At 39.7% G+C, this 59,266-nt stretch overlaps 2 protein-coding genes across 3 annotated transcripts; both read left to right on the forward strand.

Moving 5' to 3' along the window:
- Positions 1-7,630: 7,630 nt before the first annotated feature.
- Positions 7,631-48,127, forward strand: ppm1h (protein phosphatase, Mg2+/Mn2+ dependent, 1H). 2 transcript variants are annotated; one of them, XM_028586226.1, is made up of 10 exons: positions 7,631-8,157; positions 17,714-17,879; positions 20,417-20,773; positions 27,006-27,118; positions 27,657-27,741; positions 27,968-28,086; positions 40,950-41,013; positions 43,286-43,393; positions 47,161-47,312; positions 47,668-48,127. In XM_028586226.1, exons 1-10 carry the CDS (start codon positions 7,718-7,720, stop codon positions 47,813-47,815), a joined length of 1,752 nt encoding a protein of 583 aa, XP_028442027.1. In that variant the 5' UTR covers positions 7,631-7,717; the 3' UTR covers positions 47,816-48,127. The 2 variants fall into 2 exon arrangements, with proteins under 2 accessions (XP_028442027.1, XP_028442028.1); XM_028586227.1 differs by lacking the exon at positions 7,631-8,157 and adding an exon at positions 16,600-16,665.
- LOC114560686 (G2/M phase-specific E3 ubiquitin-protein ligase-like) lies at positions 33,862-35,231 on the forward strand. The gene is made up of 3 exons (XM_028586228.1): positions 33,862-34,155; positions 34,339-34,531; positions 34,831-35,231. Exons 1-3 carry the CDS (start codon positions 34,070-34,072, stop codon positions 34,852-34,854), a joined length of 303 nt encoding a protein of 100 aa, XP_028442029.1. The 5' UTR covers positions 33,862-34,069; the 3' UTR covers positions 34,855-35,231.
- Positions 48,128-59,266: the final 11,139 nt, after the last annotated feature.

Consider the following 59,266-nt stretch of genomic DNA (forward strand, 5'->3'; position numbering starts at 1 on the left):
GACTATGTTAGGCAGTGAACAGAGTGATGTGGCTGAATGTGAAGTCCAAAGCTACATTGTGTTATGTCCAGGCACAGCAAGTTTTTCTAAAAATCCAAACAACTTGCCATGCTCCTTTAAGGAGGGGGAAGGGGGTGGGGTGTATGTGTAATGTTGTCAATTTTATGTTTTTATCAATAAACAATTGATAAAATAACACCACAATAAAACATGACCCATTGGCCTTTCGGACTAGATCTACTTTATGCTATATCAAAATTAAAGCAGTTGAGATTGAATCCTGTTAATGGCCTATATACAGCCACTTTAACTTAAACTACAAACTCAACATCTTTTAGTAGATTTTTGCATCTCATATTTAATATAAGCCTTTGGTAGGGCACTTTAAATTACATGATTTCATTGTCTGAGTGAATGCCTTTGTAGGAGTTGTGGAAGCTCATTGAAATACAAGAGGTTATGACTCAATTAATATTCTGTTTCTGCTCCATTATACCAGGTAATTATTAATGTTCCAGCTCTCCATTTACAGCAAAGGCTGGGCTATGATGCTATGTCTGCTCAGTATGCATGATATGTACTCTTGGTAGAGACTTTCCATGGCCAGTTTGTCCTTATGATGATGTGTACCAATGAGGCATAAAGACACAGAAATTATTAAAGTGCAGGTACAAATAATGGATAACACAAAATCAATTTGTGACTTACACAGATTGTTTTATTTATCCTCTGCCCTCATGACTGTTAGGGATATTCCACTAATCCCTGAAACAGTGTGATGCTAAACTATAGTTTTCCACCAAGTATGAGCTTTCACTGCAATTAATTTCCATTACACACTTATATTTGTAATTTTCTTTCACTTGGTGCCTTCTTATGATGGCTCACTATCTTTAATTAATGAAAGATACAAAACACATTATTTTAGCCATTGCTTTTAGACAAGTCAGGCACTCGTTGGGACTCTCTTCTTCTACAAATGTAGTTTACATTGCAAAAGTAGTCAAAGTCAAAAAAGGCCCACCTTTTTGTAAATCAGATATAGAATACATAATACATCTTTTTGTTTCACAAGCATGTGAGTACCCTCAACAGCAACATATGCATCGGTGTTTAGTTTTTACTAAATAGTGGTCAGATAAGGTTTTCTTGGAAAGGTTCTTAGTACACTGGTGACCTCTGCTGGTCAGAAATTAAAACAACAAGCTACCCAAAAAACCAGAACAAATAAAATCAGGGTTGATTGCAGCAGATAAACACATGCAGAGTAGGAATTGTTTCATATGTTTGGGAACCATTGGTCAATATCTAGTTTTAGTAAATCACAACAGCTGAAAAATAATTAGTTTGCAATTTATTACATGAAGCCGGCTTTCCAACCCTGCCATGCAATGCCCAAATCAATAAAAAAAATCTATCATTTTAGGATAGAAGGAAGGAAGAACCCAGTATCTCCTGCATACAGGTATGTCACAATACGCATGAGGGAAGATAAACTGCCTGATTTGGTTGTAGTGACCAAAATCACACTGACCTGTTAATTTCCTGGTAAACAGAAAAAGTATAACAAAGTTGTGCCAGTGTTTCTGCAATTGTTGTTGGGTGCACTATTGGTGACTTGCCTCCCGATGTTAGCGAATAGAGTAGAACAAATCAGGCTCAAGAGTGGATTGGCCATCAGCAGGCCAAAGCATGCAAGCAAAATGATAATGAGAAAATACAGCACGGCACTCATACTGTATGTGGAGCTGGAAATAGTTCTAGAAAAGTATACTTTTTTTTGTGAAACATTACTGGCTTACATTTTTAAAAAGAAAAGAGGAGGTGGAGGGAGGGTGAAGAAAAATGCTATAGGACGATGCTGTTATATGACTGACTTATTGAAATAAATTCAATCATATTTAATTTAATTTATATGCAGTTATACATTTATATGTACACATTTATATATCATTAACATGTCAACGTATGCACATCAAACCAAACAAACAATACATTCCATTTCTATAGACTGAACTGATAATCAAATACAACCAACCACCTTAGCCTCACTAGAACCAGAAAAGAGGAAAAAAAAACTCAGATAGTGAAACAAACAATACACTATAAATAATGACTGCACACCATGGTGGGTGCAACATTATTAAGCTATAAAAGCTAATCAGTAGAAACAGTAGAAAAAACATCACCAAGAAAAACAACACAGAGATGTATAAACAACATAAACTCCACAGTGGCTGCAGCCAGCAAACACACATAAGCAAAGAAGACAGATTTTTACACATGTAATGCACCCACGTGAACATAACACTACATTCTCCTCTGAAGAATACAACCATCAGTGTTGTTGTACTCACCTGTCTGAATGACATACTGTGTGCACTGCAAAGTCCTCCTTAATCTGCTCCAGGTTCATTTTTCAAACATGTTGATCTGAATGAGGCTCTGCAGGGATTATTGTCACAAACAGCAGAAAGGAAATGTTCCTCAGTAGATTTTAGCATTTAGCATGTTAGCCACAACCAGCAGGCACCTGTTGGGTATGTTTGCAATACATTAGTGATGAATTAAGATCGATACAACCTGAGGTGGAATGTAACTAAGTACATTAAGCCTACTCAAGTACTGTACTTAAGTTTAATTTTGACATAGGTTACTTGAGTATTTCCATTTTATGCTACTGCTACTCCACTACATTTTAGAGGGAAATATTGTATGTTTTACTCCACTACATTTATTTGACACTTATAGTTACTTTTTACATTAAAAAAACACATTATATGCTTATATGATATAACCCAGCACTATACTAATCTACGCAGTAGTATACAACTTATCAAAAATTGGCTACACAATGACGAACTACACATGCATTTACAGAACAATATAATATTATATAATATTATAACACTGTGAAAGGAGCCATTTTGCATGATGAGTATTTTTCTACATTAAGTACATGTTGCTGATAATACTTGTGAACTCTAACATAAGTAACATTTTGAATTCAGGACTTTTACTTGTAATACAGTGTTTTTAGACTGTGGTTATAAACTGGCCAGGACACTCTTGAAAAATATTTTTAATCTCAATGAATCTTTTCCTGGTTAAATAAAGGTAAAATAACTGTGGATATGAGTACTTCTTCACCACTGAATGCAACATCTTTTTTTGACCTACTGATTGCTCAGGTAAAATAATGCTAACCTTAACCCACAATGGCACAATTCTTCATTACATTGCTTTGTTGTACTTTTTACAAACTGCTAGGCCCGGCCCGGCTGCACCTCTCACACCCCCTGATACTCGGCCAGTGAACATTTATATTTAAAACATATATAGTTACTTTTTAAAGAGTGTCACCTCTCTTGAGCCCTGCCCTCCTGCAGCTGCAGACACATCAGGAGCTTCTTTTCTGCTGCAGCTGCTGATTTGGCTCCACGACTTTTGTTCCCTTCTCAGAGTTTATCAAGGATTTTTTTCCACTTTTGATTTTTACTCTGTAGTGGATATGACTTGAAATGTAGCAAAGTATAATATTTGAGATAAAATATACTTAAATACAAGTAAAATACAGCAAAAAACGGTCTTTGTGTTAGTAACTAGAATGCAATGGTTGTTGTACTAGTACAGTGGGCTAATACCAGTTAAATACTAATGCTAGCACTACTAGTTGTAGTAACAGTAGTTCAGTTGCTGCTGTTTTTTACTTTTACCTGAACAAAACCACTGTGATAAGTGTGACAACTGCATTGAATTTGTAACATCTCAGTATTTCAGTTCAAAGACAAATGTATGCAGTGTTAACATGTCTTAGACAGATAAACAGACACCAACCTTTGCAATCATCCTTACTCACACTCGGGTTCACCACCTCCAGATTATCCTCTGGTACGTGTGTGTGTGGGCTGCCGTCTGTGTCTATCTGTGAGTCAGTCATCAGATGGACTAGAAGGCTGATTACACACACACAGGCGCACATGCACACACATGTGCATGCACACACACACACACACACACATACACACACACACACACTCACACACACACACAGGCTGGTGACAATGTTCAAGCCATCTTGACCCTTTCATCACCGTCATAATCCTGTGATAGATAAAACAGACAAAGCTGGAGGGAGATGCTGTGCAAGGAGTGGACAAAAAGATAGAAGCACCTACAGTACATCAGCATTCACTAGAATTGCATTAGATACTCGTTAAACATTATTGACCAATACTGCAAATTTATGTAATCAAGCATGGGAAAAGGTCTCAAAACTCTGCACAAAATGAGGATATACTGCATTTCGTTTTTTGCCTCTATTTTTAACAGGACAGCTTAGACTTGCAAGGGGAGAAAGAGGGGGAATGGCATACAGCAAAGGGCCACAGATCGGAACCGAACCTGCTGCTTCTGGGTCGAGGACTGAGCCTCTGTATATTGGCGCACGCTCTACCAGGTGAGCTACCCAGGTGCATACTGCATTTCTAACACACACAAAAAAAGAGGAGCCACGATTACAATCTTAAGCCACAAAAAGGTTAAAGTTGAAACAAGATTGCTGACACAAGTCTGCATTACTAATTTGTAGGCTACGTGTGGCTCTGTGGATGGTAATGTCTGTCTGTCCAACGAAAGTACACTACATGGCCAAAAGTATCTAGACCACAAACAAAGCATGTTGGAGACCCAAGCAAGCAAGCTCTGGCATTTACTAACTATTGATGATTGTATAGTGCATCATCTCCTGCACCGCAGCTCACAGACCAGCTCAATGTGTGTAATTAGGTCAGTAGAGCTCTTTGCTGTCAAACTCATGACTTATTGATTGGATATAGTCTGCCAATTGGACAACTCCACTTTCATTGGAGTTTATTCATGTTCACTGGAGACATACTGTGAAATGTGAAACATACAGGTAGATGGAGCACCTGCTAGGCATTGCTGCCGGTCGCAGGGTCTCAGCCAGGAACCACCATTCACTGGTTCACTTACTTGACTTCACTAAGCTTGGGGGGCTTGATGTTGAACACAGCAGTCGGAGGTGCAGGCTTAGGCACGTACCCTGGTGTTCCTAATGGGACGTTCCTTACTGGATCACTGTACTGTTCATTGATGTGCTGTTCCCACTCTTCTTTTCCTCCAGCAACTGTCTGGCATGCTTAAAGGGGTCTGAAGAAGCTAGCTCGTTCTTTCTGTTTCCGTTTGCTGCGCTTGCGGATACGTTCAGCTCTGCGAAGCCTGGACAGTCTTTGCCTGACCTCCTCCCATAAGGCTTTCAGACCCTCTTTCTCTGCCAGCACATGTCAATGTATCACATGCAAAATACATATGGAGCCTATTTCATACTGTAAGAAAAAAACATCCCATATTGGAACTTGTGGTTAAGGACATTTAACTTGTGATAAATTGACATGATAGAGGCACACTAGATTTTCAGATATTCCATATGTGAAATGAAAGAAAAATAAAAAAATTCACATGTGAAATAAACATGAGTTATAAATAACTTCCTCAATTAATTACCATACTGTATAAGCATTTATGGTAATCAGGTATTTCACATGTGAAGTAGCAGTATTATTTGAGTACTGCTGGTGTCTGCGTGTATAATGAAGCAGGAGGTTGCGGGCCAGGAAGGGCTAAAAGCAAAGTTTTGCTCTGGGGCAACAAAATGGGTTAATCTGGCCATGCTTCACTTGAGACTTAAAGCAAATAAATGATTCTCATATATTCATAACTAAAGAATTATTAGAAGTCACACGGACAATAGGGTAACACTTTTAAAAGCAGATATTACGAATGAAAGTACATGTAAAGCCTCACAAACATCATAAGAGATATAATTAGTGTCTTCCATCAATTAAGCTTGTGTTATTGAATTTTGATCAGACATCTGCCAACTTTCAGCAGACTCAAGCAACATTTGACTAAAGGGTTGTTGACAGAAGCAGCCTGTCCAAACAGCAAAAAAAATTTCCAGTGAACATTTGTTCTAAATGGATTTGGATCAATTCCCAGGTGAGTCTAATAGTGCCAATTTGTGAAAGTCTTTCTATTATTAAAGTCATTCTCAGACTGTCACTGGATTTTAAACTTTACCTTTCAACGCTGCCAGTCCATGAATAAAAAGAAGCCTTTGAGTCTCATCTGTGGGTTGGCTGGTACATAGACCAGTATTGTATAACACATCACTTGTGAGGCTTAATTCTCCAAAAGGCAGCTCTAAGTGTGTTTGTAAGTTCATGATGTCTAGACACATCCTGGTGGGCTGGCTGAATGCCCAGCCAATCAGATTTAAACTTACTTAACTACTTACTTACAGGCCAGAACAAACTGAAAAAAGAATTTGAAACAAAGAAAACACCAAAGTAACCAGAAACTGATATTCCACAAATCTGGCCAGATGTGTCATAATGAAGTAATATCTCTAGTTTTAACTGAATTATTAAATGTAACCTTATACGGTTTGTCATCTAGGAAAAAAAGTTGATTTCTGTGTGCTGAATTCATTACAGACCCCAATTTGTTAATATAGTTTAGTGTCAGTCAGTTTAAAACTACAGTGAGGAAATGAGGCCACTACAGTCAGTATCAGGTCTCAAAGCTCTTCTGAAAATACACTTATACATACTTGTATATTTAAATTTTTTTTTCTATTCAACTTTTTGGAATTTTATTTATTTTAGTTTTTCCCTGTAATTTGTTTCACCTTATTTTATCCTTTTTTTTAAACCTTTTTTCTATTTGCTTTAATTATTGCTTACTTGTTTTTAACAGCTCTTTGAATACATATTATTATAACTAGGCATATGTGACTCCTGCTACCATCATATATGAATTGCTTATTTAGTTTCTTCTCAATTACAGTTTTGGTTGTCCACTCAGGTACAGAGAGCATGCCAAAGTCTTCCTGTGTGTGTGTGTGTGTGTGTTTATTCTTTTGCAGACAAATAAGTAGCATAAGAATAATCATTTTAGTTATTTTTTGTTGTTGAAAAGACAGAGCAATCTGGGGTTGACCTTTAACAGCATTAGGATTAAGTCCAGCTCAAAAAAGATACTCAACATTGTTTATTAGCTTAATACTTTTATGACTTTCCCAAATATGATGAGAATTGCCTACAAACCTCATTTTGAACTGATTTCATGTTTCAGAAATCTGCTCCAGAAAAGTATGGATTACATCTGTTTGGGGGCTCAGAGACCCCCTGATGTAAAAGATGGCTAAATGCAATAGATTTGTGTATGCCATAAGTGATTGATGCTGATGCTGGATTTTGCAGCACTATCCCTTCCAACTAATAATTCTATTGATTTTATTGGAGTAGTATAGCCTAAGAGTTGAGAGGCTTAACAGGGGCATGTTGATCCCAAACATAGGCCTAAGTAACATCACTCTGTAAGGATGCCTACGGTCTACATGTCTTTGTGAATTACTTTTTTGCAACAAAAAAAAAAACATAGTCTATTGATCAAAACTGTAGTCCATATAGCATATGGCTACAACGTGACATATTTCCTTGTTTGGTGAAATAGTTTATAGTTCATTTTGTGAACTTCATGGAATGTGCTGTTTGACGTCAGTGCTGCGCTGCACCTTGCCCAGCAGGTAATCGTCACTCCGGGATTAACGCACCTTGACCTCCAGCACTGTAAACATAAGCTGCTCACTGACCAGTGCGACCAAATCCACCGGCAGCAACCGGTTTGTCACATGACTAGCATGCAGCCCTGCCTGCCTGTGTGTCTGTGTATTTTTTATTTCCGCGTTCATCGAGGGAGCGCTGGGCTGAATGAGTTTTTACGGCCGCTGTGTGTCTACCTTTCACGCCGCGAAACTGCGTCGCCGTGTTGGGATCTGTCGGGCGGGGGGAAACTCACGCAATCGCATCGCCTGGACCCACGCTGCAGCAGGACCATGCTCACGCGGGTGAAATCGGCGGTGGCCAATTTTATGGGAGGTATGATGGCTGGTGGCTCCAACGGTGACCATCCCGGCGCTGGCTCGGATCTGCCGCTGAAATTTCCGTACAGCAGACCGGAGTTCTTGGGACTGTCGCCGGACGAGATAGAGTGCTCGGCGGACCACATCGCGAGACCGATCCTCATACTGAAGGAGACCAAACGGCTGCCGTGGGCCACCGGCTACGCAGAGTGAGTAACCTGTAGGCTATGCGTCCATCTTTTCTTGCACAGCACACAGCATCCTTTGGAAGTGCGCGTTCTTCCCGGACCGCTGAGATCCCTCAGCAAGGCGTAAACATGAGCACCAGCCGCTTTTATTAGGCTATTATTATTGTTATTATGGCAGGTTTTATGTGTTTGTGAAATAAAAAATAGGCTAAGGTGCATGAGCAGCTGGCCTTTCCCCATATTCATTCAGTGATTGCCTAAATCTGTAAACATCACCCAAACACAACCTACCTCTAAAGACGCTATAATCTAGGCTATATCGGATTGATGATGATTTATTATTGTGATGGCGCAGTAGATGGAAAAAATACCACAGTCTTACAGTGTAGACTCACTGTAAGGCAAGAGATCATATGCGTATGTGTTTTTATTTTTGTTTTTTTTAAACATAATGAGATCAACAGTAAACTATAGGTTTATCCCACACAACTAGGTTTTATTCTGAAAAGCAAAAATATGTTGTATTGGCACTTATGAGGCTAGTCAGAAAAGCTCTCACAAATAATTTACTAATTTAGATTTTTTTTGGTGTGTATATTGAACATAGTAATAATACAATACATAGTGTCACAGTAAAACTGGTAAAACCTGACCATGTCCTAGTGACATGGGACACACAGTTATCACATGTAGATTAGCAGGTTTTAAGTATTTGCTCATTCCATGTTTGTCTTGTCAGACACTTACAGTCATCCTCCATCTACTTCACAACTGAGACCAGAATCACAACCAGACCTTTTAAGATCATTTGTTGTATTATTGATATCACATCTTGGGCGTTCACAAGCCATTTGGCTGCCCACATCCTCCTGCCATTAAGGCTGTAATAAACCAGCTGTGTTGTATTTTAAAAAGACATTATAAACAGCATCTAGTGCAGCAGCTTGACTCATGAAAAGCTAAGTTGTTACTTTGCTTCTATAAACCGTGTCGTTAGTATGGGAGTGCAGCTGCAGAAAAGTGGCAGGACATGAGAAAATGCAGGCTGGAGAAGCCAGGAATTACTTAATTTGCATGCTGGTAAGCACAGCGTGCTGTACACCTCCACAGGCTAAAAGAGGTCCTGCACTACACAAACGTAACAAGTAATGCAGTTTACATTTACCTTTGACAGGACATAACTCACAAAGTAGGATAAACTCTTGTTGTCATCATCATCTAACGCCAGAGAGCGCAGAGTCACAATCACTTCTACTCATGCATTCCCATATAAGTATCTGGGCGATCTGATGGTTAGTGAGGCTGTCTAACTATAGAGGTCACAGTTCAGGCCTTAAGGCAATCCCAACTTCACATTGTGTGAAACAGCAGTTTAGTAACCTGAATTCATACATATACAAAGAAGAGTTAGTGTGCTCTGTGTTTTCCGCTTGACAAGTCTTATCTTCATGCTGTTGATGGCTGTTATGATAGAGTGCCTGTTTCCTTGAGCTAAATTGTTTAATCAGTGATATTAGACGTTCAGTGAGTGCTGCGTGCAGAAACTCCCCCTATCTCTTTGTATCTAATGTTTTAACTTCAGCTGTCCTGCTGTGAACGCAGTGTAGATGTGCAGGGCTGAAACATATTGTCATAAAATAGTGAAACAGTGGCCAACGCAATTTCCCAGAGCTCAAGGTGATGTCTTAAAATTGCCTGTTTTGTCTGACCAACTGTCCAAAACCCAAAGATATTTAGTTTGCTGTGATGTAAAAAAACAACAACCTAAAAGCAGCAAATCCTCACATTATAAGAAGGTGAAACCAGAGAAAATGTTGCATTTTCGCTTGATTCAATACTTAAAATTGTTGTCGATTAAATTGACTAATTGAATGTTTTAGTATTAAAAGAGATGTGTACGGTATGGTCCCTGCTTCCTATCGAATGAGGAAATCCTTTTTTAATTATCATACACCCTCTGCTATGCTTCCTCGTGCTAATCTGCCACAAAGAATCTTTAATCTCAAAATGGAAAAGAATGGAAACCACTCATAAATGTTCTAAAGTAGGTTGCATCATTTTAGTTAAAATGATAATCCAGAATTTCTGTGTGCTAATTGTGTATTTCATTATTAATCATAATAAATTCATGATTGAAACAACACAAATATTTTACTGAGGTTTCTGTTTCATATATAAAAATCCCCAAACTTAACTAAGATGTATAATTCTATAGGATCAGTTGAACAGCCCAACATGAATAGATGTGTGTGATGAGCCAGGACTTGTACTTCTCTTTTATAAGATTATTTTTTGGGCTTTTCCACCTCCGAAAGGAGAGAGAGAAGACATGCAGGAAATTGTCACAGGTCGGATTCGAATCCTGTACCTCTGCGTCGAGGCATAAGCCTTGAAGTATAGTTGCGCCTGCTGTACCCACTGGCTCAACCCCGCCACCTTGTAGTGCATTTTAAGACTTGGTGGTTACAGCTATATTTATACATTTTCTTTGAAGAAAAAATGGTTTGAAGGGAATCTCTGAGATGGTTAAGCGTGTGTATCCTGCCAATTTTGGTAAATATTACACTCATACTTTTTGTTATTTGAGAAACATTTATTTTGTTGTATTTTTTACATCTTATTTCAACATTCTGACTGTTTCTTCCACATTGTAAATTATGTGATGAATTGAATATTCCTAATCTGTACTCTTCCCCCCTTCATACCCCTGCCTGTCTTTAGGCCTCTCTGAGCTGAGCTTGCTGATGTCATCCTGGGTTATTAGATTGCTCCCTGTGGAGACAGGAAGAGCAGTTATAGCTTTATGAGAAGGATTCTGATGTGGGTGCATTGTCTGGTCAAGTGCACAATCATTTGAATGGATCAGTGCGTATTGCTCACCGCCCTCGCTTTTCCAGCACACTTACAGGCCTCACTTATGTAGACAGGCTACATTTACTGCTGCTTTTCTGTGCAGTTGTTTTCCACCCATTGTGTATACACCAGCATTGGCCAGTAATGATTCTCCCTTGTGCACTCAGTTCCTTGTAAGGGTGCAGTTTGCAGTGCTGCTGTGTTGCATGGTGCTTGGTGTTCTCTAAATATGAGGAGGAAACTGCTTGTGATGTCACCTTCAGTTGAGTTCAATCAGGCGTGTTCTCTCCAGGAAGTGTTTTCAGTTTTGGAGTGGTCAACCTCGCTGTGACAATGTCCATTCACAAAACCAAAAATGCCAAGTCATTCACATTCAGTCACTTTAATAGGTACACCTGTGCTATCTAATGCAATTCAATACAATAATTCCTTCCTTTAGACAACATTTAGTTTTTGTTGACATTGTCGGAAATGTGTAAATTCCTTGTGTGTTATACTGAGGTCAGGGTTAAATGTGTTCTGGACTGCATTATATTGAGCTGTGTTTCTAATTTCTTGTCCTTTCCATTTTCATACCGGTGTACCTAATAAAGTGGCCACTGAGTGTATGTCACTATTACAGTTACCATACCTTATATTAATATTTGTACAGTACAGTCAGTAATTTGTAATGGTATTAGCTTACATCACCATTACCACTTTGAACTTAAAATTTCCCTGACTCCTGGTCCCTCCCACTTAATTTTTTGGGTGCAGTCAAATGAAAAAGTGATCTATTAATCATTAAAATAATTGAGGGGTAAAAGGACTATGGCAATTATCATTAGTTGACGCCTTTATTTACCTGCTAACTTAACCAGCTGTAGGTTCCTAAACTCCCACTTGGTTCTAGCCTCTACCTTGTCTGCTCAAAGTTGCTTTTTGGAGGGAGAACAGTGAGAGAAGGGACAGTGAAAAAGCTGTGGTCTCCACCTAATGTGTAGCTTCAGTTTGGATAAAAGTGAGGTCTTGAGAACAAATAAAGGCTGGCAAATCCGATCAATACTCAATAATGAATATCCGTGTCTGTAAGCTAAACACGAGCACCCCCACTGCACGCTGTATGTTGTGTCTGCAGGTCAGCAGACATTCATGTGTGAGAGGCTGTAATTTGCCATACTCTGCATTACTATCTAAGTTAAAGGAACAGAGATAAGAAAGTGGCAGCTCTAGGCTGTTTAAAAGTGTGAAGCGTGTGTTTTTCAACTAACTTGCATGTTCAACAACTCTAACATCTCCAAGATAAAGAAGGGTGAAAACATGTTGTCAGCACCACAAAAATGCCATACATATGTATGTGGTCCTTCCACTTTTATTGTGGGTTTATCCATAATAACGTTTGGTTTTTGTTCAGTCTTTTCCTCTACTTTTCTGATATTTCCCCACTGTAAAGAGAGGAAGCACATGAGCAGCACATTTTACATCCAAAGCTTCCAGTGCTTAATCACATGATACAGCACATGTTCTTGTGTTGTTTCTGCAACATCAACACGGCACATTGCTCTGTGGCAGAAACAACATGATGCTTTTTTCAGTTCCGTACTGGGTTTCCTTTATGTAACTATGAGCGGAAAATACAGTAGCAAGAGCAAACAACCACACAAATAAGAAATATTGGAATAAAGATAGGTGTGTGAACGTACAACAAATACACTAAATAATGACGATGTCCATTACCAATGAATCTGTATTATTTTTGCAAAAGAAAAAAATGAATTGTTTAGTCTATAAAATGGCCGTCACATACAGTATTCCCAGATTCAACATTCAACATCTTCAAACTTTTTAAACACTCCTTAGAAGATATTAAACTTACACATATGTAAAACAGAAAAGCAGCAGATCCTCACATGTAAGAAGCTGTTACCATGCACCAAATCTTTCATTGATAAATTAAACTTAAACAATGAATCGCATGGCAACATTGTTGTCTGTCACTTTTCTGCCAATCAACTAATCAATTAATTGACTAGTTTTCTTTTTGAAGTAGTATGACATTATATTTGCCAGTCAGCTAAGTGGATCATTTATTAATTTTGGGACTTTTGCAAATGTATAATATCATTATGTCCCTTAAATTACCTGGTGTGGTGTCTGATAATGCCTTTGGAGCAAAACTTCAGGTCAGGTGTTACTAAAAAGAAAAATAATCCCCCAAAAGAAGGCCCACTGTAGGTTACAGCTCTGACAGAGTAATTGAGGTCATGCCATTGTCTCAAATGTGAAGAAATGAAGTGAGGTAACTGAATATGACAGCCCTGCTCTCGGACGTAGCTCATGCCTCGGGGTCTGGATGGCTTTTCCTCTCATATCAGAGATGAAAGGCTCGACAACTCAACTGTTGTTAATCTTGTGATCTTCCAGGGTCAAGTGAACGTCGTCTCTGCAGTGCTTTGGTCTCAGACACGCATGATGGTGCATGACGTTTGTGGCCTCTATTCATATAAAGTTAGGGTAAGGCGTTAAAGGAACACATCACTGTATACTTACATTACTGTTGACCATTTTCCAGAAATTTCGTAGACTGATTTTAAAAGCTTGTGGGAAAACTCAAACTATATGCAACGCTTGAGATTTGTGGCATGAACTAAAACCAACTGCTGCCGGAAATGTTGGATATCTAAACGTGTTTGGCATGCTGTGGAAAATAGTTTTCAAAGTCATTTATAATTCCCTTAATAAGCAACAGTCACTATAAATTTAAAACAAAACTGAATTATAATCTACGTGATTAATGTTGGCGTATCCAAGTCAAATTAAGCAAACATCACAACAACTTGAGTATGAAAGTTCATTCTTGGCCCTCGGAAATAGTAGTTTGACAAAAAAAGTTTTGAAAAAAATCTTGAGTCTGTGTCTACTTACTATCTTTTTCTGGGTCTTTCCACCAAATCTCATGATCATCATCGGTGGATAGAGTTTGCACAGTTGGCATGGAGAATTAATACAGGTTACATACTTGGGTCATATCATGACAACTCTTGATGAAAACCGTGAGATTTGATTAAAAGCCACCGAAAAAGGCTTGCAAGTGGACCTGTAAATAGCCTTTTCTGTAGTGCCACTGCTATAAAGAAAAAGCACTTTTAATGATTGCACTATGGTTAGATAGATGTTGTACTGGTTGTCCTTACTTGTGCAATGACAATAAAGTTGAATCTAATCTAAACGTACTTGTTTTGCCACTGTCAGGCTCAGATTAATATTCTAAGTGTCTGACAACATTATGGAAAGGATTTCTAAGGAGGTCGACCTTTCTGTTAAAGAGTATGATCCTTTTTATTAACATAAAAACATCCGCGAAATCGCGTTGGCTAGATCCCCCAGACTCCACGTAAATAAACCGTTATTTTAGCATCGTTAAATACACTTCATGTAAAGTCGACAGAAACAAAATAAAACTATGAAAAGCCATTTTGGGTCGTCTTTCCCAACCATCACAATTCTAGTTTTGGTTGAAATAAACACATAGTTTACCGATGTGAAAATACTTTGGCTCCATACACGCTAAAAGGATTGCTTTTTTTTAAATGGAGTCTGATGGGTTTAGTGCTCGAGACTTCAGAGCTGTTTCTGGTTAAACAGAAAGGTCTTAAAGAGGTTTTTAAAGGTCTATCTCTGAACGTATCCTTTTCATAATGTTGTCAGACACTTAGGGCTAGATTTATCAAGCCGTTTGCGCCTGTTTCCAGGCGCTATTTGGTCGCAAAGACGGACGTAACCGATGCGGGCTATTTACAAACAGGGCGCACTTGGGTAAAACCGCAGATTGTCTGCCACATGAGCGAGAAGAGACAAGTTGCGCTTTCAATATGCGTTCGTGGGAGGGTCGTGGGGAAAGTGGGAGTTCCACCCAAAAAGGTGGGAGGATAAGCGCAAAGTGCGCCTAATTATATATTCCGTGGTATTTACAAAGACTGTCAGTAAGAGCGCGTCTCTATTCTGCGGGGGAAATTCTCCGCCTCTTAAAAGCAGGTCTAAACCAGCCGCAATCGAGTTTCCTCGTAGACCTTTATGCCGCTGGTGAAATGGCAACAGTAATTTGAGCAAGACGAAGACGAGGCTGAAAATATTTTTAACACAAGAATCACACTTTGTCAGTGAACACAACATAATTTAGCGTTACAGATCAAGCAGCCATGCAATATTAGAGTTACTGGAAGAAATCAAAGTTGACATTGAATCTCCCACTCAGCGTTCACATTCCATTCCAGCAGTTGTTAAACTCCTCGCTACATTACAAATATTGGCAGCCGGATAATTTCAAACAGTCATAGCATCAGCAGTGGGAATATCTCAGTCTGCACTCAGCCATATAGCACAAGTACCGCTTCGCTACAGCGCAATTTACGGTATAGTGGGCGGAGAAAGACGCTGATTGCCTGATGGGTTGATAAATACTACGCAAAATGTGGAAGCATAGCGTGCGCTATTACCGAACTCTCATAAACAGACGCAGCGCAAACTGCGCTAGTGTTAGTAAATCTAACCCTTAGAATACTAATCTGAGCCTGTCAGTGGCAAAACGAGCACTGTTGTGAAGGTAAATACAAGCTGGACAATTGCCCTATTAACTTACATTGTAGCTTGTTTCACCGCTGCAGCGATCTCACTTAATACTGGACCAATGTCAAAGATTGTTGTTTCCATCAGTCACTTAGACACAAAAACATAAGAAAATAGGGTTTAAGGTCCAGGTTGTTAAAAAAAAAAACAGTAGTTACCCTTAAAGTGTTTTCTTTAAACCTGTTTTATTGACAGATTACAGAGTTTGCTATTATTAGTTTTTAGGACAGGAAAGTGGTGTGTATCCTATTGTGTAAGACTCCAATTAGAATCAATATTTCTGAGTGAAGGTCTGCCCAGTTAATATCCTGTCAGTTTTCTAACCAGCAGTGTTTTCTTAGCTGGAGACGGAGAATCTGTGCTCTGCATGTTGATCCCCATGACCAATTAGGATTATTTATATAGGATCCTCCATAGGGAGGTAATCATTGCTGCCTCTCATATCAACACGTAGCCATATAATGTCTAATTTATTTGATATGATTCTCACTTGAGACATTGCTTAGAGAAATAGAGACATGCTACCAGTCTCTACGCCTTTAAGCATACAGTTGTCTGTTGAAAAAAAAAAAGTGTTATTGTGGAGTAAAAAGTGACAGAATTCCAGAAACAAACACGCTTTCCAAAAGTACATATTTATATTTCACATTTTGTTCCTGCGTGCCCCTTGCCTATCTTACCTCTTGAGCTCTAATTTCCTACACTAGCAATAGGGTCACTGTAGACTTAACATCTCCTACGGTGTGGCTAAATCGAGAATGTCTAGAGTATTGTTAAGCAGTGTGTGCTTGTCTACCACGACAGCAGCTCGCAGCAGCAGACCATCTGCCAGGTGTTGTATAATGCAGTATTTATGTGGCTTTCTGGCCTCTCTCCTACATGCGTGACTCTCAAACTTAAGTGTATTTAAAGAGTGTGCATTTGCTGACTTTATCTCGCATTGTCTCACTTTGTTTATTGCAACAACAACAAAAACTGCTGTCATGAAGAGAACTCTTACACAGAAATGGAGTTTGGAAGGGTTCTATAGTCCTAAGGACTGTTAGGGATTAAAGGTCCCACCTTGAAATGGTAAGGAGGACATTGAAGCCCTTAAATTACCTGTAGCAGTGTATCATCTTTCAATGAAATGATATAGTGATAAATGCAGCGAGGCACAATCACCTTTTGGAAAGTTTAGGCTAATCCAAGACATAGCTGTTACCAAACTGTTTTTGTTTCTGATAGAAGGGAGTGCTTGAAATGATGCGAGTAGAGATGACAACTGGTCCTGGAAATAGTTCTCTCTCTCTCTCTCTCTCTCTCTCTCTCTCTCTCTCTCTCTCTCTCTCTCTCTCTCTCTCTCTCAATCAATTAAATTTGCTTTATTGGCATGAACAAAGAAAACATGTTGCCAAAGCAGTTTAAAGAAAATTCATATACATATCACATATAAAATACATAGGTCACATAGATTCTATACTGTACTGATCGCTATACAACACACTATATTACAATTACATTACACAATATAATACATTACAGTTTTATATAATATAATTATTATACAATACTAAAACAATCTGTAATTTTGGGATCCTATGGTGGTATCTGTGGTTGTGAGTCCCTCAGGCTGTGGCAGCCGGATACATATTTAGAAGCCAGTGGAGCTTCTCTCCCTTCTCCTAGGAGAACTTCCAGCTTCTTTTCTGGGGTGGACATTGGGAAATTTGCTATTTTTCCAAAGTGTAAATCTCGTAGTGAAGAGAACGTTTCACAGTGGAAAAGGCAGTGCATCTCTGTTTCTACCTCCATGTTGAGCGCTGAGCACATATACGATTCTATCTCTCCCTCTCTCTCTCTCTCTCTCTCTCTCTCTCTCTCTCTCTCTCTCTCTCTCTCTCTCTCTCTCTCTCTCTCTCTCTCTAAATATAATAATGTACTCTATTGTATTTATTATTGAAACGTATACCTATATTTATATTGCCTATAGTACACAAATAATGCCTGCCTGTTGCACTACTATTAATTAATTTAAATCATTATTAGTATCTCTTTATCTCTTATCTTAGGTGTCCTGTTAAACTGAAGTATGGCTTCAAATCCCTGTTTTGTGCCCTGTTATCCCCTCTCCGTCTAGGGTAATCAATGCAGGAAAGAGCACTTTAAATGAGGACCAGGCCTGCTGTGAGGTGCTGGTGGTCAAAAGGAGACCTGCAGGAAGCTCCACGCCCAACCGGACCCCGATGGACCGCAGGAGGTCTTCCCTGCCCAATGGAGAGAGTTTGGGCCTCCGGGAGTGCTCAGTGAGTCAAACTAATGAGTCTGGATGCATCTGGAAATATCCACCTTTTCCACCATCTCCAACTTGAATGACATTCTGCAGACGCATTTTTATGACCACAGGAAGAGACAAGATACAACTTAAGAACAAAATACAAACTGTAGTGAGATCTATTGCCTCCTTTGCCCATTTGTTATCCTTAGACATTATCACACACTTTATTTAAAATCAAACGCTGTTTTTGTAATGCAAGCATCTACATTTTAGCATTTATTCACTGATGAAATCCAGCTAATGGTCAGAATGGATGTAGTGCTTGAATGCCCCTGGGGTCCTGCAGTTGGGACCCAGTGTCCCTTCATCCCGTCCCATCAGCAGTTTATTGGGACGTACTGCACAGCGTCCTTTACACACCGCAGCCTCGGCCTTCAGCAGCTCTCGACAGCCACTAATACGGGCAGGCAAATGCGAGTACATTTGCTCACAGAAACACACAAACAGGCTTTAAAGTTAGCAAATGTCTTCTGCAAGTACAGTATGTTGTGTACAAAGGAAGGTAAAGTAAGGAAAACTGTATATCATTATGAAATGAAAACTCACAGCTGTTTGCTTTTGTAGGGAAATGTGTACTACATTGACACTGTGATGTACTATTGATATACTTATTCAGTTACTGACACATACTTATTACTAATACTTATGCTATAATTTCCCCTCAGCCCACCAGCACTTTACTCAGGCCCACCCAGAGCCTACAGGAAACTCGTGCAAGTACCTCATGACTCACTGCGGCAGTGATACTAGACCAATAAGAGTACTAGTGTAGAGCCTTTCTACTGCTTTTTCGGTTCCACTTTACTTGAAGGTATCTACATAAGAGTGACATGACACTTTCATGAACGTGTGATAAAACATTATAAACAAGTCATAAACGTTTATGACAATGCTTTTTTAGTAAGTGTCATTCGGTTTTGTCATGACAAGTTATGGTTATGGTTAGGATTAGGGTTCATGTGTCATGACTGTGTCATGTCACTCTTATGTAGAAAACTTCAAGTAAAGTGTTACCGCTTTTTCTTTAATAGGCTCATTTCTTAGAATCTGCCTGCACTATATTTAGACAATCAGAGCTTTATTAGTGTGTGCAGAAATACTGTATGTGCTAGCAATGATCAACACTCAGTGACCAGAAAAATGCAGTATAACCCCTGGCCCATGCCTGCAGAATAAAGTCTGCCCTCTCTTTTTCACTTGACATACTTTATGTGTCCCAGCATGATGCATGGTGCAATAGCAACTCCGTGTCCATACTTTCATTATGATTATATATGACTGAATTACTTAGAATGGAGTTAAATTTGTATCTTAACAGACTGGAGGGCGGCAGATCATACGGTTGCTGCACTTTTTGAAGGTGGCAAACTCAAAGGTGTGCAATGAATGAACCAGATCACAAGACGCTTTTTCTAAACATTATGTGGGAGATGGCACTTTGTAGATGAAAACGGAAGACAGTATCCAGCTTTGGAATATACAGTGCATCATGTGGGTCTATTAAAACCTGCATATTTGAGGCATTGATCCCAGAGCATAAATTAACATCATAGCAAAGCCAGTCGGGCAAACCCAGAATGAAGGGGGCTTTTAGATCAGAAGAAGTTATTGAATGAGGGCCTAAAAGCATTCCCATTTAACACCTACAGCATTGGATACATTTAAATGCAGTTTGAATGGAGCTTTAAACTTTGGGCAATGTGTGAAGCACTGATGTCTGCATGAGTCAGCTTTAACACCTGGGCCGTGCAGCTTTCTGTTTGAGTCTCTGTAACAGCTGTACTCCGAGCTAAAGTCAGTCCAATGTGGTATCTATTCTTCTGGTCACTGGGACAGTATATAGCTCCCAACCCTTTTGGCTTGTGACCCTTTACACAACTGAACATCTTCTTCTTACCCCACCACAGGTTGCATATTAGATGTCAGTTGCAAGAGACTCCACTAGTGTTGTTCCCTTCCCTTTAGAGGCCTAGAGGAGTATACTATCCAGTATTTTACTATAAGCAAAGATGAGAGAAAAGTCACTTTCCTTATTTCATTTTTTATTCCCCCCCCCTGAAATTTACAGTATCCTGAGATTGGTGGGTCATTCCAGGTAAGGAACCACAGCAGATACATCATCTGACTGCAAGGAGAAGGAAGTTTTGAATTACCCCACATTCACACTTTTATAATGTTGGATAAAAAGTCATTACATTTCATTCATTTTGACAATAATAAAAAAATACAAACCAAACTCTTGGAGTTATCGGAAACTGGATGCAGCTGTTGTCGAAGCATCCATTTAGACATGCTTATTAAATCTTAAAATATTTGATTGGCTGTCATCAACTTATGACTGATTGTTAGAGAAACTGTTAAAGACACGTCATATTAATAGGGAACCATGCAGTCACAGATTTGTTTTTGCTGATGACTATAAATATAAATCAAGCAGATACAAATATTGACCCAATTAATTAGTGTGTCATTGTCTGGTGTGTGTTTGACTCTATCTGTATCTAGGACAGCTCTGAAGACCTAACCTTCCACTACTGGGCGTTGTTTGATGGCCATGCTGGCTCTGGGGTGGCTGTAATGGCTTCCCGCCTTTTACATCACCACATCGCCATGCACCTTCAGGAGGTGGTGGAGATTGTCTGCACTCCAAACCTGCTGGCCCCCACATGCCTCGGAGAGGAGCCTATCAATCACCACCTCACCTCTACATCCCAACGCGCCCTCACCAGGGCCGCCTCGCTCCGCGGCGCTGCAGGGGCTCCGGGCTCACCCAGCACCCCACCTACACGCTTCTTCACTGAGAAGAAAGTCTCACAAGAGAGCCTGGTGGTCGGAGCCATTGAGAATGCTTTCAAAGACATGGTAAGAGGCGTGTGCTTGGTATAAAGTAGAAGTCTGAAAGTGTTTAAAAGAGTGTGCTGACCTTTTTGCCAATAATGTCATAAATAAACTCTTCAATGTGCAATGAAAATATTATACACACCATTCAAATTACAGAACATTGAAAACATTCATTTTATGTTTTTGTACCCAATTATGCTCCCATATCGTCTTCTCGTCTTCTTTATAGTTCACAGATGACTTTCATGAAAAGTGAGCTGGAAGGAAATTTAGATATTTGGTAGCACTTTATCAGCATTATATTAAAATTATGCATTGTATGATGTCTAATACATATTTTGTGGACAGTTGGAATTTGTGTTGTACTATGTAGACTTTCTCTTAATTTTCCTTCTGTTAGGGATTTCCTATAATTCCCAGAATAACATTAGACATACCCCTGTCAGATTGCCCAGAGTTGGTGCTTCCATCCCTGGGTGTATGTGTATTTGGAGAAAAAGGCTAGTCATGCACTTTTCTAAAAAGAAAAAAAAAAAGAAAAGAAAAAGAAAAAAACATTTCCAGCTGCATTGCTTAATTGAGACAAGTTGCTGGAAAAAGAAAGAGACAGTCTGCTAAATAAAATAAAAATACTGTAAGTGTTTTCATTGCATGCGTTTGCCAATCATATTACACCCACATCATAACAGAACTTGCACAATGATATAGACTGTTGCAACAAATATATACAGAATTCCTCAACGCTTAAACCCAGTAAAATGACGCTACAAACAAATCTATATTTTGAGAATGAAAAACCTGTCCCTTGTAGTCTTGAAAAGTAACTGCAAATAGCTGTCTGCTCCAGTCTTCACAAAGAGCTGTGGATATGGTCAGCTTGAATTATGCCACTTACAATTTATTCCAATTGTCGGGTGGGAAATTATATCAAAACACCCATTTAAAAAAAAGCTCCCCACAATGATCCACCTCTCTGCTGCTCACTGTGTCCTCAGTATATATTTCACCATAAATGATGAAGCCAACATTAGAGTATTAGATACTTGATACTTAAAAGTTAATTTGAGGTAATAATTACAGTATTGCTGTAAGTTGACATGGACTCATCATTCTCTTTTCCAGAGAGATAATGTTTCTTACCTGACTTACCTACCTACATGATCCCATGTCCCTCTCAAACTGAAAGCACATGGTGCCAGTCAGTCAGTCAGCCAATAGCCTCAGAGCCAGGAGAAGTGATGTACTTTTTCCATCTAGCTGCTGCAGGTCACACACTCACACACGCAAGCCATCTGGCAGTGCTGTAAGTGGATGCTGGACACTTGCAGAGGTCAAAGAGATCAAAACCAGAGCCAATCAAAACAGTGTTGGCCTGCCTGTTATGTTTGTCTTCTGATGGATTGCGAAAGAGTAATGATCTTATATGTTACATGGAGAGTCACTCTTCTTGTTCTGAAATCAAAGCGATTTAAATTATAGTAATTCAGAGTTTGCTATTTTGCTATGTACATGTAGGCAGGATAATGCCACCAGCCCATTTAAACAAGCAAATGACTTTCATTAAGGGTTGTATACAAGAGAAGAAAAGGATTCCTCAAAAACAAATTAAACAAGTGGATCCTTTAAACATAGACCTCAATGAAACATAAGAGTTTGCACAGAAATGTACTTACAACTCAACAAAACACAGTATTAATGATGATTAGAGCTGCAATTCTGATTATTTTCATTATCAAGCAATTATTTTATCTGATTATTTTCTTGTCAGCTATAAGCAAACATTGCCCATCACAAGTTCACAGAGGCCATGGTGATGTGAGGTCTTGTTTTCTCTCACCAACAGTTTAAAACAAACATATCAGTTTACTCTTATGGAAGACTAAGATAACAAGAAAATATTTTACATTTTAGAAACTAGAAACACGAAAAAAAAGAAAAGAAAAAATGAACTAAACGATAAATTAAATAAGATTACTCAGGGAGGTAAAATAAGATCTTACAAGAGGGCGGTGCAGCTCAATCCAATTAGAAAATACAATTATTCAGTGCATCCTGGTGTTTCCATGTCTTCACCACTAGGTGGTAGTGTGCAATTACCTATTCTCACCAAGCAACATGGCCATAAAAAGGGAAATGGGGCTATGGGGCACTTATGGCATGTGTAGGTGTAATTAATGATTGTATAAGGATCAGTGAATGAATTGAAAGGTCTATTTTGAATTTATGGTTAATGATGAGGGGATTTTTTTCACAGAGTCAGGAGGATTGTGTTTTTGAACTACAGTTGCACATAGTTGTTATGACAAAATACTTTTTGTTAAAATAGAATGGCAAAAATCTTGTTTTTCTGAGCAGTAGATTCATAGCATTTTGTTATTATGATCTATTTTGAACACTGTTAAGTCAATGCATATTCTGACTTTACAATACTGTAGTTTATTTTGCTGCCTCTGTTCTCTCTTTTCCTTGTCAGAAACATATATTTGCCCACGACTCCTAGCAATCAGCAAACCTCTATGTCTCACTCTGCTTCTCGTCTCTCCTCTCACATGCCTCTCTGGCTCCTCATCCTCCTTTGAATATGCACTCTTTACCCTCTGTGTCCTCTCTCTCTTTCTTAAAGGGGAATTGCGCTGAAATCCACCATTTTAAAGGTTGCAGTTGATGTCGCAGCAAACCTCAAACCTTGCAGCTACAAAACTTTCTAATGGCGGTCTAAAGTTGTTCTTCAGAGAGCTATATATTAAAGCAAATACAATGTATTTCCAGTTCATTGCTCAGTGTTTCACTAATTGTAATTAGAGCACATATAGGTGAGGGAAATGTTTGTAACCACCTGGGAAAACAGTGCCTACTTTTCTCAACAGCTGTTTATTATTTTTATTTCAGTAATCATTTTTTAACTGAATGCGAAATGATTCACATGGTACACATTTTCGCTTGGAACAAAAGACCATCACTTCTACTTTTGCTGAGTAACTACCCAAAAGTCGAGTGTGGCAGAGTCCCACCCCTGAAAGCCCCCCGTCTTATTTTTTTAATGAAGTTCATTCTTTAAGAAAATGGGAGATGTCAGAAAATCTTGGGAATGTTTGGTATCACTCTAAATCTCTGTCTCAGAGTTTAGAGTCTCTGAATCTTATCAGCGGGATCCGCCTTTAGTTCTCCTCTGACACAACTCTCTGCATTCCTGTGGAAGCGGCCGGTGTGTGTGGAGCTGAAGCCGATAAACACTCAAGGAGTTGTAAACATCTAAAACAACGTGAGACGAGGCTTATTGGCTAAACTGTTTGTGGGCCCATTACAGAAAGAGAGGAGATGAGATCACCGGCCTCATGATCCTCTTTAGTATAAAACATGCATGCCTCTGTACCTGGTATGTGTCAGACTGAGCTATACTTGATGTTTTACCATCATGCGAGTATTTTACTGTAGGAAATTTGCTTATTGGCGGAAACTCCGGGAAGTCAATGCTCCTGGCCAAGAAATAGTCATTCTCATAAACCCCCGTAGAACCACAATGTGTGGTGCCACGTGTTCTTGTGTTTGAGTGAGCTTTAGAGGTGCTGTTGGGCAGATTTAGTTATCTTTGGACCAAGCCAGGCTAAGCTAAGCTAACCGGCAGCATGTGGTCATATTTACCATACAGATATGAGAGTGGTGTTTATCTTCCCCTCTAATTTTTGGCAAGAAGGAAAATAATCGCATTTCCAAAAATTCTTTTGCTAAGTGTTGTGGGCATATTTTTGAACACTGGAAAGAGCTAGCAGTTTCCTTCTACTTCAAGTTCTCTCGCTCAAACAGAAAGCAAATAAGCATGTTTCCCAGAATGTTGAACTATTCCGTCAAGCTATTGTTAGCATGAGGTATGTTGTGGTTAAGCATTAGCCTTTAGGAAATTAAGGTAAATACATTTAATGTTTTCAATTTATACTAAATTCAGTGTGTGTGTGTGTGTGTGTGTGTGTGTGTGTGTGTGTGTGTGTGTGTGTGTGTGTGTGTGTGTGTGTGTGTGTGTGTGTGTGTGTGTGTGTGTGTGTGTGTGTGTGTGTTATGAATTGTGAAGGGTAGTTTAATTATCCATCCATTTTCTATATGTATTCATATTCTCCATCCCAGCTCTTATTCGGTGAGAAGAGGTTGTTAATGCTCTATTAAAGGCTAATCAGCTAAAAGGATTTATTTAGTTAATTACCTGTCTCACTGTCCATCATCAGAGTTTTCTTTCTGATGATTTTTCTGCCATCTCTGTTCTTTCTTTTCCTGTTTTAAGGCTGAATAGCTTTAGACTCTAATTAATTCTGCAAAAGCACTGACAGTTAATACTGCAAACGGCATGGAGAAGGGAGTTTTTGGTCCGACCTGTAGCTCATAGGTTGTACAGTAACGCAACAGCAGCTTTTTCCAGTTAAGTCAAACCTAGTCTTCTTTTTTGGCAAGTAAGCGGAAGATTGCTATGAAGATTGTGGCCTTCATGACAATATTGGCTCCAATGGCTCCTTCTCAACCTATGAAACATTTACTCACATATACTTTGAGCGTACCTTATTATGTCCATTTTGTGGAAATATATATTCTTTAATTGGTCAATTGCATCACTTAATTGTCTTTTAGGGAGTATCTAAAAGGTTAAAAACCACGGTATTAAGATGTTTGTTTGGATGGGAGGTGTTGAGAGCTGTAATGAGTTTGAGTGTGTGTTTCCTTGAGCTTTTGTTCAAGTAAAACCTCTGCATTAAGATGACAGTAAATGCAAGTTTTCCTATATCACAATAACGAATTTACAGTAATATGAAGACGTGCAGAAACCCTTTCTCTCTCTCTCTCTCTCTCTCTCTCTCTCTCTCTCTCTCTCTCTCTCTCTCTGCCTGCTGGTTATTTAGCTCAGTTGTTAGATTCTTCCTGGCGGAAGTAGAGAGAAGAAAGGTGTAGATGTTTATGCAGACATTTTCATTATTAAAGACTTTGCCTGCAGCAAAAGCTATTGGATACAGCGAGGGTAAATATGTATGGCTCGCTATGGATTCATAATTCATTCAGGGTGAAGGACACATTGTTTACCCTCGCCAACACACACACACACACACACACACACACACACACACACACACACACACACACACACACACATATATCTATCCTCCATACTCCTCCATAGTGTGTGTGTGTGTGTGTGTGTGTGTGTGTGTGTGTGTGTGTGTGTGTGTGTGTGTGTGTGTTTGTTTTCTGTAACTGAAAAGGAAGATGGAGTGCAGGCGTTCAGAAACACAATAATTCTGTCTCATACACACAATCACACAAACGTAATGAAGGTGACTGCACACATACATCCAGGTACAAAAATGATTGCTTTTTATGCACACACACATGCAGAACTCTCTACACGCACTTGCCCTCTGATTCACACACACACGCATATTTATGCACACATACACTACAAACCACTGCTGTCTCCTGTCAGAAAACCACAGACACTGTACACGAACACACACACATTCACACAGTTGTAGTCAGAAGTGGAGCAGAAGGCGATGAGCTTTAGTTGAGGTAACATTCCTCATGGGAAAACATGTTAGCGATGGCCTTGCTGCAAATGTGTTCGCTAACATTTTTTATCCAACTCAATCTGTTGATAGTGACGGAGGGATGCAAAGAAGGCGCGATAGGGGTCATCCATTTTCCCGGGATAACTTCCTGCTTCTGTTTTGCCATTAAAGGCCCCTCAGGAGCAGTTAACAGCAGACGAACAGTAGCGACAGAGAGCATAAAAGGGTTAAACCAAGTGTGAGCAGCTTGGTTCAAATTTATGTTAGCATTTTGATTAATTCGCTGACAGGTTAATTATTCATCTAATTAATGAACTGATAGCACGGGTTTTTTCAAAGAACTTTTTTTTTTTGGTTTAATTAGCAGCAAATTAATCTGGGCTAATTAACTGGTGTAATAACCAGCGGTCCCTCCAAACTTTCTCTCCTATCCTTTTGGTTTCCATTCCGTTTTATTGCTCCTTGACTTATGGCCCTGTTGATGAATTAATTCATTATGGTGCTATAATTAATAATAGCATCATGGTGGGTTCTAAGGACCAGGGCATTTTTCTCCGTATCAGGTTTTCACTTAAACGCTTTGTGCCGCAGCGTGATAGGAAAAAGTTTTTGAAGGCTGTGATGATTAGAAACATGATTCTGTGTTGTGGATGGGTTTGAATTATGTGCTCTCATCAGAGGATTCATTTGTGTGTATTTCTATTTAGGATGTGCAGATAGAGAAGGAGAAGGCCGTCTACAACATCTCAGGTGGTTGCACTGCTCTGGTGGTTGTCTATTTGCTTGGGAAGCTCTACGTTGGGAACGCTGGGGACAGCAGGTGAGATACACATACTCTTATGTAGGGCTGAACGATTTGGGGGAAAAAATCTATTTGCGATTTTCCTGCCAGATATTGCGATCACGATTCGATTCGCGATTATTATTTTTTGCTCCATATTGCACCCTCTACAATTTAAATATAGTAACCAAAAATAAATGAAAGATCCACTGAAAATAGGAAATTTCTGTAAACAATATGTGATATGTGACATTATTTCAGCATTTATCTTATGAAACAACATTAAATATAATAATATAAAGGGGAAAATGAAGGAAAAATGTTGAAGCAAATGTTACACCAAAACATTCAACTAAATATTTAACATTTGATTAATCGCGGTCTTCGCGATTAGCGTATCGCTTTCTTTCAAATTTTGATTTGAAAACGATTAATCGTTCAGCCCTGCTCCTGTGCACGAAAAGCGTACCTTTGCGATGACGCACACGCTCACCTTCTCGTGCCCCGCAGCCAGCAGGAGCAACAGTGTTCAAGCTTACATAAACACAGTTTTGTTTTGTCTGCTCCTCTCCCTCAGGGCTATCATTATCCGGACAGGGGAAGTCGTCCCCATGTCAGCAGAGTTCACACCGGAGTCAGAGAGACAGCGACTGCAGTTCCTGGTAAGAAAGAACCTTTCTCGGCTCCTTTCTAGCAAGCACAGCTGTCAGATATTAGCAGAGCTGACCTCCCCTCCCGTTGAGACACCGGCTATGCTTAGCTCTGTCTCTCTTACACTGCCTGCTCTCTTTGCCAGCTTAATAGACTATGGAATTGTTTTTCCTATCCCCTGGGTATGTCAATCTTCTTCTTTTTTATGTTTTTTTTTTTTCTCTTTTCATATCAAAGGCCTATATGCAGCCCCACTTATTAGGAAACGAGTTTACACATCTGGAATTCCCGAGGAGAGTCCAGAGAAAGGAAGTGGGGAAGAGGATGCTGTACCGTGACTTCACCATGTCGGGATGGTGGGTTAACTGATTTATTGATTTTTGACTGATTGAATCAATCTTTTAATGTCAAATGCAATGCATGTTACACAGCATGCAAACTGTGAGGATACCACAGTTGTGTTCCCCAATTTTGCTGATTCAGTGTGTGTTTCTCCTCTGCCTTCCTGCTAATTTATTTAACACATTTGTTGAAATACTGTTCAATTATTTACATCCTTACACCGTGTATCTGGTCAGATCCATTCATGAGCCCTCTGAGAGAGTCAAAATAATTTCTGCTTCCCAAGCCTCATATAATTATGCCTTGCCGAATTAATTATTTTGAGACATTATCTACGTTTGAGTGATTTCCTATGATATACCCCAAAAATAGCCAATAACCGCAATCTCCATCCTATTGAGTGTGCAGTATTGTAAAAAAGTCATTCAAACCTTCCCTGTCAGAAGAAGGCCAGAAGGTGGCCTTGACGTGTGTGTGTGTGTGTGTGTGTGTGTGTGTGTGTGTGTGTGAATACGTGGGTAATAATACGTGGGTATGAGGGGCCGTCAGGGACATTATTCAGAATTACCTCTCGCACACACTACTGAAACACTCTCACACATACAAATGAAACGCAATGCTCTCACACATACAAGTGAAATGCTCTTATATAGACTACTGAAAAGCTCTCACACATACAAGTGAAACGCTCTTATATATACTACTGAAACCCTCTCACGCGCAATACTGAAACGCTCTCATAAACACTACTGAAACGCTCTCACACATACAAGTGAAACGCTCTCATAAACACTACTAAAACGCTCTCACGCGCAATACTGAAATGCTCTCATAACGCTACTGAAATGCTCTCATAAACACTACTGAAACGCTCTCCTAAACGCTACTGAAACGCTCTCATAAACGCTACTGAAACGCTCTCATAAACACTACTGAAATGCTCTCATAAACGCTACTGAAACACTCTCATAAACACTACTGAAATGCTCTCATAAACGCTACTGAAACGTTCTCATAAATGCTACTGAAACACTCTCATAAACACTACTGAAACGCTCTCATATACACTACTGAAACGCTCTTATAAACACTACTGAAACGCTCTTATAAACACTACTGAAATGCTCTCATAAACGCTACTGAAACGCTCTCATAAACGCTACTGAAACGCTCTCATAAACGCTACTGAAACGCTCTCATAAACACTACTGAAACGCTCTCATAAACACTACTGAAACGCTCTCATATACACTACTGAAATGCTCTCATAACCGCTACTGAAACTCTCTCATATACACTACTGAAACGCTCTCATAAACGCTACTGAAACGCTCTCACGCGCAATACTGAAACGCGCTTATAAATGCTACTGAAACGCTCTCATAAACGCTACTAAAAAGCTCTCACACATACAAGTGAAATGCTTTCATATATATATTTTTCATGTTTTAATGCTGCTTCCACCGGGACACTATGGTGGCTCGGCATCAATAATAATAATTAATTAATATATATAATATTTATATATAATAACAATGTGCAATAACTACTGTGCAATACCATTCCATATTCACTGTGCAATATATTGCCTATGTGCAACTGCTGCTGATGCTACTATTTGTGTTATTTATTGTTTGTGGATTCTTACTGTTTTTTCTCTTGTACATAGTGTTTTTATTTGTTATTTATTATTGTCCTACTCTTACTGTTTTGTTATACTGTTTTTTTCTCTATCCACTTTGCTGCTGTAACACTGGACTTTTCCCATTTTGGGACAAATATAGGAATATCTTATTTTATCTTTTCCACTTGATTACATAAATGTGCATACACATACCACATAGCTAATAATAAATATACAAGATACAGCTTATGACAACGTGCCCTTCCAACTCAGATTACATAGGTCTAATAAACATCATACAGAAACTGTTCTTAATGTTTTTATCTGGATAGATAAAGGGTAAAAAAAATACAGCACCTTCTGTTTCAGATGTATAGGCTTTGCCTATACATACAAGTATGAGCATTTTCAGAATTTCAGTCCAACAACCGACGTTAGTTAACGTTACGTTCTCTGTCGCAGAGAGCTTGATTGACAGCGGTGAGCGCGTGTTATGGCGAATCAACACATGGCTCATTTGAATATTAAAATTAGCAGGTCACGACAAGAAAATGTAACCAATGAAATTACTTATTTTGACACCGCTTTTTTGACACACATTTTAGCCAATAAGTATTAAACTAACAAGTTAATCTGTCAAAAGGTGGACCTTTTTGTTATTTTATCAAAAGTCAAGTCAAGTCATTTTATAGCACATTTAAATGAACAACAGTTTACCCAAAGTGCTTTACAGGTAGAGCAGGGAGGGCATAAACAGTATACCTTAAAGATACATAATCAAGTATACAAGGTACCATGAATATATTTTGGCAAAAGTAGAATCAAATAAAGTAACATAGAATAAAACAACAATGGAACGTTTGTAAATACAAAAGCATAAGAAAAAGATGAGTTCAGTTCATAGCTCTGAATCTTAAAAAAAAACATTAGGAATCAAAGGAATTTAAAAGCAAAAGAGTAGAAATGCATCTTCAGATTTGATTTAAAACTAACAATTGTATTACATAAATTGATCTGGGGTGGGAAGGATTTCCAGAGTTTGGGGGCTACTACAGAGAAGGCTCCGTCCCCTCTGGTTTTTAGGCATGTCCGGACAAATTCAGTAAAACCGGAAGGGCTTCCGTTCAACAAAAATGCGCAATTCACAGCGCGATTCACGTGTTGATCGTCAGCCACATTGTTCGCAAACACTGTCTGCCCAACAGCCTGCAAGCAGCCTAACCGAGGCAACAGCGTTACTTCACACTGTACTGGCGTCAGCGGAGACCATCAGAACCGTTGCAACTTCAAGCCGCAACACACTGGACAGTCACATAGCGTCACTTTCCCCCTCCGGACAGCACAGCAGCATGACACTGCCAACTGCAGCTCCAGTCCGGAGAGAGTGTGCGCAACGCTTCAGCTCTTGGACATCAGCCACGAGGTGGAAAAGGTAATTATAAATAGTTTTTTTCTAAATTATTGTTTAATCCAACGCAACCCAACAAGGCATGGTAGTGAGCTAAACAGTAAGCTGTTTGTGTCTCCACTACAAACATGCGCTCACTACCACCCTAATACCCGGTTTCCGTGGGTCCTATGAGTCTCAGATCTACTGCAAACTTGGCATAGTTCTTGCAGGGGGCCTAGATAGGTACACTGTACACCAGCATTCCTCTACTAAATGTTTCTTCATCATTTCTGCACTGCTGTTACACCAAGCATAATCTAATGTTGTTATTTGGTACCATATTAGTTGTTTACTTGAACAGTGCCATATCTTAAACTAATGTTACTGACTGTTGTTACTGTTGTCTGTTGTTACAGTCTGTTACAGTCTGTAAATCCTCTGTTATTTTCTGCCCCACACCGAAGCAATAATACATTTACCAGTGATGATCTTCACTGCATATTACTGCTGTGATTAAATACATCCTTCATCAGTATTTGAGTCACGTACTTTAGTAAAAAATACTGATTATACATAAAACTACTTTTTATGTATGCCCCCTTTTTTGTCTTAGCTTATTTCTCATCTACAGTACAGTCCAAAAATTTGGACACACCTTCTCATTCAATGCGTTATATTATTTATTTTCATGACTATTTACATTGTAGATTCTCACTGAAGGTATCAAAACTATGAATGAACACATATGGAATTATGTACTTAACAAAAAAGTGTGAAATAACTGAAAACATGTCTTATATTTTAGATTTCTCAAAGTAGCCACACTGCTTTTTTATTAATAAGGGAAAAACTTCCACTAATTAACACTGACAAGGCACACCTGTGAAGTGAAAACCATTTCAGGTGACTACCTCATGAAGCTCATTGAGAGAACACCAAGGGTTTGCAGAGTTATCAAAAAAGCAAAGTGTGGCTACTTTGAAGAATCTAAAATATGACATGTTTTCAGTTATTTCACACTTTTTTGTTAAGTACATAATTCCATATGTGATCATTCATAGTTTTGATGCCTTCAGTGAGAATCTACAATGTAAATAGTCATGAAAATAAAGAAACACATTGAATGAGAAGGTGTGTCCAAACTTTTGGCCTGTACTGTATGTCTCAGCATAAAGGAATGACATTTGCATATCCCCTTTTCACGTTACATTTATGTCACTCAGAAACACCAGTCCCATTTCAAGGTGGCTGCTGAACTCTGACCTTGCGATTGTCCCCTCAGTTGACAAATTATAACCTTCCATGCCCTGTCCACAGCCTACAATAGCTAATGAGTCTGTGTTAAAGGGAAGGGCAGACATGTGGTTTTTCATGGTAAATTTATGACTCAGAGAGAAATCACGTAAATAAGAGTGTTCAGGGCTTGACGTGATAAAATTGGTTAACATGAATATATTTGACCAAAATCTGAATATTAATGGGTTAAATATAACTGATATTGATAACCACTACCCATTATTTATATAATATTGATAGCGGGTGGTGGTTAGTATTTTGTATTGTATTTCCTATAGCAGTATGACATATTGTACTGGCTGTTTTCATGTGTTCTGATTGTTACAATCTTATTTCAGAGTCAGGACACAGCAGCATGACCATTTCAACAAGGGCGTAATACTACTCTCTAATCAATCATGGGGAGTAGTGTGCAAACAAGGTCCAAAATCATGGTTAGGTCCAAAATCATGGTTACACAAAGTTTTAGAACGCATCAGGGATGGCTTTGGTGAGCACATTCCAGACGATGTCAGGTAAATGCCTCTTTTTTCCTCTTACTTTCATGATTATTATAAACATTTGCTCATATTTTAGTATGAAGCGTTGTTTTAATCTGCCCCTGTTTGCCCTGTTACAGTTACTGCATTATGTGATAAATTCAAAATCAGGTATTTCTGTATCTGTTTTCAATTAAAATCCCTCTACAGTTTCATGAAACATTTGCAGCAATGTGTTGTGCAAAACTTTGATTTGCAACATTCCCACATGGCCCTTGAAATTTGGCTACCGTCATCTTGTGGAACATGTATGGTACTATACAATCCAGTTTTGCTAAGAAATGCATCCACAGTGACTGAATTTGGATAGTCACACTGAAAAGGAAAAGTCAGTATTTTTCACCCTGGACCAACCAAAATTATATTGCTTAATTTGTTAGATTAAGTTATTGGAAATGTACATCATCCTTGGCATGCATATTATATTGCAGCTCACTTCTCCATTCATTTTTACACCTAGCTTTTTATTTGTTTGTGTCAACCACGGCCCTGGTTATCATTCAAGACCTGGCCTTTAATTGAGAGCCAGTTTTTGTTTGCCGAAATGTGGTATTTATCAATATTGTTTTTCCTTTTATGCCATTGTTTTGCAGCTCTAAGAGAGGACTGGTACTACATTGGTGGCAAAGCCATTGCAGTGAGCTTGGTACATGGCGGTCCACCACCAAACTTCCTCTCTCAGACATAGGTGACACAGAACTCTTGGAAAAAGTCAAAAAGGTCAGTTGATAGATTTTAAATGTTATACTGAATTAGTTTACATTAAAAGGTTCTCTTGTTGTTTTCCCTTTTGAAAAGGAGTATCAGCCCACTTTTTCCATATTATGTTGTAGTTTGAATGCCACAACTATTCAACGGACAAGTGTCGACAGCAAAGCATATTTTCCCTCTTATTTATCGCATTGTAGCAATGTCTGGAAAAAAACCTGCACTGCCATGAACTGTTAGGGGATCTCTAGGCATTCTGTAGTATGCAGACCACTAGTGTCTGGGTTCGTACTAATAACTTAAATGACTGAAACTTCCATAACAAGCCATCTTGCTGCTTCTTGTGATGCTAGGTATCTGAAAGTACAACCCTTGAGGACCTTGAAAAGTCAAATGCACCTTTGCTTGACTACTTGGCCAATGCAGGATGTCTGAGGCCTATGCGGTCGATAAGAGACAGGGATCTGCTGGTACAAGAAATTGTCATGTTTCAGGTCATCCACAGGGTTCAAAGTCCATTTCAAAGGTATTCAGTGTTAGTTGTTGTACAGTCAGATCAATCTCAAAAGGAGTCATAATTTTAACCATTGAACAACAAGGTGTAAGACTAGCTTCACAAAATGTAATGTGTTTGTATTAAACCAAGGGACAATTTGACAGTGTACAATTTAATTATGGATTGCACAATTATTCCATGTTGTTTGTACAGATTCTGTGAAGGAGTGAAAACTCTTTGGGTTCAGGACCAAATACGACGACATCCAGACAGCTTTCGACCATTGTTCTGCTATGAGCTGTGGATGATCTTTTCAGCATTCGTCTCTCTCCAGAAGGGAGCAACAAGAGAGCTGCTGAGGAGATGGTCGTTACTTTCTGGAGGGACTATCTCCAAAATGCAGAAGGTAATTAATGGTTTAATGGTCAATGGTCATCTGTTTTTTTTTAGTATCATTCCTTTTATTTTATTCTCTTGGTAGTCATAACATTATCACAAAGCAACCTGCGAATGTTGAAAAATGAAAGACCTGTTATAAATGAATTGCTATAAGAGGCATTCAGATTTTAGACGCTTTGGTTTTGAGAAGTGAAATACTCTTACTGGACAATTTATTAAGTATCAGCTGATGTTAATTGTTTTAGAGATAATTCACATACATATTAATTGGACCAACTACCACTGATAATGTTTTTCTTTTTATAGAAGAAGAAGGGCCATCCAAACTAGAGAAGATATTGGCCTTCAAAACTTGAGCATCTGACCAGTTCATTCACAAAGGAGATGATGGCTTCTCTACATCAATGTTCCCTCTTGCCAACACGTGTTAACTGCATCAACTTGCCACTACATGTGTCTTACCAACTGTTCAAGGAGAAGTTTGACTTTGCATTAGGAAACACATATGGGTTTGGCAGGGCATGAACATGTCATGCTCTGAAAACTTTTTCTGTCTGTGTCTCACTTTCTCTGTTTGTCACTACCTTTCTGCTTGTCTCAGTTTGTTTTCTAAAAAAAATTTCAAAGAAGAGTTATTTTTTTCATTTCTGAATGCCGTATGCAATATAACTTATGTATTTTATATAGTTTCACCACAATTCAGTTGACTCAGTCAGCCTATGTTTAAAAACATTTACATTTTAACGGCATGTTTCATATTTTTACCAAACTTTTTAACAAATGTTAATTTATTTTTCATAAAATGTTTTACGTTTTAACAAAACTTTAATTCACAGAATACACTCCACAAGTGAAGAAAAACATTTTAACAAACCTTAACATAACTCCTATGTTATTCACTTAAAAAAGTGCAGAAGTGAAGAAAAAACATCTATTCCATGGTTCCCATCATTTTCAAGTGGGTTTACTTGTTGAATAATATTAGTTGTGGTCTCATTAATAGTTACATCTATGTCTGGAATTACAACATTATTATTGGTTTGAAGTTCAGGTAATGGCCCTTCTTCATCAATGCCATAGTTGTAAATAAACATAATGCAGACAAAATAAATGTAGTTCATTCAATGAATCCAGTACACCCTGTTCCTCCATGAAGTTAAAGATGTTTATAAAGTGTCTAGATACAACACTATTGAGTTCTGCCCATAGTCTCTCAATCCTTTGGTTGTGTACTGATATACCTGTAATAACACTGTTCAATCATCTTCTTTCCAACATAAAACAGGCAACATTTATATTTTCCTTACCATGATCACATCTGACCCTTAAGGGCAAGCTATATGAGCACTATTTTACTAGTATTTGGTAAAGCTTTTTTGTAGTTTATGCAAAATGTTGTGCGTGTAAGCGAGTTTTTCAGTAGTGTATATGAGAGCGTTTCAGTAGCGTTTGAAGGGGGCGTTTCAGTAGCGTGTATGAGAGCGTTTCAGTAGTGTTTATGAGAGCGTTTCAGTAGCGTGTATGAGAGCGTTTCAGTAGTGTTTATGAGAGCGTTTCAGTAGTGTATATGAGAGCGTTTCAGTAGCATTTATGAGAGCGTTTCAGTAGTGTTTATGAGAGCATTTCAGTAGTGTATATGAGAGCGTTTCAGTAGCATTTATGAGAGCGTTTCAGTAGCGTTTATGAGAGCGTTTCAGTAGTGTATATGAGAGCGTTTCAGTAGTGTTTATGAGAGTGTTTCAGTAGCATTTATGAAAGCGTTTCAGTATGAGAGCGTTTCAGTAGCGTTTATGAGAGTGTTTCAGTAGTGTTTATGAGATCGTTTCAGTAGTGTATATGAGAGCGTTTCAGTAGCGTTTATGAGAGCGTTTCACTTGTATGTGTGAGAGCGTTTCAGTAGTGTATATAAGAGCATTTCACTTGTATGTGTGAGAGCGTTGCATTTCACTTGTATGTTTGAGAGCGTTTCAGTAGTGTATATAAGAGCGTTTCACTTGTATGTGTGAGAGCTTTCAGTAGTATATATAAGAGCATTTCACTTGTATGTGTGAGAGCATTGCGTTTCACTTGTATGTGTGAGAGCGTTTCAGTAGTGTGTGCAAGAGGTAATTCTGAATAATGTCCCTGGCGGCCCCTCATACATGGGCAAAGCAAGGACAGCTCTTTATCTAACTGTGGACAGCGAGGTAAAAAAAAGGTCAAAGAGATTGAAGAAAATTGTGTGAGAAGGAAGAAAAGAGAGAGTACATAATGACTGAGATACAGATGGAAATGTGAAAGGGAGAGAAAATATAGAGGAGAAAAAAGGAGAGGACACCAGGGAATCAAAGACACACAAACTGAGGGAGGGAAGATAATATGCAGCTCCAAGGGTACACTGCAACGTTTCTTTAAAGTAGCAAAGTGTCCAAGGACTTTAACCCTAAAGAAAGTTATAAACACTGCTACTCAGGTGAAATGCCAATTGGCAGCATTCTCACCAATCAAAGAGGTTTAGCGGTCAGTACTGTGAGTTTAAAGCCAACAAATTGTCAGTGCCCAAATTCTAAGTGAACTGTAGAAAAATGCTAACCCTTTTTTTTCTTCTTGTATTAAGAGTGTTTCATGATAAGGACACATAGGCGAAGCACACCTAACTCCTGCGTAGCAGCTTTTGCCAGTAGGTAAAAGCTCTGTATTCAAATCTTTACTTAAAGTAAGTAAAAGATTTACATATCGTTCTGAGGTACTTGGACTTCAGTATTCAAATTTCATGCTACTTCTACTCCCCTACATATCACAATGAAATATCGTACTTTTTACTCCACTACATTTATTTGTTATAGTAAGTAATTGCTTTGCAGATTAAGATTTCAAAACCTGAAAGGACCATGTACAATATGATGCATTGTTACACAGTCAACAAGCAACAGTATATAAAGTAGCTAAAATTAGCACCACCTTTAACATTAAAATAATGCTTACACATTGAGTCCGTAATAATGATCAAATATAATACACTGTAGTGGGCCTTCTTCCTGAATAATGAATTGCAGTGGATTGGAAATCTAAAGTAGCATTGAAGGGAAATACTCAAGTAAAGTAGAAGTACCTCAGAATTGTACTGCAACACAGTACTTGAGAACCTGCACTGAGGAACGTACTACCACTGGTTTTTGCTCTTGTTATTAAGTTATTTAAATATTGAAGTTCTCTGTTCTTGAAGTGTTTTAATTATGTCTACCCCCTGTAGAACATGTGCTGTTCATATGTACGTGCATGTATGCATATAGGAGTAGGTGCAGGTGACTGAGGAGAGATTGTGTTTTCTTCCATGCAGTCGTGTTTTGTGGCGCCGCTCGGTTCAGCAAATGTAGGTCAGTCAGCCTCTGTGTTTCTTATTGGGCCCAGAACTCTCCGCCTGTCGTCTGCCTGCTTACTGTCTCCGAAGCGCAGACTGCCTGTGATGTATTTTTAATCAGGTTCTACCCATAAACCAGCTCTGCTTGTTTCATCCACACTAAGTCTGGGTCTTAAATTAGGACCCTGTCAGCCGGCATGGCTGATTGCTCTGATGTGCGTGACTTAAATGTGTCATCTTGTATAGGTGCAGTTCAGACACTCTATAGGTACAGAGGATTTTTTTTAATATCTCTGCAGCATTCTGTCTGTACATGTACACTCTCCTGTCAGTGTGTGTAGCCAGAGTGCCTACATGCTGCTTTGCGTGTGTGGGTGTACACTGGCATCCTATTCACTCAAAGGCATCCATGATCAAGGCCACACTCTAATGAAGGCATACAGGCCTGCAGCCCACCTCTCTCTGTCTTCCTCCCTCGCTTTCTGAACCTCCCCCCTCCCTCCCTCGGCCAGTTGGATACTTTGGCGTTGCAAACTGTAATGGTGGCGGTTGTCCAGGATGGCAGGCGGTTTTGTTTGCGAGACGTCCCAGAGTGATGAATGTGGAGCGGTCGGCCGTGTCCGACGTGATCCAAACACCAAGGCAAAGCACAGCCAGTCAGGCGGAGGGAAGGTGGGGAAGAGGGTGGGGGCGCTGGAGAGGACAGAGAGAGAGAGAGGGGGGGAAAGAACAAATGAGAAGGAAATTGCTTAAAAGACAGAGAAATGTTAGCTGCAAAGATAGAAATAGAGATAAAAGAGTTGAGGAAAATGCTAGGAAGAAAAATGTTGGTAAACTTTAAAGATGTGAAAAAAAAAAAAAAAAAAAAAGATGGTGTGTAAGCCACATAGGAGGGCAATGATAAATGACAAGGAACGGCGCTCAAGCTGTCTCCTTTAAATGCCCACGCCCACCAGGGTGTCTGTTCTCCCGATCCTAAAGACAATGAATGTGAGAGGAGAGAGACTAACACACACCTTCATCACTGTCATACATTTTTACTCCCTCTCCTGCTCCTCCATCTCTTCTTCTTTTCTTCCCTTCTTGTTGCACTATGCCTTTGTAACGACACGCCTGATGCCTATAGATTACATTTGTAGAGTTGTTGGGCCACTGCCATTAACTCTAGCCTCGCTTTGCTCCGCTCAATCTACGAAATAGCCCATCAAGGTTGGCCAAAAAGTTTATTTGAACCCAACTGTCAATTGCACCAATTTGTGTGACTCATCCGGTGCTGAAACAGGCCTGGCACAATGTCACCTTAACGTGTGTGTGTGCGTGTGTGCGTGTGGATGTATATAGCATATATACAAATGTGCAGATAAGGATGCTGAACAAACACACCTAATGTTTCTCTATCACCCATCTTTGCACCGAGCGGAGATGACATCACTCCTCTCCTGCCCGTCTCTCGTCACCTGCAGAGAGGATGATACAACCCCCCTCCTTCCCTGCATCCCTCTCTTCCTCTCCCCTCCCCCACTCACTCTCTCTGTCGGTCACACTCTGCAACGTATCAGGCGGCCAAACAGGCCTTGAATGTGAAAGCGCTCAGTGTTGTGGTCAAACAGTAGAGCCCTTGAGCAACTCTCCTCGCTGTTTTTGGACTCTGTGTCCCAGATCGGGAAGTAGGTATCATAACAGGATTAATGTGTCTATCTCTCTTTCTGTCACACACTCGTTATCTCAAGTCTGACAGAATGGATTGGCTGTAAACACAAGTCTCCGGAGGAAGACTGTCCCAGACAGCAGGCACTGAGGAGTTCATCCAAGACATCTTTGAAATAATGACATAAAGAGTATGTCCCAATGTAGTAGTATTTTTAAGGAAACTAACACTTGAAGGTGAAATACTCAAATTAAATAAGTTTGAAGTGTTTCCCTTTTAATAAATAGAGAGGGTGAGACCTGCCAGTTTAATTAGTGCCTCTTTTAATGCTCAGTTTAAGTTTTACATCATCAAACTGCTGTTTTAGAGGTTTTTCCACACCATGAATATTGCAAACATTAGTGAGGAAACTCTTCTACAAGAGTTACAGCTCACTGCTCCGAAGAGTCTCAGGCTGCAAACTGTATTTCTGTGTTTGTGGGCTGCGTTCGCTCTGATAGTCCTCGCTCTGCACACTGTTAAAAAAGTGCTGAGTGCAGCAGTATAGCGCTCGCCTAAGGTGGAAACATATGGTCTCTCTGAGTGGAACCAGCAGTAATGTAAAAGCCATCCTGGTCCCTCCTAATCTGCGTCGCTGCAGCTGAAATACATTGGATAAGGTGTGTGGGGCAGGCCTGGGTCGTTTAATATTTGCAAATCAACACTTTATGTTTGTTTTAAGCAGCTTTTCTTAAAAGCTGTTATCTTTTAAAATGTTTTTTTTTTTTTTTTTTTCTTCTTCAATAAAAACATTCTAAAGTCACTTCAAACCATTTTTATGAACATTTCTTCCTTCCTTACCTCCAGTCTAAAGGCTAAAATAAAGAATAACCTGTATTTCTAATTGGTATTTGATCTAGGTATGGACGCCAGATTTTTCTTTTCGTAGCACCTGGTGTGGGTTTTGAATGGAAAACTTTGTCCTGGCAGCTCTTCTGGAAAATGGCTCAAATCTGTAATGTTTCTGGTACTGTATAGTGAAACAGCACACACACACACACACACACACACACACACACACACACACACACACACACACACACACACACACAGAGCAAACTGCAGCAGACAGTCATACAAAACCAACAGCAAACCAAGAGTGTCTCATACATCCATAGACGTCTCTCTCTTTGTCGCTAGGGAGACTTTTACAAGATCAGTAGAGGGAGAAAAAAGGAGAGAAATATGCTAAGGCGCTGTGTCGTTCTCCGTGTGATGTCTGAGTGGATTTTCTTTCCTCCCTGTCTCTCTTTCCCCTCCTAGCATACTCTTTCTCTGTGTGCCAGTCGGCTCATCAGCAGGGCCTGCGGGGGCACGGGGTGATGTATCTTTAGGGTACGTGTATGCTGCCTGCCATAAACCAAAAACCCATTAAAGTGTCCTCTCTCCTCTGTGCAGGGCGTATAAAACCATTGAGGATGATGACCTAAAGTTTCCCCTGATCTACGGCGAAGGAAAGAAGGTAAGAAGTACTTGGTGGCAGCTTGCTGACAGAATTACTCCCACGGCCTTGTGCGCCTCGCCTGTAATCAAAGGCCCCCCACCCCTCCACACACACACACACACACACACACACACACACACACACACACACACGCACATCCGTCACTGTGTGGTGGAGCCAGCAAGTGGAAGGCATTCCTGGCCTCTTTTTTTTTCCACGATTCACATCCTGCACTAACCTATGGCACAGAAAATATCTCTGCTCTAATGGAATTTGTGCTTTTATGTCCCCCAAGCAGGTAAACCAAAGCACTAAGACAGCTAGGAGCCACCCGTTGTGATGAAAGAAAGATGAAAAGTGTCCAAAACTGACATATGTTAATTGGAATATAACGCCGCTAAGACACTGACTTGCAGGATAATCATTTTAATGTTTTGACACGCAACACAAAAGAAAAGGTCAAGCTCAGCACACTGTTCATAACATTTCCCTGAGTGATGCTGTACATGTGGTGGTGTGCAGCATTTAGTCCTCGTTGCATTGATAAGGTCAGAGAGGAAACATGATAGATCTGAATGTGTTCTCACTGTGGCGTTCTCCAGTTTTCTATTTAATTCAGACGGAGAGTAGATTTATGTTTGAGTGATAACTGGCGTAGATGTCACCCCACAATGATCTCTGCCCGCAACCACATTCAGGTTTACCCCTGCACAGTTGGCCGTGCCCACGGTCGCGTCCTCTCCCTTTGAAGTGAGGCGTGGAGATGGATGGCTAGATAGAGCGAGGGGGCTTTGTACGAGGGAGAGAAACGCCAGAGCACTTCAAAGCCCGGCGCGCAGCCTGCTGGGCCCCAACGCTCAACAATTAATCCCAGGATGTTTCCCCTTCTCTGCCGGAGGAGCTTTGCTGCCACTTTCAAACGCTCTCCCTTCTCTCTCCCTCTTTGTGCTGCATACAGATCCAGGTCCATTCCTAACAGGCCTCACTTGCCCTCGTACTCCTCTCCCCCGGCCTCATGTGCCGCCCTGTCTCATAAGCTGTACAGTAGATTCAATTAGCCCAGTTCCCCAGTCCTGTGCCAGCAGCCATTTTTAGAGGCGGCGGTGGCGACCAGTGCAGACAGTCGGAATCAAAAGGAGTTTTGCACAGCTTATGATGAGTTTGATGGCGTCTGGGGCCCGGGGAATGATCATTAAGCACTCCCAAAACTGGAAGATGCTAACGATGAGCTTGTGTTTATTTGTCTAAATGCTGCTCATCCATCCAGATAAAGATTCCCAGTTGGAGTAGCCTGTATCCGTCAGTGAAATGTCACAAGGATGACATGTCATGCAGGTTATTCTTTACAATTATGAGGAGGGATGAATGCAATAGACTTACAGAACTAAGTCTTAACTTTATCAGGAGGGGGCATATATATATATATATATATATATATATATATATATATATATATATACATACATACATACATACATACATACATACATACATACATACATACATACATACATACATGTATATATATATATATATATATATATATATATATATATATATATATATATATATATATATATATATATATATATATATATATATACACACACACACACACACTTCAGAAACCTGGCTGATACAAACATTAGCAGTTCATTAGAGCAGTTTAGGGTCATATGATGTGCTCTGGAACACCTGCACAGCAGTCAAAATATTCTTCAACTACTTAAAACGCCATACTGGACATATCAGACCGGTTTCACAACTCTACTTATACTACTATATAGACTTAACCGATCATTCCAGTTTATTAAAACATGGGTCTTGGTACTGTAGTGTTGACCGTCATTCCTACAGGTAATTATTAACATTACACTCACCAAGTTACTTGCTTAGACGTAGCAGCGCAGTGCCATCACTAAGAAGAAGCCAGACGGGGCAAGAAACACAAGCAGTCAAACAAGAAGACTCTTGCCACGCTGTACGAAGCACACACGTTTTGCTGTGCATTTTAGCTGCACTCACTCACAGGGTTCCCTCCAGATGAAATGGTTTGACTGAAACTGTTGGTTTATCTAAGCATCTCTTGCCCCGTCTGTATGTATTGTAGCGGTGGGACCATGTCCCCACATCTCAGAATTCACTTTGGCACAGTACGATGTTATCATAACCGATGAAGAAATGAGACCGGAGTTCTAATAAACGCATCAAATATCCCTAAAGAGTTGGGTGTTGCTATGTTTTTGACTCAAACAGAGGATGCGCTTTACATGCTTCCAAATTTTTGCAGGCTCGTGTGTTGGCGACCATCGGGGTCACCAGAGGTCTCGGGGACCACAATCTCAAAGTGCACGACTCTAACATCTACATTAAGCCCTTCCTGTCCTGCTGCCCAGAGGTAGGATCCAATTTGACTGTTGTCCTTCATTATGTCTTCCTTCACAGTGTGTACAGAGAAAGCACATTTTCTCATTCACTTTATCCTTTATACACAACTAAGAGTGTTGCTACTTCAAGTTTGACACGAGTTTCTAAGTAAAGACAAGCAAATTCTCCAATGGTCACTTCAATAAGTGATTTCCTACATTTCCACTATTTGAACTGAACAGTATCCATCTTCTAGACAAGCTACATTTTGCTTAGAAAAAAAGGTGGATAAACCAATAAAGGACGCACACATCTAGTGACGCATTTGGTGAAGAAATATGCTTCCTCTTCTCTGGATTTGATCCTGTTTGATTGTTTAATGTCCAAAAAGTCAAAGTTGTTAAAGTAAGGATAAGGGGATGATTGTATTTTAAGGATTTCTGCTACCAAACTCAGTTGTTGGCTGTTTGAAAAATGCTAACCTGTATTAATGGAAATGTGATTGACATTATCAATAGCAGTGTGCTAACAGTGTGGTGGACCTTTCCTTTTATGTTACCTCATTACCTCGACCTCCTGAAAAAACTAGGGCACAGAGTGTATACTGTAAATATACACAATATACACAACATAAACAATGTAAAATGCCTTTAACAGTCCACACTGTGAACTAATGTGATCAACGTGCACATTAACATTCCCCACCAGCCGTTGTTCTCAAATAGCTCCTATCCTTCCCAGTGTCTAACGCACATGATTGCAGTAGTCACAAAGCCCAGGAATTTATTTTAATCTCATTTTTCTAATTTCTAATTTAATCTTTAATTCATTGCCCTTTGAGATCGGTCATATTAAATCCAGGCTCTTTTTTGATGTTTTCTTTTCAGATTTACTTTTCAGATGCTTGTACATTTGTATTGTTTCAGATAAGAGTCCAAACACATTCTAAGTATTTGTAAGACATGTCAAACCTGAGCATTAGAGGTCCCGCTGGATGTTAAATGCAGGAAAGAAATAGACAATTATTATATAAAGAAATGTGTGGGAGAGTGACCTGCAGGGATTGAAAGTCCTAGAAATAATGGCCGTTACAGAGGGAAAATTGGCTAAAAGCTAAACTTGACACTTGAGTCATCAGATCATCATGAGATCAAATATGGGCGTTCAGCGATCAGAAACCAAACGCTCTGGTCATCACCCCTCCTCTAGGGATAATATGTTGCTGTTGAAATCTATATTTTAGAATTGATTCTAGGAACTGCCTCAGTCCTTTTCTCTCTTTCAAAGCTTGACTTAAATCACAAGGTTTACTACCACTTTTAGAGGTGTGCTCTTTTTAGCAGTAGCCTCAGCAGTAAGTTGGCGTGTCTGTTGTGACTAGGCAACTCCCTCACGGTAGCCAAGGAATTACTGTACTTGAAGCAACCAAAGTAACCAAAAGTTTTTTACCAAGTCCAAGGTCTCTAGGTATTATTATGCTTGCTTTTTCAGAATATACTTTTGCTAAGGCATAGTAATTTGAGAGATAATGCCATACAAGAGTTGCCACAGTAACATTTCTCTTTGAATATCTTTGAAAGATTGAGGCCATCAATAACTTCTAGAAAAGATATATAGAGGAAAAAAAAAAACATTCTTACATTTTTAAGGTATGTGGTGCTGAAGAAACACTTCTATATATGGATATAGCAGTTGAATTTGTAGTCATGCTAGCAGTGTGACCCTCGGGTAATGTCAGTCTGTCCACTACTTTGGTTCAGACTGAAATATTGATGATGAATCACATGGCAACTTACTAAAAATTCTCTTGGGGTTTTGAGTGTGCAGTTGATTTACACTTTTCTTCCACAATGCATTGCTAAAAGGAAATCGAAGAGCTGCTCACAGTTGGATAAAAGTAAAGCTAATAGTGGATGGTTGTGAAACCGCGACGCTAACAAAAAATATAACTTAAAAATAATTACTTTTTAAAGTTAAATTGGCAGTCTTTCTAAAGTAATTTTATTTATTTTAATTATGATTATCTCATTTCTTATTATAATAATAATTATTGTGAATATGTATATATATGTGTGTGTATATATATATATATATATATATACACATACATACATACATACATACATACATACATACATACATACATGCATATATAAACCCGAAAAGACAGGAAACTGTTTTTCAAACTGTAATTACGCGACACTCAAAGCAGAATTTAGCAGATTTGCCGACTTTGACACTCAGAATTTCCCCCAGAAACAGAGAGTTTTTATATTTAGGCTATGAAACAGGTTGCTGTGAGTCGGCTGTATGGTAGCCTGCTTTTAAAAATGTAATCTTTGTTTTGCTTGATTTGCTAAGGAACCTTTTTGCTGACTTTTGTAGGGCTTTAATGTCAACAAAAATGCAACCAAAGTGTCGGAGAAAGCAAGAAACATTACGAAAAATGGCAAAAAAAAGCGACATTCAGTAATACAATCAAAGATATTTCACTTGTCTCAAAAAACAGCATGTCAATAAACTAGGGCTGTTCTCGATTGAAGAAATTCTTAGTCGACTAACACCCATTCAATTGTATCGACAAATCGATTAGTTGATTTAATGGACAGATCTGTAAATCTGAGTTTCTCCGCAAAGAGTCATGCAAAAGCACCATCTTAATTCTTGTGTTTACCAGAGATGTGCTCGTACGTTTCTTGGAAATAAGTCATTCAGCATGAAAAAAGCATAAATCATGACTAATCGACTAAAGAAATCTAAGTTGACTAAGACCAAAATGACCGATTAGTCATCTAATCGACTAAGAGGGAGCAGGCCTACAATAAACTCGTCTGGCCCTTGATGTGATTTTCATTTTCCAGGGTGGCCCTTAGTAAAAGTGAGTTTGACTCCCCTGCTATAAACTTTGTCCCAGACTTGACTGTGTAGACACATATATGCACGCACATCTACACACACAAGCACGCACATGCACACATGTATCTGGTTTCACTTGGTAAGTAACTGCTACAAAATACATAACGCAACACAAGTAGCTAATGTAGGCTATTCATGTGATGTGACTACAAGGTTAGCAGTAGGGCTAACCCATAGACTGTATAATATTAATGGACAGAGCATGTGTGACGTCATCCATTGGTTTGTGGAGATCTGCTATGAGTCGTCGAGTTTGCCGTTACGGGAGCAGCCATCCTGGTTGCGGATGTGACGATTTTAGACGAGAGGGAGGAGTGAGGGAGGAGCCACGTTACATTACACACTTTCACTGGCAATCACATCATAGCCACGCCCGAAAACACCCCCTGCTTTATCGTCGATTTTTAAAATCAACGAGACCATAATTCAAAAAATGAACATCATTCTGTGTTGCAGAAGACTTACAACTAGCGATTGAGACCATAAACTCATTATGAAAATGTTTACTGAGGTAATAAATCAAGTAAGAAGTGGGTCACTTTCTCCGACCTCCTTATGCAACCGCACGTGTCGCCCCCTGCTGGAATTCAGATAGAATTCAGGTTTAAGCCACTTCCGCATTTGCAGCACTTGGCCGAACCGGATGCGTTGTCCATTAATATTATACAGTCTATAGGCTAACCACTATGGGCTAACCACTTTGGAGTAATACATGAACACAAGTCGGAATAAGGGGTATTTTCCTGTTCTTCCCATTCTGCCATATACATGTAGCCATTTATGTGACATTTTCATATGAAATTCAGTAACCGGTTTAAATGATTCCTAGAAACCATGCACTTGTCATCCCTTGCTAATCCCGCCCCCCCATATCACCTCCAGGTCAAGGTTTACCCTTTGGCACAGTGCGAGCATGGAGCTGATGACGTTCTGGTGCTGGGAACCGACGGTCTGTGGGACGTCCTCTCTAACCAGGAAGTAGCTGAAGCGGTCACCTGTTTCCTGGCAAACTGTGACCCCGACGACCAGCACAGGCACGTTCACTCATCACACAGCTGCAGCCGGCAGTCAGGGCTGAACTTCCCCTCACCCCCATCTTATTTGTAGAGGATGAACGTTTGTTATCTTGTTGTAATTATGCAAATTTCCAAACATTTAGACAAGTAATTTCTCTGATGTCGAGGAAAAGATAGTTAATGAGGCGCTCTGACTCTTCTTCTCCTGTGAGCTTAGTTTCCAAAATTCACCACCATATTTTCCGATTTCTTTCCTGCAGGCAGATGTACTTAGTCAATCAGTGCACGTAATTATCAGATTTGACCATTTGTCTGATTGTATAGCACCGTGCTATGACTACACCTTAATCATGTATCACTTTTGTTATGTCAGGTACACAATGGCAGCTCAAGACCTCGTAATGAGAGCACGAGGGGTGCTGAAGGATCGAGGCTGGAGGATATCCAACGACAGATTAGGCTCTGGAGATGACATCTCTGTCTACATCATTCCCCTCATGTACGGCAACAAGCAGAACTAGCCAAGCTACGTAACTACAACCACTAAGAAACGTAATCCTGCCTTCTGCAAACCCCCTCATCCCTTATACTCTTTTTAAAAGTGCTTTAGTGTGGATGTCCTCCTCTGCTGAGGGATCCAAGATGTCTCTGGTCAGAAATGGGATTTTTGTCCAGGCTGTTTCCCCTATAATCATCCCCAAACAGGATGATCTCTTTTTGTCTGGTCCTTTTTTATAGAAAAGAAACGTGAAAAGAGCTGTTGAAGAGAACTACTGTTTTTTGTTTTTTTGTTGTTTTTTTTTATCTCGAGGAAGCCATTATGAACCTTGTTGTGGGGCAATGCCTAAGGTTGAGAGCATAGCCTCTCATGGATGAGATGGTACTGTGCATCTCAGGATTGCAGTTACTAACTTAATGCACAATATTTATAAATGTGAAAATGTAAATACTCCCAAGGCATAAAACATTTGATAAGTGTGTTTGGTTGAACACCTGTACAGTGTAAAAAAACTAAAAAAAACTAACCTGAAGACTGATGTCCTACATATACAGTATGAATCATGCCTCCTCTGTTCCATGTATAGCTTTTAAATTAGCCACGTTCAGTCGTCTGCAAATGGTAGTCTGCTGTCCAAAGAAGCATTTGTAAGCCTTCTCTAGACAGTATTTCAGCTTGTTCTCCTGATGCTGAAGTTGCTATTTTTTTTTAAATATTTGCACACCTTGCATTGCAATACTGTACTCATTATTAAAGAAAACGATTTTCTTTGGAATTGAAAAAACACATCAGTGTAGAATATACACTAACAGGAGAAGTTCCCTTCAAGATTTTGGTGTCAGCTACACATGACCCTGCGCCCATCATAGTATAAAATAGCCCAGATTTAAGAAGGAAAAAAAACAAAGATGTCTTTCTGTTGCACTCATTTGCCATCAGCCATCTACCTCATAATTTCTTTCTCCTTTTTATTGTATTACGCATTACACATGTTGTCATTGTCCTTATTGAGTCGCTGTTTGTATGCTACATCAGGTGCATCATCGGTTGCTTCCCGTGCCATTATTCTTTTACATTGTTTGTGATTTGCTCCTGTACCTGCAAGATTTGGAAAAAAATGTTTTCAGAAAAGCACTGATGGGGGAAAAAAAAAGCCTCACAGGAAACTGTGATCGCTATAGGGTTGTACCAAATATATATTTTTTATACATATGCTCAAAAAACCCTTTGTCATGAACTCATGTTTACCTTTCCTGAGTATTGTCCCCATTAAGATAAAACCATCCATATGAATAGCAGCTGCCACCGACCAAGAATTGCTCTGATTTTTAAGTGAGTAAAATCACTGCAGACAATTAAATAGACAACACTTACCTTATGTGTCTACAATCAATGCTGTTCCCTAATCAGTGGGTTTCCACATTTTAGTTTTCAGTTTCTACTAATTGTGTGCAAATATTGTATCATAACTGCGGTACTAGTGGCTGAAGCTGGTGAAACATGGAACAGAGTAACTTAATTTAAATGTAAAAATGTAAATAATGTTTTCAGTGGATACTTCTCTCCTTTCTTTTATTGTGAGTGATGTACGTCTTACTGTAACAGAAGACGTACTTTGTACTGTTTTGGAAACAATGAACAGTGTAAAAATGGTTTAAATGCTCACTTTTCTGCTCTATTAAAAAAAATAAAATACACACAACTCTGCTGTGTTATTGATCAAAAAGTCTGTGTACTCTGTATAGTAGACAGAATAAACCGATTGAATGTTGATTTATCCTGGCTCCAGGAAGCACTTAGTCTGTGGGAGTGAAGAGACAAATGGGGAAAGAAAGATGACGTAACATTCAGTGTCCTTGCCCAACAACAGCTGTGTAAGCAAATTGACTTTTAGTATAGTATTTTAAAGCTTTCATGGATACATTTTTTGTTGAACCTAAAATGTAAGTCTGTAGGAACTCAAGGCATGAATATGTGCAAACTCCCTTACACTCCAGTAACTGTATAGAAAACGACCATCACCACTCTGACTAACTGTGTCAAGTGAGTCCCAAAGCAATATGATGAAGGGTATCAGTTCACAGAATAGCCTGATAGAAGATTTCATGGTGGAGGCTGCTGTGGGGGACATAATTTGACACTGAAACACACACACACACACACACACACACACACACACACACACACACACACACACACACACACACACACAGGCGCACACGATGAAAGACAGCTTAATAACTTGATAAAAAAGTGCATGAGATGTGCGTCTCCATTTCAACTGGCCTTTCATTTCAATGCCTTACTTGAATAAGTCAAATCACAGGATGAAGCTTTCACAGTCCATGACATGACAAAGGTGTCATATGAACAATGATGCATTCCATAGTCTGCGAGTAGTAAAAGGAAACCTATATTCCTCCTAGTACTCAAAGGTTTTGTGTGAAACAGCATATTGTATTGTTTTTCCCCTTTAAAATCCAGTATCTTGGGCTTATTTTGGGGTGCCACTGCTAGTAGTCAACATGTTAGCTTAGAAATAAAATGTTGGCTACTAGCACCGATTTTGCATTTCTTTCCAAAATTGTATTCTTCTTGTTGTGTGGAAATGCCTCTCAAACTAAATAAAGACCATAATGTGGCACTTAAAATGTGAAACCCTAGTAACGGTTGGAGTGGGGCAGGCTTCACACTGCCAGCAGACATTTTGACCTGTCCCTAGTAAGAAAAGCACAGGTGTTGCTAATAACATTAATGACGGCTCTGTTGTGTTCAAGTGTCCCAGTAAGTCACGGCAGGGTGACAGTGGGCCAGCATGCACAATCCCAGGACGCTGAAAACGGAGCAGCAAAATGGAATTCAGCCATCATCATTTAATATTTACCTCTGCACTTTTGTCAACGTCTTCTGTGAAAAAGGCCTATATGGAAGATCCTTTTTGTTTCTTTCATTCCTTACAATACATTTTGTATCTCATCTTAAAAATAATACTTTAAGGTATAAAACTGGGATCATGACAACTGTAGCGTCAATAGGATCTTTCTTTTTAGAGCTGTGGAGATTACGTTTCAAGCAGTCCACACGCGTGACTTCAGTATCAGTGAGCTTAATCAGCGAGACTGTTTGCACCGCAGACCAATTAAGAAGCACTGCTGCAAAATACAACTGGAAGGACAAATCCGGCGCAAAATGAACCTAGGGGTTACTAACACGTGTACTGAGTCGACCGTTCTCTGGGATATGTTTTCACGCTAATCGAATGTGACAGGTTTTATCGCAAACCGCTAATTAGCTTATAATGCTAGTCATCGTCGTTGTGGCAGGGGTAAAGTAAAAAAGAGCGACAAACGCCGTGCTTGAGCTATGTTACTGGTTGCACGGCGTTCGTCGCTCGACTGGTCGTGACTGTTTTCCCAAGATGGCGCCCGCCTGTATACATGAACGGTACTCTTTATTAACTATCTTTTTAATAAACTGTCTGTACACTTACAAAGTTCTCAACGCTTCTGTTTACATGTAGGGACCCTCATTATGCTACGGTTGAAGCGTGGTGCTATTTTGAGCCTTGTTAGTGGTATAAAATAGCGATATCTTTTTACTTTACCCTTGCCCCGACGACTAGCGTTATAAGGCAATTAGCGGTTCATTTTGCACCGGAATTGTCCTTTAATATGTGCAGGTAATTTTGACCAAATTTTAGAAAAGTAAACAAAGTTTTGGCCTTTCCCATTTATATGAACAAGTGCTTTGTGTTTCTTTAACCTTATTTTTTTTTATTGTATTACCTTATCCATGGTTTTATATATTTTTCTTAGTATAATTTGGACTTTTTGATGTCAGAGCAGAGACCCAGGACAGGTTTATGGACCATATAACAATTGCAAACAACCTTTTTGATTTATGTTATCTTACCCTCACGTTAAGATGAGGGTGTAAGTGCATCACACACATACATACCTTTATGAATGCTTTTGCACGCACACACGCTCAAGACGATCATAAAGTGCTGTTGTGGGAGTCTTACACGTCTGGGTGCTCTGCAGGAGCTGGAAGGCCATCTGGTCCCCACAGGCCAGCGCCGCATCCTCCTCCAGTCAGGCCAGCACTGATCTGGCACTCCACTCCTACTCTCCACGCACGTGTATGTGTGTGTGTGTGGTCCAGATTGGATGACGGCAATGATGACATGGTCATTCCTGTGGGCGGCTTGTTTTTCCAAGGTTACAGCACTCCCACCCCACCCGTGGATAGATCTGAGGGAGATGCTGAGTGGGCTTGCAGCGAGTTACTCATCTCTTGTACAAAGTGAGGCGCTGCTGGGGCCAAAGCCTTCAAGCCTCCTTTCAGAGGAGGATACATTGAAATAAATACTAGTGTTTATATTTATTTTGACATAGGCTTTATTTATTATTGATTTTTCTGCCAACCATTTCTCAATATATACAGTTTTTTGTCCGACTAACAGTTTAAAACATTATTCAGTTCATTGTATAGTTAAACAACGAAAGCAAATCCTCACATGTGAGACGCTGGAACTATCAAATGTTGGTGTTTGCTTAATAATGACAAACAATTAATCAATTATGAAAATATTTGCTAAGTATTTCCTGTTGATTGACTTATCAAATTGATTAATCAATTGTGCCGTCTTCACATTGCCTGTTTTGAGTAACCAACAGCCCAGAACCCAAAGATAATACAATTGATTGAAAGAAAACTAATCGGCATCTGTTTTATAATCGATTAATCCATTTGTTTTAGGAAATAAATGCAGAACATTTGATGATTACCAGTGCTTAAATTTGACAATTTAATATTATATTAGACAGTTTGATGCTAGTCATGGTCTTTACATTACGGTTACTTAAATATTTGGGTTTTTATTAACTGTTGGTCAACAAAACACCACATTTAATGACTGAATCTCCTGAATATTTGGCATTTTTCACTGTTTTCTAATGTTTTATTGACTTAACTATTAATAGATTAATCAAGAATGAATTGTTTGTTGCAGCCTCTTACCAGCAATCACATTTGAGAAGCTGAAACCAGTTTGGCATTTTGCTTGATACTAAAATTGTTGCACTTTAATTTTCCGAAGATCAACTCATTAATATACTAATTGTTTAAGCACTAATTCCAAACATGTTGAGCGTGAACACAGAGCACACATGACGGCCGACTGTCCTGTCAGGACGAGGGTGCGGCTACGTCAGCGGTGCAGCTGCGATAGCCATCTGAACGGTCATTTTTTTTACAGGGGGCTCGAATTAACAGCTTTAGGGCTTCGGCTGCCTGAAGTATGATTTATCTGCGGCCAGGCTGAAATGAGAGCTTTGACGCAAGATGGATGAGGACATTGGCTGCCTCCGAGCTGCTCATTGGTCCATAGGCTGGCTCGCTTTAAAGTCAGGATGATAAATGATATTTGGTTTTACCCTGGAGGCTGGATTACATGCATTTCTTACATGAAACTCTTTTTGAATATATGAAATGGAGACCTGTAGGACTCAACAGGCTCGACAATAACCACAAGTCTCATGTGTGGTTTGTTTACTAGGCTGCATATTCTGCAAAAGAGAAATACTGCTTTTCACCCTACATTATCTCTACATTGAGCAGCTGGAGTAGAATTTATTGTTTAAAATCAGCACAGATGCTAGTGGGCAGAGCTGTGACCCAAGATGAACATAACGCTGCCTAACACACTATCAAATGTGAACTAATAATATTTCATGGATGTCTTCTTGGAAGGTCAAACGCAGGATCCAATCTTCAGTCAGTCGGTGAGCGCTGTGCTCTCATCTGGGCTGTCGGGGTCACTCTGAACCAGTGGCGATTTTAGACCTTTTTTAAGGGGGCCTCAAGCCCCCCCTAAATTTCATCTCAGACCCCCTTAAGATATTTTTTTTTTTGTTTGTGAACTTGTCGGTTAGTGACAGAAGACAAACAATTGTAGGTTTAAATAAACAGCTTTAATATCCTGTGTCACTGTTGCCAATGCTATGCACCTGTAACCCAATCAAGGAAAGATTCAATTTTTATTAATTTATTGTTTACACCTCATTATCATTTTATTTGATTCTGGTGCTCCATAAAGGGACTTTCGTATTTCCCACCCCCCCCCCATCTTCAAAATTTTGCATTCATCCTCTGTTATAATAAATACATGTATTCATTGTTATCCAGTGAAAGTACTGATTTAGCAGGGGGGGGGGGGTTAACACTATTGCAAGGCACTGTAGCTGTACCAGTGTCACAATCTCATTAGGGGCTGAGCCCCCCCTAAAGGTCTGATCCTAGAATAGCCCCTGCTCTGAACTCAAGACCGCAGCCGCCGCGCGGTTTCATCGACCCAGGCTGCCTGGGCCCTGCAGCCAATCAAAGCTCATTACCCATTCCGGTCCCCACCCCCATCACGAGACCCCTGACTGCCCATACTGAGGGGGGGATACAGAGCAACCAGATGCTGTTGGGCAGCAGAGGGAGCATTTCAAAAAGGTTAACGCACAACGCATGACCCACATCAGCAGCACTGCACTCCCAGACCTCTGAGGACACCACTGCTGAAACGCCTGTGGGGGGTTAGGTCACGTGGGTGCGTGTCTGTGCACATCGTATAGTTCAAATAGGCACACATCATGCAGATTTAGCATAATAATCAGATTACTACTAGAACGGGGCCAACAGCGCTGCACAAGTGTGTCTGGGCTCTGCTCTGCATAGAAGGTGTTTAGGTGCAGGAAGAGCGCACACACACACACACACACACACACACACACTATCTGATGGTATGCATCAGTATCAACAAAGAACGCCGGGGAGAGCCATAAAGCCAGCTTGTGTGCATCAGAGCAGTTGTATTGTAGGATACCTCTGTGGGCAGCAGGAGCCACGTCACTCCTCTCCTCATAGCAACAGTGCTGTTGACCTACATGCTTTCTACACGGCCCGCTCCGCCTGAGGTGGTGGAAAACTATGCAAATCCATATCAGATATCGACTTCCTCGCGCATTTTAAAATGTGCATACAAATACATTTCCAGCTAATACATACAAGCGTTCTCCTCCATAAGGTCTAAATCTCACATTAGGTTTCTGTGCAAAATTAAAACTGCATACAAAGTGTTCTCCACAAGCATTTACTATTTTATTGGACGAAACATGATACATTTCTCAAATGGCTTCAGCTCAAAATGCAACAATGTAACAAGCCATGTTTCGTTTAAAAGCAGTAAATTACAGCTTTAAATATAACAGGGCGGCTAGCTGCGACGCTAGCGGTGCGCATTACCTGTTAAAACCGTCTAACAGCGTTGCGAGCAGGGCTTTTTCCTCGGCTGAAGTGGAGGCACCAGCACTAGCAAGGCAGTAGCTTGCGCAGTCATCTCCATAGCGGGCAGTGTCACAACCCAACCAACAGCACAAACTACTACCTCAGCCAGTACATGGTGCAAATGCGGGACAGAGACGAAAACGAGGATATTAAAGAAAAGAAAAAAAAAACATCGTACGAGGTAAAGAAATGTACCGTCTCGACAACAGCGACATTCCCATGCAGCCGAAGACGACCTGTCCGCTCCCGCTTCGCTCCTCTTCTGTGCAGACTTGAAATAAGAGGGAAACCCCGCCCAAGCAGACCTGCTCCCTCCGCTCTCCTCCTCCTCCTTTTCTTCTTCAGAACAAACCACAAAACGGCCCATTCCCCTCATATGACCTACTGGATAATCCGAAACTCTGGCACGTGGACCTCAAGGGGACATTGAGAGAGAGCCGAGGGGTCCCTATTGCACGCAGGGAAGGCTACCCATGTAGCAGTGGCGGCTTGTGATAATTATTTTTTGGGGGGGGCACTTATTTTTGGTGGTGGGTGGGTGGGGGGGCAAATAAATATAAAGCAGTAATTTGGGCAAAACAACCAGCACAACTTTAAACAACTATGTATTTAAAAAGAGCTTTCAAGATTCAAGTTACAAACATAATAAGATAGTGACTCAGAGTTTTTTTAAACTCACAAGAGTAACTTGACTTAACTGTAGGGTTATTTTTTTTCCTGTCTTCATTTAACTCGTAGCTTGGGCATGAAACAAATTGCACCCACGACCAGTACTACTTTAAAACTTGAGATTATGCAAAATAATCTTTTACCAGAAGTCTAGCATGGCTAAACTAAATGATTCAGTATGGTAATCAAAATCAGTTTGGTAGATAGGCCAATTAGGTTCAAACCCAATGTACTCAAACCACAACTTAAATATCAAAAACCTGACAAAGAAAATAAAAATATAAAACCAAATTAACCAAAAACTGAGATCTCTTATTTCATAGAGATAACCAGGGGAATACTAAATCAGTCTGTTTGTTTGTTCAACCCTGTTTCATTAGTTTGAGTGCACTCAAGTTCCTACCACCACCCTTAGCAGGTAAAACTGTCCATCTGGCTCCTCAGAGAATAGAGTAGGGAAACGACGTGAAAATCCTGTGAGTAGTGTAGAGAATGATGATGGCGAAGGTCTAGTGAGCGGTAAGAAGATGGTGGTGATGAAGATGAAACCCAGGAGGCAGTATGACGGCGGTGACTTGAGCAGCACAGTTGTCTCCCAGTAAAGTCACCAAAAAAACAGCCTGCACAAAACGTGAAGAACAATCACTCCGTAACAGTTCATTTGTGTTTCTCCTCAAGATACAACATTCTTACATACTACACATTTTCCCCACATTTCACTTAAACATTTTAGCTTAAACTCAATGTTATTTGTCCATCTTAATTGACTATATAGAAAACATAGCAGTCACAACTAAAGGACGGAAAATACATACCTGTCTAGCTGAATTAACCAACAGCTAAGTTAAAATTTACAACAATTTCAATATTAACCATACCCTTTTATCAGGTTCATCAGGTTAGTAGCTAATTCCGACTGGCTTTAAAACACAAATCAAGCAACAATTCTCAAGGTTATCAACACCGATAGTAGTAATTTGCTGTTAGCTAGCTAGCAGCTAAGATAACTCACCGGAATATTCAATTCACACGCTGTTTGGACGGGGTCGGCAGCTCCACGAGGTTGTATAACTTATCTTTCACGAATCTCTCCTCGTTTATTGTTGCTAGTTTCCTACTTTAATCAAAGCGGTTAGACCATTTCAGCAACACAAGAGTTACCTGCTGGCGCTACTAATGTGTCTACCTTCTCTCTCCAGTAGCGGCCGGGGGAAGAGTTGAATGACAGGTGTTGAGAACCAATCAGATTGGATAAAATAACATGTCTCCAATTCTGATTCGCCAGGGACGCAGCGAGGTGCGTCCGGAGGAGAATTTTTAAGAAACCAATTAGAGACCAGCTTCAGGTCACATGCTGGCCGAAAGTTTAAGGACTCACATATGTCACATGACACACATCCATTTGGCCGGCGTCCCTGCAGCCCTATGCTGCAGCCAAGAAACCGGAGGAAACATATTGAAACATAGAAAATAGTTAACCGATTAAAGCCAGTTTGTATTAAATGCTGAGGCTCTTACTACCAGTTATGAGTAAACTATTTTATTTTTCATTTTTTATTTCATTTTTATATACATTTATATTTATGGAATTTGGATGGGGGCGGCGCCCCAGCGCCCTCTATTGACAAGCCGCCACTGCCATGTAGGCACTGAGCACAACAATTTTAAGTGTAAAAAGAGGCGTTTTGTATGAGCTGTCCCAGTTGTCAGCTTGCTATAACCCCACCTAGTGTACAGTGCTGACACCAACTTCAACGCCTGACAATCAATGTTCAAAATATTCTCTTTAAAATGTCCCTCAAGCTCAAACTTAGATAACATATTACCACCGGGAAATAAATATATGTTGTAGCCTACTTCTGTAATACCACTACTTTATAACAATACGCAGTATTAATATTATGTGGTGGTATTTTGGGAATGAAATGTGCAAATGAAATAATTACGAATCATTAACAATAAGGATGACAGTATTTTTGTCTTATGCTTTTGGGACATAAATCAAAAGTGTCGGCCACATTACAATATGATAATATTATAATGAAATATTCAAATAAAGTAAAATTCATTAGAACTAATGTAAAATTCCTGGTGTCTTGTGCACAGTTTTAAATTAATTTCCCTGTTTGAACTGGCTTGTTTCTCAGTCACAAACTCACAAATTCACATTTAGCAGGCTGCATATTCTTCAGAAGGAAGCGGTTCAGTTGCAACACCAAAGCAGTTTTCCTCTTCGGTCCCCCTACAGGTCGGAAGTGGAATTGTCCATTACCACTGTCGTAATGTCTCAGGTCTGTCTCTTTCAAACTACAAATCCGCAACCAGATCGGGCAAACTTGCATAGTGCGGTTTTAGCCGATAGAGGGCCGCGAAGCGAATGCAGAAGTGCCGTTCACCCTGTTATGAGTTGATGAACCACTGAAAAGATTTTGGAAACATTATTTAAAATAAAAAGGTACAAAAGAATCTTTGGTGTTGCTTTAATATCAGACCAGTTCTACACATGCCGCCACCTACAGGCAAACAAAGTAGCGGCTGCAATTATAACCCTTGCACCACCTGCAGGAAATAGCAGTTGTAATTGAATTTGTTTTATTTTCATGTTTTTATGGCTGCCATTTTGTTCTGTTTGTGAGGGTTTACATTTTAAAACTTGAGTTAGTATTTCAATCATGGGACTACTGAAGGGCCTGTGGTTGAATCTACGTATAGGGTCCTTCGAGTAAAACGTCTGAAGATACACGCTGCATAAAAAAATCCTGAGAAAAACATGAAGATGAAAGAAATATAAATCAGTTAAAAATGATTGGTTAGTGAATCACAACAAATTTGAACCGGGATCACCTTTATAGACTAGAATAGGTTTATGCCTATGGTGCTGGTGACATTTTATCGCGGTTCAGCCCATATGATATTGATACAATTGTAATGATTGTCTTTAGATAAAAACTACAAATATATTTTTTAAACTAGAAGGGCACTCCGCATGGCACTGGGCAAGGCATGCCCCATCTCAGGAATTTATTTTTCAGATTATTCAGACACCACAGGAATGCAACACAAATGCCGCTTCTCGAAATGTTAACGGAAGTGAAAAATAATTTGTGTATCCACCCCATGATTCGGATCCGCTCTAAAATGTAATGGGTTTTTACTTGGATCATGCTACACCCTTCCACCAACTTTCATGAAAATCGGGCTCGTAGGTTTTCCGTAATCCTGGAGACAGACAAACCAACACACAAACAAACGGACAAACCGAACCGACTACAAAGCAAGTAGTTTTTCATCAGGGACATCAGATTTTGAAAAACTGGACTGATATTAATAAACAGATTTTTTTATAATGGTACGAGAGCAGCTTAACATGCATTGTAACTGAGCACACTCAAAGCACAGAGCTGATCGTAGAATTGTCCCATTTATTTTATACAGACAAGTACATCCCTTCTCAGATGGCTGGCTAAAG

Source organism: Perca flavescens, chromosome 8 (assembly GCF_004354835.1).
Source record: "Perca flavescens isolate YP-PL-M2 chromosome 8, PFLA_1.0, whole genome shotgun sequence".
NCBI lineage: Eukaryota > Metazoa > Chordata > Actinopteri > Perciformes > Percidae > Perca > Perca flavescens.

What these genes read in the sequence shown, in the direction of transcription:
- ppm1h (XM_028586226.1), top strand. Translation starts at nt 7,718, where the DNA reads ATGACTAGCATGCAGCCCTGCCTGCCTGTGTGTCTGTGTATTTTTTAT. An exon ending in AGAATGCTTTCAAAGACATG is followed by an intron (nt 20,774 to 27,005) that starts GTAAGAGGCGTG and finishes ATTTCTATTTAG; the next exon opens with GATGTGCAGATAGAGAAGGA. An exon ending in GACTTCACCATGTCGGGATG is followed by an intron (nt 28,087 to 40,949) that starts GTGGGTTAACTG and finishes TCCTCTGTGCAG; the next exon opens with GGCGTATAAAACCATTGAGG.
- LOC114560686 (XM_028586228.1), top strand. Translation starts at nt 34,070, where the DNA reads ATGCGGTCGATAAGAGACAGGGATCTGCTGGTACAAGAAATTGTCATG. An exon ending in GTTCAAAGTCCATTTCAAAG is followed by an intron (nt 34,156 to 34,338) that starts GTATTCAGTGTT and finishes TTGTTTGTACAG; the next exon opens with ATTCTGTGAAGGAGTGAAAA. An exon ending in CTATCTCCAAAATGCAGAAG is followed by an intron (nt 34,532 to 34,830) that starts GTAATTAATGGT and finishes TTCTTTTTATAG; the next exon opens with AAGAAGAAGGGCCATCCAAA.